Raw genomic sequence first — 72,089 nt, 5'->3', positions numbered from 1 at the left:
GAAAGAAAAATGAAATATAGAAAGAAAGAAGAAATATAGAAAGTAAAATGAGATATAGAAAGACATATGAAATATAGAAAGTAAAATGAAATTTAGAAAGAAAGATGAAATATAAAAAGTTAAATGAAATAAAGAAAGAAAGATGAAATATAAAAAGAAAAATAAAATGTAGAAAGAAAGATGAAATATAGAAAGTAAAATGAAATATAGAAAGAAAGATGAAGTATAGAAAATTTAATTAAATATTGAAAGCAAGATGGAATATTGAAAGAATTTTGAAATATAGAAAGAAAGGCACAATATAGAAAGAAAGATAAAATGTAGAGTGTCAATCAAATATATAAAGAAAGGAAAAATATTGAAAGTAAAATTAAATATAGTAGAAAAGATGAAAGACAGAAAGTAAAATGAAATATAGAAAGAAAGTTGAAATATTGAAAGTAAACCGAAATATAGAAAGAAAGATGAAATATAGAAAGTTAAATGAAATATAGAAAGAAAGATGAAATAAAGAAAGTAAAATGAAATATAGAAAGTTAAATGAAATATAGAAATAAAGAACAAATATTGAAAGTAAAATGAAATATAGAAGTAAAATTAAATATTGAAAGAAAACTGAAATATAGAAAGTAAAATGAAATATAGAAAGAATGATGAAATATAGAATGAAAGATGAAATATAGAAAGTAAAATAAAATATTGAAAGAACGATAAAATAATCATTTTACTTTTTATTTTACACCTTTCTTTACATATTTAATTTTACTTTCTATTTTTCATCTTTCTATATTTCATTTTACTTTGTATATTTCATCGTTCTTTCTATCAATGGGAACTATTTTTCCCTTATGAATATTGTGACCCTAAGAATCTGACAAAGGTCTGAAACAATTTCATTTTTGGTGTCGATATCACCAACCCATGTTTTCTAATAACTGTTTTGAAAATATTTAAATGCTTAAAATGAGCATCAATAGATTCTGAATAAACAAGGATATCATCAATATACACAATGGTAAATTCAGAATAAGCAGCAAAGATATCATTCATGATCTTCTGAAATTCAGATGGAGCATTTTTCAAACCAAAAGGCATAACATTCCATTCAAAGTGACCAAAAGGGATAGTGAATGTGGTCTTATATTTATCCTTTTCATTCATTTGAATTTGCCAATATCCAGATTTCAAATCAAATTTAGAAAAGATTTTAGCAGAAAACAATCTGTCTAATAAATCTTTTTTGTTTGGGATAGGGTAGCGAATCCCTCTCAAACAGTCATTGAGTGGTTTATAATTAACCACTAATCTAGGAACACCTCGTTCCTTTTTTGCATTTTTATTGACATAAAAAGCAGTACAACTCCATGGGGAGTACAATTTTCTAATTAATTTCTTATCCAAGAGATTTTGGATTTCCTTTTTTGCAGAGATCTAGTAAGGCATGTTTCATTTGACTAGGCCTGGCTTTTGTTGGAATAGTTCTTTCATTGAACCCATCAATATATGGTAAAGACACTATATATTTATGTCTATCCCAAAAAGCTGTAGGAATTTCACTACAAATTTCTTGGGAAAATACTTTCTGTAGAGAACTAATTTTCCCTTTTATCTTTGTAGTTTCCAGCTACTATTCAAGAGTTAAAAATTGAATTTCTTTATGAAGGAAACTAATATGATGTTCTTTAACATTTCTCAATTCTGAAATCTCATTAATGAAACTAATTTGAGGTGGAGATTTGAAAGAGAAATATATAGGTTTATTATTAACCTGTCCAAGAATTTCATGGTTGTTAATGCCTTTAATTGGCATAATTTTCTCCAGAAAAGGAGTACCTAATATGACTTGTTGAGTCATATTTTTGACTAACAAAAAGTCTGTAATAATGCATTGATCATTAGTGTAGATGGAAGCATTGTTAATTTATATTTAATTTTCATTTTTTCTCCATTGGCGTTGGCCAAAGTTTGAGTAGTTTCCTCAAAGTACTGGTTGGAATTAACCCTTCCTGGATGCAGTTTAAATATGCTCCACTATCAATCAGAGCTATCAGTTTAGGAATGACAAAGTTCTGATCAATAGCCAAATTAATAACAGTATGCCATCTTTGATGGATGACTTTGGTGATTTGATTAAGAAAAGACTCCTCAGATTTCTTTTCTTAGTGCAAACCATTTTGTTCACATTTTTGTTCAAGCTTTTTATACAAAGATTTTAATTCTTTTAATTCAAGCTTGATTTCTTTAATTTTTCCTTGTAATGAGGAGATGGATATGGGTTGTTTTAAAGAATTGGTTTCTTTATAACAACCAATAATTTTCTTCAAAGAATAAGGTTTAACTCCTTGAATGGGAGGTGTCTTTGAAGTATTTTGAATTTGTTCAAGATATTCTTTAATTAAATATCTTTTGGTAAGAGGATCTTCCTCTTGATCAATGTTCTTAAGCATAATTTGTTGTTCATTAGTAAGAACATTAATCTGATGCATTTGTGCCACATATTGTAGATGAGAACAGCTACAATCTAGGTCTTCTTCTGAGTGGCTGGATGAGGCATAATCAATATCATCCCCATAATCAAAATTTAAGAGAATTTTGGCCAACTAAATTCTTAATCCTTTATCAATCTGAAGTTGGTTAAGTTTCTCTTTAGTTTTGCATCTATTTGAATAGTGGCCTAATTTACCGCATTTGTAACAGACAATTTTCTTTTTGTCTGGAGGATTTCTTCTAGGAGGTGGTTTCTGATGCTGAGGAGGTCTCCTAGATTCATGACGAGTCTTTTGATGAGACTGTCTTTTTGGATATCTCTTGTGTGAATAGGGTTCCTGTCTCTTAGAATGAGAGACTTTACCTTTTCCCTTCCTTTGATTGGAAGGTGGTGGTCCTGTGTCACAAGCAAATTGTTCACAGAATTCACCAAGCTCACGCTTACCAGTAAGATTTTGTTTCTTAATATGAGCTTGAAGCTTTAAATCATTACATAAGGTCAGTCCTTCTTGGATGATAGCACCGGTAAGGAGACCATATGTATATTGATGGTAGTTTATAATTCCTACCTCATTACCTAATCTTTTTCTTACCTTACTGGCAAAAAGAGTAGGTAATCCATCAATAAATTTAGCTTTCCAATATTCATTATTGGCATCTGGTCTTTGCATAACCTTAGTGAGGAAAACATCTTTATTAATTATTTCATCTTTCTTTCTATATTTCTTCTTTCTTTCTAGATTTCATTATACTTTCTATATTTCATCTTTCTTTCTATATTTCATCTTTTTTTCTATATTTCATCTTTCTTTCTATATTTCATTTTACTTTCTATATTTCATCTTTCTTTCTGTATTTCATTTTACTTTCTATATTTCATCTTTCTTTCTATATTTCATTTCCCTTTCTGTTTCTATATTTCACCTTTCTTTCTGTATTTCATTTTAGTTTCTATATTTCATCTTTATTTCTATATTTTATTTCCCTTTTTGTATTTCATCTTTCTTTTTGTATTTCATTTTTCTTTCTATATTTCATTTTAATTTCTATATTTCATCTTTCTTCCTATATTTTATTCTACGTTTTTATTTAATCTATCTTTCGATATTTCCTTTTTCTTATAATATTTCATTTTACTTTTTTGTTATAACTTTCTTTCTATAGTACATTTTACTTTCTATATTTCATATTTTTTTCTATATTTTATTTTACTTTCTATATATCATCTTACTTTCAATATTTCATTTTACTTTCTATATTTCATCTTTTTTTCTATATTTCATTTTACTTTCTATATATCATCTAACTTTCTATATTTCACTTTACTTTTTATATTTCATTTTTCTTTCTATATTTCATTTTACTTTCTATATTTTATCTTACTTTCTATCTTTCATCTTTCCTTCTATATTTCATTTTACTTTCTCTATTTTATCTCTCTTTCTATATTTCAAGTTACTTTCTATATATCAATTTTTTGACTATATTTCATTTTACTTTCTACATTTTATCTTTGTTTCTACATTTCATCTTTCTTTATGTATTTCATTTTACTTTCTAGAATCCATCTTTCTTTCTATAATTCATTTTACTTTCTATATTTCTTCTTTCTTTCAATAATTCATTTTACTTTTATATTTCATCTTTCTTTCCGTATAAAGTGATATATAGAAAGTAATATGAAATATAGAAACAAAGATAAATTACAGAAAGTAAAATGAAATATAGAAAGAAAAATGAAAGATAGAAAGAAAGATAAAATATAGAAAGTAAAATGAAATATAGAAAGAAAGATGAAATAAAGAAAGTAAAATGAAATATTGAAAGTTAGATGATATAGAAAGTAAAATGAAATATAGAAAGTAAAATCAAATATAGAAAGTAAAATCAAATATAGAAAGAGAGATGAACTATAGAAAGTAAAATATATTATAGAAAGAAAGTTAAAACAAAAAAGCAAAATGAAATATTGTAAGAAGAAGGAAACATAAAAAGAACTATAGAAAGAAATATGAAATATAGAAAGTAAAATAAAATATAGAAAGAAAGTTAGAATATAGAAAGTAAAATGAAATATAGAAAGAAAGATGAAAAATAGAAAGTAAAATGAAATATGGAAAAAATGATGAAATATAGAAATTAAAACGAAATACATAAAGAAAGATAAAACATAAAAGTAAAATATAATATAGAAATAAAGATGAATTATAGAAAGTAAAATGAAATAAAGAAAGAAAGATGAAATATAGAAAGTAAAATTAAACATAGAACAAAAGATAAAATGTAGAAAGTAAAATGAAATATTGTAAGAAAAATGATATATAGAAAGTACAAGAAATATAGAAAGAAAGAAAAAATATAGAAAGTAAAATGAAATATAGAAGAAAAGATGAGAGATAGAAAGAAAGATAAAATAATAAAAGTAAAATGAAATATAGAAAGAAAGATGACATATAGGAAGTAAAATGAAATATAGAAAGAAAACTGAAATATAGAAAGTAAAATGTAATACAGAAATAAAGACAAAAAAAATAAGAAAAATGAAACATTGTAAGAAAAAGGAAATATAGAAAAAAATATAAAATATAGAAAGATATATTAAATAAAGAACGTAGAATGAAATATAGAACGAAAAATTAAATATAGAAACTAAAATAAAATATAGAAAGAAATATGAAATATAGAAAGCCAATGAAATTTAGAAAGAAGGATGAAATATAGAAAGTAAAATGAAATATGGAGAGAAAGTTAAAATATAAAAATTAAAATGAAATACATAAAGAAAGATGAAATATAGAATGTAAAATGAAATATAGAAAGAAAGATGAAATATAGAAAGTAAATTGAAATATAGAAAGAAAGAAGAAATAAAGGAAGTAAAATGAAATACAGAAAGAAAGATGAAATATAGAAAAAAAAATGAAATATATAAAGAAAGATCAAGTATAAAAAAAAATGAAATATAAAAAGAAATATGAAATATAGAAAGTAACATGAAATATAGAAAGAAAGTTGAAATATAGAAAGTTAAATGAAATAAAGAAAGAAAGATGAAATATAGAAAGTAAATGTAATATTGAAAGTAAAATGAAATATGGAAAGAAAGATGAAATATAGAAAGTAAAATGAAATATTGAAAAAAGATAAAATATAAAAATTAAAATGAAATATAGAAAGAAAGATGAAATATATAAAGTAAAATGAAATATAGAAAAAAAATGAAATATAGAAAGAAAATTAAATATAAAAAGAAAGAAAGATGAAGTATAGAAAGTAACATGAAATATAAAAAGAATAAAATAAAATATAAAAAATAAAGAAAGAAAGAATAAAATGAAATATAAAAAGAATGATAAAATATCGAAAGTAAAATGAAATATAGAAAGTAAAATGAAATATTGAAAGTAAAATGAAATATAGATATAAAGATAAAATTTAGAAAGTAAAATCAAATATAGAAAGAAAGTTGAAATATAGAAAGTAAAATGAAATATAGAAAGCAAAATGAAATATAGAGAGTAAAATGAAATATAGAAAGAAAAATGAAATATAGAAAGAAAAAAAAAGTATAGAAAGTAAAATGTTATATAAAAAAGATGAAATATAGAAAATAAAATGAAATATAGAAAGAAAGATGAAAAATTGAGAGTAAAATGAAATATAGAAAGAAAGATAAAATATAGAAAGTAAAAAGAAATATAGACAGAAAGATGAAATATAGAAAGTAAAATGAAATATGGAAAGAAAGATTGAGTATAGAAAATAAAATGAAATGTCGCAAGAAAGATGAAATATAGAAAGAAAGACGAAATATAGCAAGAAAGTTGAAATATAGAAAGAAAGATGAAATGTAGATTGAAAGATGAAATATAGAAAGTAAAATGAATTAAAGAAAGGTAGATGATATATAGAAAGTAAAATGAAATATAGATAGAAAGATTAAATATGGAAACTAAAATGAAATATTGAAAGTAAGATGACATATAGAAAGTAAAATGAAATGTAGAAAGAAAGATGAAACATAGAATGTAAAATGTAAAATAGAAAGAAAGTTACAAAAAAAAGTAAAATAAAATATTATAAGAATAATGAATATAGAAAGAAATGAGAAATATAGAAAGATAGATTGAATAAAGAACGTAGAATGAAATAGAGAAAGAAAGATGAAATATAGAAAGAAAGATGAAAAATAGACAGTAAAATGAAATATGAACAAAAAGATAAAAAAAGAAATTAAAATGAAATACAGAAATAAAGATAAAAAAGTAAAATAAAATATAGAAAGAAAGAAGAAATATATAAAGTAAAATAAAATCTAGAAAGTAAAATGAAATATAGAAAGAAAGATAAAATGTAGAATGTGAAATGAAATATAGATGGAAAGATGAAAGATTGAAAGAAAGATAAAATATAGAAAGTAAAATGAAATATAGAAAAAAAGATGAAATATAGAAAGTAAAATGAAATATAGAAAGTTAGATGATATATAGAAAGTAAAATGAAATATAAAAAGAAAGATGAAATATAGAAATTACAATAAAATATTGAAAGTAGGATGATATATCGAAAGTAAAATGTAATATAGAAAGAGAGTTAAAAAAAAAAAAAGTAAAATGAAATATTGTAAGAACAAAGAAATATAGAAAGAAAGTAAAATGAAATATAGAAAGTTAGAAGATATATAGAAAGTAAAATGAAATATAGAAAGAAATATAAAATTTAGAAAGAAAGATGAAATAAAGAATGTAAAGTGAAATATTTGAAAGAAAGATGAATTATAGAATGTAAAATGAAATACTAAAAGAAAGGTGAAATATAGAAAGTAAAATTTAATATATAAAGTAAGATGAAATATTAAATTAAATATGAAATGTTGAAAAAAAGATGAAATATAGAAATTAAATTGAAATATAGATTGAAAGACGGAATATAGAAAGTAAAATGAAATATAGAATAAAAGATGAAATATCGAAAGTAACAATAAAGAAAGAAAGATGAAATAATGAAACTAAAATGAGATAGAGAAAGAAAGATGAAATATAGAAAGAAAGATAAAATATCAAAATTAAAAAGATATATAGAAAGAAAGATGAAATGTAGAAAGTAAAATGAAATATAAAAAGTAAGATGATATATAGAAATTAAAATGAAAAATAGAAAGAAAGTTGATGTATAGAAGGAAAGATGAAATATAGAAAAAGATAAAATATAGAGAGTAAAATGATATATAAAAAGAAATATGAAATATAGAAAGTAAAATAAATATAGAAAGTAAAATAAATATAGATAGTAAAATGAATTATAGAAAGAAAGATGAAATATAGAAAGTAAAAAAGTAATATAGAAAAAAATTAAACAAAAAAGTAATATGAAATATAGGAAGAAAGATGTAAAATGAAATATAGAAAGAAAGATGAAATATAGAAAGTCAAATTAAATATATAAAGAAAGATGAAGTATAGAAATTAAAAAAATATATATAGAAAGAAGATGAAATATAAAAAGTAAAATGAAAGATAGAAAAAAAGATGAAATATAGAAAGTAAAATGAAATATAGAAAGAAAGATGAAATATTGAAAGTAACATCATTCTTTCTATATTTCATGTTTCTTTCAATATTATATTTTACTTTCTATATTTCGTCTTTCTTTCTATATTTTATTTTTAAATGGAATATAGAAAAAAAACATGATATGTAGAAAGTAAAATGAAATTTAGAAAGAAAGATCAAATATAGAAAGTAAAATGAAATAAAGAAAGAAATATGAAATCTGGAAAGTAAAATGAATATAGAAAGAAAGATGAAATATACAAAGAAAGATGAAATATAAAAAAAAATATGTAATATAGAAAGTAAAATGAAATATAGAAAGAAAGATGAAATATAGAAAGTAAAATTAAATATAGAAAGAAATATGAAATATAGAAAGTAAAATAAAATAAAGAAAGAAAGATGAAATATAAGTCAACTGAAATATTGAAAGAAAGTTGAAGTATAGAAAGTAAAATGAAAAAAAGAAAGAAAGATGAAATATAAAAAGTAAAATTTACTATTGAAAGTAAAACTAAATATAGAAAAAAGATGAAATATAGAAAGTAAAATGAAATATAGAAAAAAGATAAAATATAAAAATTAAAATAAAATATAGAAAGAAAGATGGAATATAGAAAGTAAAATGAAATATAGAAAGAAAGATGAAATATAGAAAGAAATAAGAAATAAAGAAAGCAAAATGAAATGTAGAAAGAAAGATGAACGATAGAAAGTAAAATTAAATATAAAAAGAAAATAAAATATAGAGAGTAAATTGAAATATAGAAACAAAGATGAAATATATAAACAAAGATGACATATAGAAATTAATATGAAATATACAAAGACAGAAGAAATATAGAAAGTAAAATTAATATCTAAATTTAGACGAAATATAGAAAGTACAATCAAATATTGAAAGAAAGGTGAAATATTGAAAGTAAAATGAAATATAGAAAGAAATATGAAATATATAGAGATAGTCGAAATATAGAAAGAAAGGAAAATTAGTAAAAGAAAGGCGATATATAGAAAACTGGCAAAATAGAGAGTAAGAGAAATTTAAAAAAGAAAGGAAAAATATATAAAGTAAAATGAAATATAGAAAGAAAGAAGATATATGAAATTAAAATGAAATATAGGAAAAAAAAGATGAAATGTAGAAAGTAAAATGAAATGTATAAAGAAAGATAAAATATTGAAAATAAAGTGAAATATAGAAAGAGAGATGAAATAAAGAAAGTAAAATGAAATAAAAAAAGAAAGATGAAATATGGAAAGTAAAAGGAAATATAGAAAGAAAGATGAAATATGGAAAGAAAGATGAAATATAGAAAGTAAAATGAAATGTAGAAAGAAAGTAGAAATATAGAAAGTAAAATTAAAGATAGAAAGAAAGAAGAAAGAAGAAATATATAAAGAAATATGAAATATAGAAAGTAAAATGGAATGAAGAAAGAAAGATGAAATATAGAAAGTAAAATGAAATATAGAAAGACAGATGAAATGTAGAAAGTAAAATGAAATATAGAAAGAAAGAAGAAATAAATAAGGAAAAATAAAATATAAAAAGTAAAATGGAATGAAGAAAGAAAGATAAAATATAGAAAGACAGATGAAATGTAGAAAGTAAAATGAAATATAGAAAGAAAGAAGAAATATAGAAAGAAAGATGAAATATAGAAAGAAAGATGGAATGAAGAAAGACAGATGAAATATAGAAAGTAAAATGGAATGAAGAAAGAAAGATGAAATATAGAAAGTAAAATGAAATATAGAAAGACAGATGAAATGTAGAAAGTAAAATGAAATAAAGATCGAAACATGAAAAATAGGAAGTAAAATGAAGTATAGAAAAAAAAATGAAGTATTGAAAAAAATGAAATATAGAAAGAAAGATGAAATATAGAAAGTAAAATTAAATATAGAAAGAAAGATAAAATATAGAAAGTAAAATGAAATAAATAAATAAATAAGAAATATAGAAAGTAAAATGAATTATTGAATAAAATATCAAATATAGAAAGTTAAATGAATTATTGAAAGAAAGATGAAATAGAGAAAGTAAAATGAAATACAGAAAGAAAGATTAAATATAAGAAGTAAAATAAAATATAGAAAGAAAAAATAAAAATAGAAATAAAAATGAAATTATGAAATAAAGATGAAATATTGAAAGTAAAATGAAATATTGAAAGAAAGATGAAATATAGAAAGTAAAATGAAATATTGAAAGAAAGATTAAATATAGGAAGTAAAATAAAATATAGAAAGAAAAAATAAAAATAGAAATAAAAATGAAATTATGAAATAAAGATGAAATATTGAAAGTAAAATGAAATATTGAAAGAAAGATGAAATATAGAAAGTAAAATGAAATATTGAAAGAAAGATGAAATATAGAAAGTAAAATGAAATATGGAAAAAAAAAGAAATGTAGAAAGTCAAATGAAATATAGAAAGAAAAATGAAATATACAAAGTAAAATGAAATATAAAAACAAACATGAAATATTGAAAGTAGAAAAAATATAGAAAGAAAGATGAAATATAGAAAGTAAAATGAAATTTACAAAGAAAGATGAAATATAAAAAATAAAACGAAATATAGAAAGAAAGATAAAATATCCGAAATAAAAAGAAATAAAGAAAGAAAATTGAAAAATAGAAAGAAAGATGAAATATAGAATTAAAAATAAAATTTTGAAATAAATATGAAATATAGAAAGTAAAATGAAATATAGAAAGAAAGATAAAATATAGAAAGTAAAATGATATATACAAAGTAAACTGAATTATAGAAAGTAAAATGAAATGTAGAAAGAAAAATGAAATATAGAAAGGAATATAAAATATAGAAAGAAACATGAAATATTTTAGGAAGAAAAAAATTCAGAAAGAAAGATAAAATATAGAAAAATTTTTGAAAAATAGAAAGAAACATGAAATATAGAATTAAAAATGAAATTTTGAAATAAATATGAAATATAGAAAGTAATATGAAATATAGAAAGAAAGATAAAATATAGAAAGTAAAATGATATATAGAAAGTAAACTGAATTATAGAAAGTAAAATGAAATGTAGAAAGAAAGATGAAATATAGAAAGGAAAATAAAATATAGAAAGAAACATGAAATATTGTAGGTAGAAAAAAATTCAGAAAGAAAGATAAAATATAGAAAAAAATGAAATTTAGATAAAAAGATCAAATATAGATGGTAAAATGAAATATAGAAATTAAAATGAAATTTTAAAAAAAATATAGGAAAGATTGAAAGTTAAATGAAATCTAGAAAGAAAGATGAAGTACATAAAGTCAAATTAAATATGGAAAGAAAGATGAAATATATAAAGTAAAATGAAATAAACAAAGAAAAAAGAAAAATAGAAAGTAATATAAAATGTTGAAAGAAAGATGAAATATTGAAAGTAAAATGAAACTTAGAAAGAAAGATGAAATTCAGAAAGAAGATTTAAATAGAGAAAGAAATATGAAATATAGAAATTAAAATAAAATAAAGAAAGAAAGATGAAATATAGAAAGTAAAATGAAATATAGAAAGAAAGATGTAGTATAGAAAATAAAAGGAAATAAAGAAAGTAAGATGAAACATAGAAAGTAAAATGTAATATTGAAAGTAAAATGAAATATAGAAAGAATGATGGAATATAGAAATTAAAATGAAATCTAGAATGAAAGACAAAACATAGAAAGTAAAATGAAATATTGAAATAAAGATGAAATATAGGAAGTAAAATAAAATATAGAAAGAAAAATGAAATATAGAAAGAAAGATGAAATATAGAAAGAAAAATGAAAATTTGAAATAAAGATGAAATGTAGAAAGTAAAAAGAAATATTGAAAGAAAGATGATATATAGAAAGTAAAATGAATTATTGAAAGAAAGATGAAATATAGAAAGTAAATTGAAATATGGGAATAAAAAAGAAATATAGAACGTCAAATGAAATATAGAAAGAAAGATGAAATATAAAAAGTAAAATGAAATATAAAAACAAACATGAAATATTGTAAGTAGAAAGAAATATAGAAAGAAAGATGAAATACAGAAAGTAAAATGAAATATAGAAAGTAAAATGAAATATAGAAAGAAATATGAAATATAGAAAGCAAAATGAAATATAGAAAGAAAGATGAAATATAGAAAGAAAAATGAAATTTTGAAATAAATATGAAATATAGAAAGCAATATGAAATATAGAAAGTAAATTGAAATATAGAAAGAAAGATTAAATATAGAAAGAAAGACGAAATATAGAAAGTAAACTAAAATATAAAAAGTAAAATGAAATGTATAAAGAAAGATGAAATATAGAAAGTAAAATGAAATATTGAAACAAAGATGAAATATAGAAAGTAAAATGAAATATAGAAAAAAAGATGAAATATAGAAACAAAGATGACGTTTAGAATTAATATGAAATATACAAAGAAAGAAGAAATATAGAAAGTGAAATATCTAAATTTAGACGAAATATAGAAAGTACAATGAAATATTGAAAGAAAGGTGAAATATAGAAAGTAAAATGAAATATATAAAGAAAGATGAAATATATAAAGATAGTCAAAATATAGAAAGAAAGGAAAAATAGTAAAAGAAAGCCGATATATAGAAAAAAGGCAAAATAGAGAGTAAAAAAAATTTTAAAAAGAAAGGAAAAATATAGAAAGTAAAATGAAATATAGAAAGAAAGAAGATATATGAAATTAAAATGAAATATAGGAAAAAAAGATGACATGTAGAAAGTAAAATGCAATGTAGAAAGAAAGATGAAATATAGAAAGTAAAGTGAAATATAGGAAGAGAGATGAAATAAAGAATGTAAAATGAAATAAAGAAAGAAAGATGAAATATGCAAAGTAAAATGAAATATAAAAAGAAAGATGAAATATAGAAAGCAAGATGAAATATAGAAAGTAAAATGAAATATTGAAAGAAAGTAGAAATATAGAAAGTAAAATTAAATATCGAAAGAAAGATGAAGATGCAAATGACCTATGGATCCAAACCTCATTAAATTCTCAAGTAAACGTGCAGTGGGATATTTACCTAAGTCAAACAAGATATTATTTTGCCCATTTACAAAAAGAGATGACCTAAGAATCTTTCGTGATTGTAAAGTGATTTATTGGTCAGCCGTACATAACGGGTTATATTTTCATAAGAAATGACTTATGAATTGGGAGTCCACACTCAGTTAAATATCACTCTCCTCCCCCTTTTTCCTGACAATTGGAAAACCTAATATATAACAACTAGAAAGTGTTTATAATCCCTAAATATTATAGACACTTTTTGGAATTATCTCTCTCTACATTTGTGCATTTCCGTTTTAGAAGTATACTTTTTTTTAAATCAAAACTTGAGTTTTCACTTTTCCATTTATCTTGTAAATAAAAATTTATTAAGGCAAATAGATCACAACAATTGAAAAATTTAGAGTTTATGTATACAAAAATTAAAAATAACAATAAATGTAAGTAAAGAAAATTTATTCACGCACCACAAATGAACACAAAAGTTCATATATCCAAGTTTAGGAAATTCCACTAGTTCAACCCTAATTGCTTGGAATTTTATAAGAAAAAGATTTCTAATTGATCCCACACATGCTTTAAATACGGAATATGCATTCTTGAAAAATGTTAAAGATGCAAATGACCTATGGATCCAAACCTCATTAAATTCTCAAGTGAACGTGCGTTGGGATATTTACCTGAGTCAAACATGCCATTATTTTTTCCATTTACTAAAATGGTAACCAAACAATCATTGATGATTGTAAAGTGATTTATTGGTCAATTGTGCGTAAAGGGCTATATTTTTCTAAGAAATGATTTATAGATTGGGAGTCCACACTCAGTTAAAAATCCGTCGCCTCCCCTTTTTTCACTACTATCGCAAAACCTAATATATAAAAACTTGAAAGAGTTTACACTCTCTAAAAATTACAGACACTTTGCAATTATCTCTCTCCACATTTGTGAATTTCCATTTTAGATGTATACTTTTTTCTTAAATCAAAACTTGAGTCTTCACTTTTCCCTTTATCTCGTAAACAGAAAGATAAGAAGGCAAAAATATCACAAAAATCGAAAATTTTAGAGTCTATGTATGCAAAAAATTTAAAACAACAACGAATGTAAGTATAGAAAATTTATTCACACACCACAAATGAACACAAAAGTTTTGATATCCAAGTTTGGCAATTTCCACTAGGTTGACCCTAATAGCTTGGAATTTTATAAGAAAGAGATTTCTAATTGATCCCACACATGTTTTAAATATGGATTATGCATGCTTGAAACATGTTAAAGATGCAAATGACCAATGGATCCAAACCTCATTAAATTCTAAAGTGAATGTGCGGTGGGATATTTACCATACTAAAAAAACCATTATTTTTATGATTGTAAAGTGATTTATCAGTCAATCATGAATAACGGGCTATATGTTTGTAAGAAATGTTTTATGGATTGGGAGTCCACACTCAATGAAAAATCCACCGCCTGCCCCTTCTTCCTGACGATTGCAAAACCAAATATATAAAAACTAGAAAGAGTTTACAATCCCTTAAAATTACAGAAACTTTTTGGAATTATCTCTCTCTACTTTTGTGCATTTCCTTTTTAGAAGTATCCTTTTTACTTAAATCAAAACTTGAGTTTTCCCTTTTCCCTTTATCTCACAAACAAAAAGATAAGAAGGCAAATAGATGACAACAAAACGAAAATTTTAGAGTTTATGTATGAAAAATATTTAAAACAACGACAAATGAAAGTAAAGAAAATTTATTCACTCTCCTCAAACGGAAACAAAAGTTTTGATATCGAAGTTTGGGAAATTCCAGTAGTTCAACCCAAATAGCATGGAATTAAATAAGAAAGAGATTTCTACACTATCCCACACATGTTTTAAATATGGATTATGCATACTTGAAACATGTTAAAGATGCAAATGACCTATGGATCCAAACCTCCTTAAATTCTCAAGTAAACGTGCGATGGGATATTTACCCGAGTCAAACAAGCCATTATTTTTCCAATTTAAAAAAAATCTGACCTAACTATCATTGATGATTGCATAGTGATTTATTGGTCAATCATGTGTAACAGATTATATTTTTGTATGAAATGACTTATAGATTAGGAGTCCACACTAAGTTAAAAATGCCTTGCTTCCCCCTTTTCCCGATGATTACCTAAAATATAAAAACTACTGACACTTTTCGGAATTATCTCTCTCTACATTTGTTCATTTCCATTTTAGATGTATAGTTTTTTCTTAAATCAAACTTGAGTTTTCACTTTGCCCTTTATCTCGTAAATAAAAAAATAAGAACGCAAACGGATCACAACAAAACAAAAATTTTAGAGATTATGTATGCAAAAAATTTAAAAAAATAACAAATTTATGTAAATAAAATTTAATCACGCACCACAAATGAACACAAAAGTCTTTATATCCAAGTTTGGGAAATTCCACTAGTTCAACCCTAATAGCTTGGAATTTGAAAAGAAAAAGATTTCTAGTTGATCCCACACATGTTTTAAATATGGATTATGCATGCTTGAAACATGTTAAAGATGCAAATGATATACAGATCCAAACCTCATTAAAATATCAAGTGAACGTGAGGTGGGATATTTACCCGAGTCAAACAAGTCATTATTTTGATGTTTGTAAAGTGATTTATCGGTCAATCATGCGTAACGGGCTATATTTTTGTAAGAAATGACTAATGGATTGGGAATCCACACTCAGTTAAAAATCCCCCTCCTCCCCCTTTTCCTTGACGATTGCAAAACCTAATATATTAAAACTAGAAAGAGTTTGCAATCTCTAAAAATTACAAACTCTTTTCTGAATTATCTCTCTACATTTGGGCATTTCCATTTTAGATGCACACTGTTGGCTTAAATCAAAACATGAGTTTTCATTTTTCCCTTTATCACGTAAACAAAAAGATAAGAAGGAAAATAGATGACAATAAAATGAAAATTTTGGAGTTTATGTACGCAAAAAATTTAAAAAAATATGTATTCACGCTCCACAAATGAACACAAAAGTTTTGATATCCAAGTTTTGGAAATTCCACTAGTTCAACCCTAGTTGCTTGGAATTTTATGAGAAAGTGATTTCTAATTGATCCCACACATGTTTTAAATATGGATTATGCATGCTTGAAACATGTAAAGGTGCAAATGACCTGTGGATGCAAACCTCATTACATACTCAAGTGAATGTGCGGTGGGATATTTACCAGAGTCAAACTCGCCAATATTTTGCCCATTTACAAAAAAGATCACCTAACAATCATTGATGATTGTAAATTGATTTATCGGTCAATCTCGCGTAATGAGCTATATTTTTGTAAGAAATGACTTATGGATTGGGAGTCCACACTCCATTAAAGATGTCGTGCCTCCCCTTTTTCCCAACGATTGTAAAACCTAATATATAAAAACTAGAAAGAGTTTACAATTCCAAAAAATTATAGACACATTTTTGAATTATCTCTCTCTACATTTGTTCATTTCCATTTTAGATATATATTTTTTTATAAAATCAAAACTTGAGTATTCATTTTTCCCTTTATCTTGTAAACATAAAAATAAGAAGGCAAATAGATCACAAAAAACGAAAATTTTAGAGTCCACGTATGCAAAAAATTTAAAACAACAACAAATGTAAATATAGAAAATTTATTCACGCACCACAAATGAACACAAAAGTTTTGATATCCAAGTTTGGCGAATTCCACTAGGTTAACCCTAATAGCTTGGAATTTTATAAGAAAGAGATTTCCAATTGATCCCAAACATTTTTTAAATATGGATTATGCATGCTTGAAACTTGTTAAAGATTTAAATGACGTATGGACAAAAACCTCGTTAAATTCTCAAGTGAACGTGCGGTGGGATATTGACCCTAGTAAAAAAACCATTATTTTGATGATTGCAAAGTGATTTATCGGTTGATCGTGCGTAAAGGGCTATATTTTTTTAAGAATTGACTTATGGATTGGGAGTCCACACTTAGTTAAAATTCCCCCGCCATCCCTTTTTCTCGACGATTGCAAAATCTAATATATAAAAACAAGGAAAAGTTTACAATCCTAAAAAATTATAGACACTTTTTGGAATTATCTCACTCTACATTTGTGCATTTCATTTTTAGATGTATCCTTTTTACTTTAATCACAGCTTGAGTTTTCACTTTTTCCTTTATCTCGTAAACAAAAAGATAAGAAGGGAAAAAGATCACAACACAACAAAAAAATTTAGAGTTTATGTATGCAAAAAAAATAAAACAACAACAAATGTAAATAAAAAAAATTTATTCACACACCACAAATGTACACAAAAGTTTTGATATCCAAGTTTGAGAATTGATCCCACACATGTTTTAAATATGGATTACGCATGCTTAAAACATGTTAAAGATGCAAATTACCTTTGGATCCAAACCTCATTAAATTCTCAAGTGAATGTGCGGTGGAATATTTACCTTAGTAAAAAAAAATCATTATTTTTATGGTTGTAAAGTGATTTATTGGTCAATCGTGCGTAACGGGCTATGTTTTTTTAAGAAATGACTTATGGATTGGGAGTCCACACTCTGTTAAAAATCCCGCACCTCCTCTTTTTCCCCCGACAATTGCAAAACCTAATTTATAAAAACTAGAAAAAAATTACAATCCTAAAAATTACAGACACATTTTGGAATTATCTCTCTACATATGTGCATTTCCATTTTAGATATATACTTTTTTCTTAAATCAAAACTTGCGTTTTCATTTTTCCATTTATCTCGTAAACAAAAAGATAAGAAGGCAAATAGATCACAACAAAACAAAAATTTTAGAGTTTATGCACCACTAATGTATATAAATTTTTTTTTATTCATGCACCACTAATGAACACCTTAATAGCTTGGAATTTTAGAAGAATGAGATTTCTAATTGATCTCACACATGTTTTAAATATGGATTATGCATGGTCGAAACATGTTAAAGATGCAAATTACCTATGGATCCAAACCTCATTAAATTCTCATGGAAATGTGCGGTGGGATATTTACCCGAGTCAAACAAACCATTTTTTCCAATTTACAAAAAAGCTGACATAACAATCATTGATGATTGCATTGTGATTTATTGGTCAATCATGCGTAATGGGCTATATTTTTGTCAGAAATGACTAATGGATTGGGAGTCCACACTTAGTTAAAAATGCCCTGCATCCCCATTTTCCCGATGATTGCAAAACCTAATATATTAAAACTAGAAAGAGTTTACAATCCTTAAAAATTATAGACACTTTTTGGAAATATCTCTCTCTACATTTTTGCATTTCTATTTTAGATGTATACTTTTTCTTAAACCAAAACTTGAGTTTTCACTTGACCTTTATCTCGTAAACAGTAAGATAAGAAGGCAAATGGATCACAACAAAACGAAAATTTAAGAGTATATGTATGCAAAAAATTTAAAACAACAAAAAATGTAAGTAATGAAAATTTTTTCACACATCACAAATGAACACAAAAGTTTTTTATCCAAGTTTGGTAAATTTCACTAGGACAACCCTAACAGCTTGGAATTTTATAAGAAAGATATTTCGAATTGATCCCACACATGTTTTAAATATGGATTAAACATGCTTGAAACATGTTAAAGATGCAAATGACCTATAGATCCAAACTTCATTAAATCCTCCAGTGAGAGTGCGGTGGGAAATTTAGCCGAGTCAAATAAGCCATTATTTTGATCTTTGTAAAGTGATTTATCGGTCAATCGTGCGTAATGGGCGATATATTTGTAAGAAATGAAATATGGATTGGGAGTTCACACACCGTTAAATATCCCCTGCCTCGCCCCTTTTCCCGACAATTGTAAAACTTAATATATAAAAACTAGAAAGAGTTTACAATCCCTTAAATATATAGACACTTTTCAAAATTATCTCTATCTACATTTGTTCATTTCCATTTTAGATATATACTTTTTTCTTAAACCAAAACTAGAGTTTTGACTTTTCCATTTATCTGGTAAACAAAAAGATAAGAAGGCAAATAGATCACAACAAAATGAAAATTTTAAAGTTTTTGTATGCAAAAAATTAAAATAACAACAAAGGTAAGTAATGAAAATTGATTCACGCACCATAAATGAACACAGAAGTTCTAGATATCGAAGTTTAGGAAATTCCACTAGTTCAACCCTAATAGCTTGGAATTTTATAAGAAAGAAATTTCTAATTGATCCCATACATGTTTTAAATATGAAATATCCATGCTTGAAATATGTTAAAGATGCAAATGGCCTATGGATCCAAACCTCATTAAATTCTCAAGTGAACGTGCGGTGGGATATTTACCCGAGTCAAAGATGCCATTATTTTGCCCATTTACAAAAAAGTTTACCTAACAATCATTGATGATTGTAAAGTGATTTATTGGTAAATCGAGTGTAACTGGCTATATTTTTGTAAGAAACTACTTATGGATTGGGAGTTCACTTTTCCCTTTATCTCTTAAACAAAAAGATAAGAAGACAAATATATCATAAAAAGCGAAAATATTAGAATCTATGTATGCAAGAAAATTAAAACAACAAAAAATGTAAGTAAAGAAAATTTATTCACCCACCACAAATGAACATAAATGTTTAGATATCCAAGTTTGGAAAATTCCACTAGTTCAACCCTTATAGCTTGAATTTTATAAGAAAAATATTTCTAAGTGATCCCACACATGTTTTAAATATGGATTATGCAAGCCTGAAACATGTTGAAGTTGCAAATGACCTACGGATACAGACTTCATTAAATTCTCAAGTCAATGTGCGGTGGGATTTTTACCCTAGTAAAAAAAGCATTATTTTGATGATGTAAAGTGATTTATCGGTCATTCGGGCTTAACAGGGTATATTTTTTTAACAAATGACTTTTAGATTGGGAGACCATACTCAGTTAAAAATCCCCTGCCTCCCCCTTTTTCCTAACGATTACAAAACCTAATATATAAAAACTAGAAAGAGTTTACAATCCCTAAAAAGTAGTGACACTTTTTATAATTATCTCTTTCTACATATGTGCATTTACATTATGTATACTTTTTTCTTAAATCAAATCTTGAGTTTTCACTTTTCCGTTTATCTCATAAACAAAAAGATAAGAAGGTAAATAGATCACAACAAAATAAAAATATTATAGTTTATGTATGCAAAAAACCAAAATAACAACAAATGTAAGTAAAGAAAAATTATTTACGCACCACAAATGAACACAAAATTTGAGATATCCAAGTTTTGGAAATTCCACTAGTTCAACCCTAATAGCTTGGTATTTTATGAGAAAGAGATTTCTAATTGATCCCACACATGTTTTAAATATGGAATATGCATGCTTGAAATATGTTAAAGATGCAAATGACCTATGGATCCAAACCTCATTAAATTCTCAACTGAATGGCTAGTGGGATATTTACCCGAGTCAAAAACATCATTATTTTGCCTATTTACAACAAATCTGACCTATCAATCATTGATCATCGTAAAGTGATTTATCAGTCAATCGTGCGTAACAGGCTATATTTTTGTAAGAAATGACTTATGGATTGGGAGTCCACACTCCATTAAAAATCCCCTACCTCCCCTTTTTTCCCAACCATTTCAAAACCTAATATATAAAAACTAGAAAGAATTTACAATCCCCAAAAATTACTGACAGTTTTTGGAATTTTCTCACTCTACATTTGTGCATTTCCAATTTAGATGTAAACTTTTTTTATAAATAAAAACTTGAGTTTTCACTTTTCCATTTATCCCAAAAACAAAAAGAAAAGAAGGCAAATAGATCACAACAATAAGAAAATTTTATAGTTTATGTATGCAAAAAATTCAAAATAAAAAAATGTAAGTAAAGAAAATTTTTCATGCACCACAAATGAACACAAAAGTTTTCATATCCTGGTTTGGGAAATTCCACTTGTTCAACCCTAATAGCTTGGAATTTTATAAGAAAGAGATTTCCAATTGACCCCACACATGTTTTAAATATGGATTATGCATGCTCGAATCATTTTGGAGATGCAAATGACCTACGGATCCAAGCCTTATTAAATTCTCAAGTGAACATGCGGTGGGATATTTACTCTAGTAAAAAAACCATTATTTTGTTGATTGTAAAGTGATTTATCGGTCAATCGTGCGTAACGGGCTATATTTTTGTAAGAAATGATTTATGAATTGGGAGTCCGCACTCAGTTAAAAATCCCACACCTCCCCCTTTTTCCTAACGATTCCAAAACCTAATATATAAAAACTTGAAAGAGTTTACAATCCCTAAAAATTACAGACACTTTTTGGAATTATCTCTCTCCATATTTGTGCATTTATTTTTATATGTATCCTTTTTTCTTAAATCAAAACTTAAGTTTTCACTTTTCGCTTTATCTCGTAAACAAAAAGATAAGAAGGCAAATAGATCACAACAAAACGAAAATTTTAGAGTTTATCTATGCAAAAAAAGTAAAACAACAACAAATGTAAGTAAAGAAAATTTATTCACACACCAAAAATGAACACAAAAGTTTTGGTATCCATGTTTGGGAAATTCCACTAGTTCAACCCTAATAGCTTGGAATTTTATAAGAAAGAGATTTCTAATTGATCCCACACATGTTTTAAATATGAATTATGCATGATTGAAACATGTTAAAGATGCAAATGACCTATGGATCCAAACCTCATTATATTTTTCAAGTAAACATGCGGTGGGATATTTACACAAGTCAAATGAGCCATTATTTTGCCCATTAAAAAATGCTGACCTAACAATCATTGATGATCGTACAGTGATTTATCGGTCAAACGTGCATAACAGGCTATATTTTTGTAAGAAATGACATATGGATTGGGAGTCCACACTCAATTAAAAATCCCCCGCCTCCCCCTTTTTTCTTGATGATTTCAAAACCTAATATATAAAAACTAGAGAGAGTTTACAATCCCTAAAAACTATAGACACTTTTTGAAATTATCTCTCTCAACATTTGTGCATTTCAATTTTAGATGTATACTTTTTTCTTAAATATAAACTTGAATTTTCACTTTTCCCTTTATCTCAAAAATAGAAAGATAAGAAGGCAAACAGATCACAAAAAAAATAAAAAAATTAGAGTTTATTTATGAAAAAAATTTAAAACAACAACAAATGCAAGTAAAGAAAATTTATTCACGCACCACAAATGAACACAAAAGTTTTGATATCTAGGTTTGGGAAATTCCACTAGTTCAACCCTAATAGCTTGGCATTTTATAAGATTGAGATTTATAATTGATCTCACACATGTTTTAAATATTAATTATGAATGCTTGAAACATGTTAAAGATGCAAATGACCTTTGGATCCAAACCTCTTTAAATTCTCAAGTGAACGTGCGGTGGGATAACCTGAGTCCAACAAGCCATTATTTTGATTATTGTCAAGTGATTTATCAGTCAATCGTGCGTAAAGGTCTATATTTTTGTTAGAAATGGCTTATAGATTGGGAGTTCACACTCCGTTAAAAATCTCCCACCTCACCCTTTTTCCCGATGATAGCAAAATCTAATATATAAAATCTAGAAAGAGTTTACAATCCCTAAAAATTATAGACAGTTTTTGGAATTATCTCTTTCTAACTGGAATTTTAAATATGGATTATGCATGCTTGAAACATTTTAATGTTGCAAATGACCAATGGATCCAAACTTCATTAAATTCTCAAGTGAACGTGCAGAGGGATATTTACCCGAGTCAAACAAGCCAATATTTTGCCCATTTACAAAAAAGCGGATAACCATTGATGATTGTAAAGTGATTTATCATTCAATCGTGAGTAACGGGCTATATTTTTGTAAAAAATGACTTATGGATTGGGAGTCCACAATCAGTTAATATCCCTTGCCTCCCCCTTTTTCCCGTTGATTGCAAAATCTAATATATAAAAACTAGAAAGTGTTTACAATCCCTAAAAATTATAGACACTTTTTGGACTTATCTCTCTCTACATTTGTGCATTTGCAATTTAGATGTGTAATTTTTCTTATATCCGAAATCGAGTTTTCCCTTTTCCTTTTATCTCCTGAACAGAAAGATAATAAGGCAAATAGATCACAAAAAACGAAAATTTTAGAACCTAGAAAATTTATTGACGCACCACAAATGAACACAAAAGTTTTAATATCCAAGTTTTGGAAAATCCACTAGTTCAACCCTTATAGCTTGGAAGTTTATAAAAAAGAGATTTCTAATTGATCCCACACATGTTTTAAATAAGGATGATGCATGCTTAAAACATGTTTAAGATCCAAATGACCGACAGATCCAAACCTTATTAAATTCTCAAGTGAACGTGCGGTGGGATATTTACCCTAGTTAAAATAAACCATTATTTTGATGATTTTAAATTGATTTATCGGTCCATTGTGAGTAAGGGATATATTTTTGTAAGAAATAACTTATGGATTGGGAGACCACACTCAGTTAAAAATATCTCGCCTCCCCCTTTTTTCCTAACGATTGCAAAACCTAATATATAAAAACTAGAAAGAGTTTACAATCCCTAAAAATTAAAGACACTTTTTGAAATTATCTCTCTCAACATTTGTGCATTTCTATTTTATATGTAAACTTTTTTCTTAAATCAAAACTTGAATTTTCACTTTTCCTTTTATCTCATGAACAAAAAGATAAGAAGACAAGTAGATCACAACAAAATGAAAATTTTAGAGTTTATGTATGCAAAAAATTAAAATAACAACAAATGTTAGTAAAGAAAATTTATTCACGCACCACTAATGAACACAAAAGTTGAGAAATCCAAGTTTGGAAAATTCCACTAGTTCAACCCTAATAGCTTGGTATTTTATAAGAAAGAGATTTCTAATTGATCCCACACATGTCTTCAATATGGAATATGCATGGTTGAAACATGTTAAAGATGCAAATGACCTATGGATCCAAACCTCATTAAATTCTCAAGTGAATGGGTCGTGGGATATTTTCCTGAGTCAAACGCACCATTATTATGCCAGTTTAAAAAAAATCTGACCTCACAATCGTTGATGATCTTTAAGTTATTTATCGGTCAATGTTCATAACGGGCTATATTTTTGTAAGAAATGACTAATTGATTGGGAGTCCACACTCCGTTAAAAATCCCCTGCCTCCCCCTTTTTCCCGACGATTACAAAACCTAATATATAAAGACTAGAAAGAGTTTACAATCCCTAATAATTACTGTCACTTTTAGGAATTATCTCCTTCTGCATTTGTGCATTTACATTTTACATATAAACTTTTTTCATAAATCAAAACTTTAGTTTTTAATTTTCCCTTTATCTCGTAAGCAAAATGATAAGAAGGCAAATAGATCACTACAAAATAAAAAAAATTAGAGTTTATATATGCAAAAAATTTAAATCAACAAAAAATGTAAGTAAAAAAAATTTATTCACCACAAATGAACATAAAAGTTTTGGCATCCATGTTTGGGAAATTCCACTAGTTCAACCCTAATTGCTTGGAATTTTATAAGAAAGAGATTTCTAATTGATCCCACACATGTTTTAAATATGGATTATGCATGCTTGAAACTTGTTAAAGATGCAAATGACCTATGGATCCAAACCTCATTCAATTATCAAGTAAACGTGAGGTGAGATATTTGCACGAGTCAAACGAGGCAATATTTTGCCCATTTACAAAAATGTTGACCAAACAATCATTGATGATTTTAAAGTTATTTATCGGTTTATCGTGCATTACAGGTTATATTTTTGTAAGAAATGACTTATGGTTTGGGAGTCCACACTTAGTTAAAAATTCTCCACCTCTCCTTTTTTCCAGACGATTGCAAAACCTAATATATAAAAACTTGAAATAGTTTACAATCCCTAAAAATACAGACACTTTTTGGAATTATCTCTCTCTACATTTGTGCAATTCAAATTTAGATGTATACTTTTTTCTTAAATATTAACTTGAGTTTTCACTTTTCCCTTTTTCTCAAAAATAGAAAGAAAAGAAGGTAAATAGATCACAACAAATTTTTTTTTTAGATTTTATATGAAAAAAATTTAAAAGAACAACAAAGGTAAGTAATGAAAATTGATTCACGCACCACAAATGAACACAAAAGTTTTGATATCCAGGTTTGGAAAATTCCACTAGTTCAACCCTAATAGCTTGGCATTTTATATGATAGAGATTTCTGATTGATCCCACACATGTTTTAAATATGGATGATGCATGCTTGAAACATGTTAAAGATGCAAATGACCTATGGATCCAAACCTCAATAAATTCTCAAGTGAACGTGCGGTGGGATATTTACCAGAGTCAAACTAGCCATTATTTTGATGATTGTAAAGTGATTTATTGGTCAATTGTGCATAACGGGCTATATTTTTGTAAGAAATGACTTACGGATTCAGAGTCCACACTTAGTTAAAAATCCCTCACCTCACACTTGTCCCCGATGAAAGCTAAACCGAATATCTAAAAACTAGAAAGAATTTACAATCCCTTAAAATTACAAACACTTTTTGGAATTATCTCTCTCTACGTTTGTCCATTTCCATTTTAGATGTATACTTTTTCTTAAATGAAAACTTGAGTTTTCACTTTTCCCTTTAGCTCGTAAACAAGAATATAAGAAGACAAATAGATCACAACAAAACTAAAATTTAAGAGTTTATGTTTGTAAAAAATTTAAAACTACAACAAATGTAAGAATAGAAAATTTATTCACACACCACGAATGAACAAAGAAGTTTCGGTATTCATGTTTTGGAAATTCCACTTGTTCAACCCTAATTGCTAGGAATTTTATAAGGAAGAGATTTCTAATTGATCCCACACATGTTTTAACAAGTTGAAGATACAAAGGACCTACGGATCCAAACCTCATAAAATTCTCAAGTGAATGTGCGGTGGGATATTTACCCTAGTCAAAAAAACCATTATTTTGATGATTGTAAAGTGATTTATCGGTCAAGCGTGTGTAATAGGCTATATTTTTTGTAAAAAAATGACTTTTTGATTGGGAGCCCACACTCAGCTAAAACTCCCTCGCTTCCCTATTTTTCCCGAAGATTTCAAAACCTATTTCATAAAAACTCTAAAGATTTTACAATCCCTAAAAATTACAAACACTTTTTGGAATTATCTCACTCTAATTTTGTTAATTTCCATTTTAGATGTATACTTTTTTCTTAAATCAAAACTTGAGTTTTCACTTTTCCCTTTATATTGTAAAAAGAAAGATAAGAAGGCAAATAGATCACAAAAAAAGAAAATTTTATAGTCTATGTGTGTAAAAAATTTAAAACAACAAAAAATGTTAGTGTAGAAAATTTATGAACACAAAAGTTTTGATATCCATGTTTGGCAACTTCCACTAGGTTAACCCTAATCTCTTGGAATATTAAAAGAAAGAGATTTCTAATTGATCCCACACATGTTTTAAATATGGATTATGCATGCTTGAAACATGTTAAAGATGCAAATGACCTAATGATCCAAACCTCATTAAATTCTCAAGTGAACGTGTAGTGGGTATTTGCCCTAGTAAAAAAAAAATCATTATTTTGATGATTGTAATATGATTTATTTGTCAATCATAGGTAATGGGCAATATTTTGGCATGAAATGAATTATGGATTGGGAGTCCACACTTAGTTAAAAATTCCCCACCTCCCCCTTTTCCAGGCGATTGCAAAACCTAATATATAAAAAATAGAAAGAGTTTACAATCCTTAAAAATTACAGACACTTTTTGAAATTATCTCTCTCTACATTTGTGCATTTCAATTTTTTATGTATACTATTTTCTTAAATAAAAACTTATGTTTTCACTTATCCTTTTATCTCGTAAACAAAAAGATAAGAAGGCAAATAAATCACAACAAAATAAAAATTTTAGAATTTATTTATGCAAAAAATTTTAAAAAAAAACAAATGTAAGTAAAGAAAATTTATTCATGCACCACAAATGAACACCAAAGTTTTGATATCAGAGTTTGGGAAATTCCACTAGTTCAACCCTAAAAGCTTGAAATTTTATAAGAAAGAGATTTCTAATTGATCCCACACATGTTTTAAATATGGATTATGCATGCTTGAAACATGTTAATGATGCAAATGACCTATGGATCCAAACCTAATGAAATTCTCATGTGAACCTGTGATGGGATATTTATCCGAGTCAAACAAGCCATTATTTTGCCCATTTACTAAAAATTTTTCTTTACTTACATTTTTTATTGCTTTAAATTCTTTCCCTTCATAAACTCTAAATTTTTCATTTTGTTGTGATCTATTTGCCTTTTATCTCTTTTTTTGTGAACAAGTTGAAGGGAAAGTGAAAACACAAGTTTTGATTTATGAAAAAAGTATACATCTAAAATGGAAATGCACAATGCACAAATGTAGAGAGAGATAATTCCAAATAGTGTTTGTAATTTTTAGGGATTGTAAACTCTTTTTACTTTTTTTATATCAGGTTCAGTAATCGTCGGGAAAAGGGGGAGGCGGAGGATTTTTAACTAAGTGTTGACTCCCAATCCATAAGTCATTCCTTAAAAAAATAAGGCCCGTTACGTATGACAAATCACTTTTCAATCATCTATGATCGTTAGGCCAGCTTTATGTAAATTGGCAAAATAATGGCTTGTTTGACTCGGGCAAATTTCCCACCGCACGTTTACTTGGGAATTTATTGTTATTTTCTTTATAAGGTTTGGATCCGTAGGTCATTTTCATCTTTAACATGTTTCAAGCATGCATTTCCATTTTTTAAAACCTGTGTAGAAAAATCTTTCTTATAAAATTCAGAGCTATTAGGGTTGAACTAGTGGAATTTCCAAAACTTGAATAACAAAACTTTTGTGTTCATTTGTGGTGTGTGAATAAATTTTCTTTACTTACATTTGTGATTGCTTAAAATTCTTTCCATACACAAACTCTAAAATTTTCTTTTTGTTGTGAGCTATTTGCCTTTTATCTCTTTTTTTATTTACGAGATGAAGGGAAAGTGAAAACTCAAGTTTTGATTTAAGAAAGAAGTATACATCTAGATGTAATGTGCACAATGCACAAATGTAGAGAGAGATAATTCCTAAAAGTATCTGTAATTTTTAGGGATTGTAAACTCTTTTTAGTTTTTATATATCAGGTTTGCAATCATCGGGAAAAGGGGGAGGCAGGGGATTTTTAATTGAGTGTTTACTCCCAATCCATAAGTCATCCCTTACAAAAATATAGCCCGTTATGCATGATAAATCACTTTACAATCATCAATGATTGTTAGGTCAGCTTTATATAAATGGGCAAAAGAATGGCTTGGTTGACTCGGGTAAATATCCCACTGCACGTTCTCTTGGAAATTTAATGTTATTCTCTTTAAAAGGTTTGGATCCATAGGTCATTTGAATCTATAACTTGTTTCAAGCATGCATATCCATTTTTTAAAACATGCATAGAAAAATCACTTTCTAATAAAATTCCGAGCTATTAGGGTTGAACTAGTGGAATTTCCCAAACTTGGATAATAAAACTTTTGTTTTCATTTGTGGTGTGTGGATAAATTTTCATAACTTAAATTTTTTATTGCTTTAAATTCTTTCCATGCTGAAACTCTCAAATTTTGATTTTGTTGTGATCTATTTGCTTTTTATCTCATTTTTTTTTTACGAGATGATGGGAAAGTGAAAACTCAAGTTTTGATTTAAGAAAAAAGTATACATCTAAAATGGAAATGCACAATGCACAAATGTAGAGATAGATAATTCAAAAAAGTGTAAGTAATTTTTAGGGATTGTAAACTCTTTTTAGTTTTTATATATCAGGTTCTGCAGTAGTCGGGAAAAGGGGGAGGCATGGGATTTTTAAATGAGTGTTGACTCCCAATACATAAGTTATTCTTTACAAAAATATAGCCCGTTATGCATGATAAATCACTTTACAATGAACTGTGATCGTTAGGTCAACTTTTGTTAAATGGGCAAAATAATGGGTTGTTTGACTCGGGTAAATATCCCACCGCACTCTCACTTGGAAATTTAATGTTATTCTCTTTAAAATGTTTTGATACATACGTCATTTGCATCTTTAACATGTTTCAAACATGCATATCCATTTTTTAAAACATGTGTAGAAAAATCTCTTTCTTATAAAATTCCGAGCTATTAGAGTTGATCTAGTGGAATTTCCAAAACTTGGATAACAAAACTTTTGTGTTCATTTGTGGAGTGAGAATAAATTTTCTTTACTTACATTATTTATTGCTTTAAATTATTTCCTTACATCAACTCTAAAATTTTCATTTTGTTGTGATCTATTTGCCTTTTATCTCTTTCTTTATTTAAGAGATGAAGGGAAAGTGAAAACTTTAAGTTTAGATTTAATAAAAAAGTACACATCTAAAATGGAAATGCACAATGCAAAAATGAAGAAAGAGATAATTTCAAAAAGTCTCTATAATTTTTAGGGATTGTAAACTCTTTTTAGTTTTTATATATCAGATTGTGCAATAGTCGTGAAAAGGGGGATGCGGGGATTTTTAACTGAGTGTTGACTCCAAATCCATAAGCCATTCCTTAAAAGAATATAGCCCGTTACTCATGATAAATCACTTTAAAATCATCTCTGATCGTTAGGTCATCTTTTTGTAAATGGGCAAAATAATGGCTTGTTCGACTCGGGTAAATATCCCACCACACGTTCACTTGGGAATTTATTGTTGTTCTCTTTAAAAGGATTTGATCCATAGGTCATTTGCATCTTTAACAAGTTACAAACATGCATATCCATTTTTTAAAACATGTGTAGAAAAATCTCTTTCTTATAAAATTCTGAGCTATTAGGGTTGAACTAGTGGAATTTCCCAAACTTGGATAACAAAAATTTTGTGTTCATTTGTGGTGTGTGAATAAATTTTCTTTACTTACATTTGTTATTGCTTTAAATTCTTTCCATACTTAAAATCTAAAATTTTTATTTTGTTGTGATCTATTTGCCTTTTATCTCTTTTTTTGTTTACGAGTTGAGCGGAAAGTGAAAACTCAAGTTTTGATTTAAGAAAAAAGTATACATCTAAAATGGAAATGCACAACGCACAAATGTAGAGAGAGATAATTCCAAAAAGTGTCTGTAATTTTTAGGGATTCTAAACTCTTATTAGTTTTTATATATCAGGTTCTGCAATCGTCGGGAAAAGGGGGAGGTAGGGGATTTTTAATTGAGTGTTGATTCCCAATCCATAAGTAATTCCTTACAAAATTATAGTCTGTTACGCATGATAAATCACTTTACAATCATCTATGACCGTTAGGTCAACTTTTTGTAAATGGGCAAAATAATGTCTTGTTTGACTCATGTAAATATCCCACCGTACGTTCACTTGGGAATTTATTGTTATTCTCTTTAAAAGGTTTGGATCCATAGGTCATTTGCAGATAACATGTTTCATGAATGCATATCCATTTTTTAAAACTTGTGTAGAAAAATCTTTCTTATAAAATTCAAAGCTTTTACGGTTGAACTAGTGCAATTTTCCAAACTTGGATAACAAAACTATTGGGTTCATTTGTGGTGTGTGAATACAGGTTCTTTACTTACATTTTTCATTCCATAAACTCTAATTTTTTTTTTATTGTGATCTATTTGCCTTTTTATCTCTTTTTTTGTTTACGAGATGAAGGGAAAGTGAAAACTGAAGTTTTGATTTAAGAAAAAAGTATACATCTAAAACGGAAATGCACAATGCACAAATGTAGGGAGAGATAACTCCAAAAAGTGTCTGTAATTTTTTGTGATTGTAAACTATTTTTAGTTTTTATATATCAGGTTCCACAATCGTCAAGAAAAGAGGGAGGTGTGGGATTTTTAAATGAGTGTTGACTCCCAATCCATAAGTCATTCCTTAACAAAATATAGCCTGTTACGCATGATAAATCACTTACAATCAGCTACGCTCGTTAAGTCAGCTTTTTGTAAATGGGCAAAATAATGGCTTGTTTGACTTGGGTAAATATCCCACCGCACGTTCACTTGGGAATTTAATGTTATTCTATTTAAAATATTTGGATCCATAGGTCATTTGCATCTTTAACATGTTTCAAGCATGCATATCCATTTTTTAAAACATGTGTAGATAAATCTCTTTCTTATAAAATTTTGAGCTATTTGGGTTGATCTAGTGAAATTTCCCAGACTTTGATAACAAAACTTTTGTGTTCATTTGTGGAGTGTGAATAAATTTTCTTCACTTACATTGTTTAATGCTTTAAATTCTTTCCATACATCAACTCTAAAATTTTCATTTTGTTTTGATCTATTTTCCTTTTATCTCTTTTTTTATTTATGAGATGAAGGGAAAATGAAAACACAAGTTTTGATTTAAGAAAAAAATATACATCTAAAATTAAAATGCACAATGCACAAATGTAGAGAGAGGTATTTCCAAAAAGTGCCTGTAATTTTTAGGCATTGTAAACTATTTTTAGTTTTAATATATCAGGTATTACAATCGTTGGGAAAAGGGGGAGGCGGGGGATTTTTAACTAAGTCTTTTCTCCCAATCCATCTGTCATTCCTTACAAAAATATAGCCCGTTACGGATGATAAATCACTTTAAAATCATTTATGATCGTTAGGTTAGCTTTATGTAATTGGGCAAAATAATTGCTTGTTTCGCTCAGGTAAAAATCCCACTGCACGTTCAGTTGGAAATTTAATGTTATTCTATTTAAAAGGTTTTGATCCATAGGTCATTTGAATCTTTAACATGTTTCAAGCATGCATATCCATTTTTTAAAACATGCGTAGAAAAATCTCTTTCTAATAAAATTCCGCGCCATTGGGGTTGAACTAGTGGAATTTCCCAAACTAGGATAACAAAAATTTTGTGTTGATTTGTGGTGTGTGAAATTTTTTTCTTTACTTACATTTGTTATTGCTTTAAATTCTTTCCATACTTATACTCTAAAATTTTGATTTTGTTGTGATCTATTTGCTTTTTATCTCATTTTTTGTTTACGAGATGAAGGGAAAGTGAAAACTCAAGTTTTGATTTAAGAAAAAAGTATACATCTAAAATGGAAATGCACAATGCACAAATGTAGAGAGAGATAATTCCAAAAATTGTCTGTAATTTTTAGGGATTGTAAACTCTTTTTAGTTTTTATTTATCAGGTTTCACAACCGTCGGGAAAAGGGGGAGGCGTGGGATTTTTAAATGAGTGTTGACTCCCAATCCATAATTCATTCCTTACAAAAATATAGCCCATTACGCATGATAAATCACTTTACAATCAGCTATGATCGTTAGGTCAGCATTTTGGAAATGGGCAAAATAATACCTTGTTTGACTCTGGTAAATAACCCACTGCATGTTCACTTGGGAATTTAATGTTATTCTCTTCAAAAGGTTTGGATCCATAGGTCATTTGCATCTTTAACATGTTTCAAGCATGCGTAGCCATTTTTTAAAACATGTGTAGAAATCTCTCTTTCTTATAAAATTCTGAGCTATTAGGGTTGATCAAGTGGAAGTTTCCAAACTTGGATAACAAAACTTTTGTGTTCATTTGTGGAGTGTGAATAAATTTTCTTTACTTACATTAGTTATTGCTTTAAATTCTTTCCATACATCAACTCTAAAATTTTCATTTTGTTGTGATCTATTTACCTTTTATCTCTTTTTTTGTTTACGAGTTGAAGGGAAAGTGAAAACACAAGTTTTGATTAATGAAAAAAGTATGCATCTAATATATAAAAACTAAAAACAGACACTCTTTGGAATTATCTCTCTCTACATTTGTGCAATGTGCATTTCCATTTTAGATGTATTCCTTTTTATTAAATCAAAACTTTGAGTTTTCGCTCTCCCTTCATCCCGTAAACAAAAAAAGGCCAACAGATCTCTACAAAATGAAAATTTAAGACTTTATGTTTTGAATAAAATTAAAACAACAACAAATGTACGTAAAGAAAATTTATTCACACACCACAAATGAACACAAATGTTTTGTTATCCAAGTTTGGGAAATTCCACTAGGTTAACCCATTACTTTTGGAATTTCAAAAGAAAGAGATTTGTTCTACACATGTTTTAAAAATGGATATGCATGCTTGAAACATGTTTATGATGCAAAAGACCTATGGATCCAAACTTTTTAAAGAGAATAAGAAACGCTCATTAAATTCTCAAGTGAACGTGCGGCGGGATATTTACCCTAGTCACACATGCAATTAATTTGGAAATTTACAAAAAGCTGACCTAACAATCATTGATGATTGTAAAGTGATTTATCATGCGTAACGGGCTTTATTTTTTTTAGAAATGACTTATGGATTGGGAGTCAACACTCTGTTAAAAAACCCCAGCCTCCCCCTTTTCTTGACGATTGCAAAACCGAATATATAAAAACATAAAAGAGTTTACAATCCCTAAAACTTATAGACACTCTTTGGAATTATCTCTCTCTATATTTGTGCATTGTGCATTTCCTTTTTAGATGTATAACTTTTTTTCAATCAAAACTTCGATTTTTCGCTCTCCCTGCATCCCACAAAAAAGAAGGCAAACAGATCACAACAAAAAGAAAACTTTAGAGTTTATACATGGAAAAAATTTAAAACCACACCAAATGTAAGTAAAGAAAATTTTCTCACACACAACAAATGAAAACAAAACTTTTGTTATCCAAGTTTGGGAAATTCCACTAGTTCACCCATTACGCTTGGAATTTTTCAAGAAAAAGATTTCTTCCACAGATGTTTTAAAAATGGATATGCATGCTTGAAACATGTTAAAGATGCAAATGACCTATGGATCCAAAACTTTTAAAGAAAATAACAAACACATTAAATTCTCAAGTGAACGTGCGGTGGGATATTTACCTGAGTCAAACAATCCATTATTTTGCCTTTTACAAAAAACTGACCTAACAATCATAGATGATTGTAAAGTGATTTATCATGCATAACAAGCTATATTTGTTTAAGAAATAACTTATGGATTTGGAGTCAACATTCAATTAAAAATCCTCCACCTCCCTCTTTTCACGATGATTGCAATACCTAATATATATAAAAAAAAAAGTGTTTACAATCCCTCACAATTACAGACACTCTTTGGAATTATCTCTCTTGACATATGTGCATTGTGTATTTCCATTTTAGATGTATACTTTTTGCTTAAATAAAAAATTTGAGTTTTTGCTCTCCCTTCATCCCGTAAACAACAAAAGGCAAACAGATCAGAACAAAATGAAACTTTTAGAGTTCATGTATGGAAAAAATTTAAAACAACAACAAATGTAAGTAAAGAAAATTTATTCACACACCACAAATGAACACAAAATTTTTGTTATCCAAGTTTTGGAAATTCCACTAGTTCAACCCTAATAGCATGAAATTTTATAAGAAAGGGATTTCTTCTACCCAAGTTTTAAAAATGGATATGCACGCTTGATATGTTTTAAAGATGGAAATGACCTTTGATCCAAACCTTTTAAAGAGATTAAGATACGCACCTTAAATTCTCAAGAAAATGTGCGGTGGGATTTTTACCCGAGTCAAAAAAGCCATTATTTTGCCCATTTAAAAAAAGCTGACCTAACAATCATAGATGATTGTAAAGTGATTTATCATTCGTAACGGGTTATATTTTTTTAAGAAATGACTTACGGATTGGGAGTCAACAGTCAGTTAAAAATCCTCCGCCTCCCCCTTTTCCGGGCGATTGCAAAACCTACAATATAAAAACTAAAAAGAGTTTACAATCCCTAAAAATTATAGACGCTCTTTGGAATTATCTCTATCTACATTAGTGCATTGTACGTTTCAATTTTAGATGTATACTTTTTTCTTGAATAAAAACTTTGAGTTTTTACTCTCTCTTCATCCCGTAAACCAAAAAGGCAAATATATCACAACTAAATGAAAATTTTAGAGTTTGTGAAAGGAAAAAATTTAAAACAACAAAAAATGTAAGTAAAGAAAATTTATTCACACCCCAGAATTGAACAAAAAATTTTTGGTATCAAAGTTTGGGAAATTCCAGTAGTTCAACCCTAATAGCATGAAATTTTATAAGAAAGAGATTTCTTGTACATTGGTTTTAAAAATGGATATGCATGCTTGAAACATTTGAAAGATGCAAATGGCCAATGGATCCAAACCTTTTAAAGAGATTAACATATGCTCATTAAATTCTCAAGTGAACATGTGGTGGGATATTTACCCGGGTCAAACAAGCCATTATTTTGCCCATTTACAAAAAGTTGACCTAACAATCATGCGTAATGTGATTTATCATGCGTAATGGGTTATATTTTTTTAAGAAATGACTTACGGATTGGGATTCAACACTCAGTTAAAAAACCACCACCTCCCTCTTTTGCCCACGATTGCAAAACCTAATATAAAAAAATAAAAAGAATTTAAAATCCCTAAAAATTATAAGACACTCTTTGGAAATATCTCTCATAAAATTTGTGCATTATGTATTTCCTTTTTAGATATATACTTTTTTCTTAAATCAAAACTTTGAGTTTTCGCACTTCCTTCATCCCATAAACAAAAAAGGCAAATAGATCACAATAAAATGAAAATTTTAGAGTTTATTTATGGAAATTTTTTTAAAAAACCTACAAATGTAAGTAAAGAAAATTTATTCAAACACCACAAATGAACACAAAAGTTTTGTTATCCAAGTTTGGGAAATACCACTAGTTCAAACCATTACGCTTGGAATTTTATAAGAATGAGATTTCTTCTACACATGTCTTAAAAATGGATATGGATGCTTGAAACATGTTAAAGATGAAAATGACCTATGGGTCCAAACCTTTTAAAAAGAATAACAAAAGCTCATTAAATTCTCAAGTAAACGTGCGGTGGGATGTTTAGCGGAGTCAAAGAAGCCATTATTTTACCCATTTTAGAAAAGCTGAAATAACAATCATTGATGATTGTAAATCGATTTATCATGCGTAACGGGCTATATTTTAGTAAGAAATGACTTATGGATTGGGAGTCAACACTCAGTTAAAAATCCCCCGCCTCTCCTTTTTCCTGAAGATTGCAAAACCTAAAATATAAAAACTAAAAAGAGTTTACAATCCCTAGAAATTACAGACACTCTTTAGAATTGTCTCTCTCTATATTTATGCATTTTGCATTTCCATTTTAGATGTATACTTTTATCTTAAATCAAAACTTTGAGTTTTTGCCTTCCCTTCATATAGTAAAAAAAAAAAAAGGCAAATAGATCACAACAAAATGAATATTTTAGAGTTTATGTATGAAAAAAAATTAAAACAACAAAAAATGTAAGTAAAGAAAATTTATTCACGCACCACAAATGAACACAAAAGTTTTGTTATCCAAGTTTGGGAAATTCCACTAGTTCAACCCATTATTCTTGGAATTTTATAAGAAAGAAATTTCTTCTACACATGTTTTAAAAACGGATATGCAATGCTTGAAACATTTTAAAGATGCAAATGACCAATGGATCCAAACCTTTTAAAAAGAGTAACAAACACTCATTAAATTTTCAAGTGAATGGGCGGTGGGATGTTTACCTGAGTCAAACAAACCAGTATTTTGCCAATTTACAAAAAGCAGACCTAAGAATAATTGATGATTGTGAAGTGATTTATCATGCGTAATGGGCTATATTTTTGTAAGAAAAGGCTTATGGATTGGGAGTAAATACTTAGTTAAAAATCTCTCGCCACCCCTTTTTCCCGACGAATGCAAAACCTAATCTATAAAAACTAAATAGATTTTACATTCCCTAAAAATTATAGACACTCTTTGGAATTATCTCTCTCTACATTTGTGCGATGTCCATTTCCATTTTAGATGTATACTTTTTTCTTAAATCAAAACTTTGAGTTTTCGCTCTCCCTTTATCCCGTAAACAAAAAAGGCAAATAGATCACAACAAAATGAAACTTTTAGAGTTTATTTTTGGAAAAAAATTAAAACAGCAACAAATGTAAGTAAAGAAAATTTATTCAAACACCAAAAATTAACACAAAAGTTTTGTTATCCAAGTTTCGGAAATTCCACTAGTTCAAACCATTACCCTTGGAATTTTATGAGCAAGAGATTTCTTCTACACATGTTTTAAAAATGGCTATACATGCTTGAAACATGTTAAAGATGAAAATCACCTATGGATCCAAACCTTTTAAAGAGAATAACAAACACTCATTAAATTCTCAAGTGAACGTGCGATGGGATATTTACACGAGTCAAACAAGCCATTATTTTACCCTTTTTCAAAAAGGTGACCTAACAATCATTGATGATTGTAAATCGATTTAGCATGCGTAACGGGCTATATTTTAGTAAGAAATGTCTTATGGATTGGGAGTAACCACTCAGTTAAAAATCCCCTGCCTCTCCTTTTTCCTGATGATTGCAAAACCTAAAATATAAAAACTAAAAGGAGTTTACAATCCCTAGAAATTACAGACACTCTTTGGAATTGTCTCTCTCTACATTTATGCATTTTGCATTTCCATTTTAGATGTATTCTTTTATCTTAAATCAAAACTTTGAGTTTTTTCCTTCCCTTCATACAGTAAAAAAAAAGGCAAATAGATCACAACAAAATGAAAATTTTAGAGTTTATGTATGAAAAAAAATTAAAACAACAAAAAATGCAAGTGAAGAAAATTTATTTACACACCACAAATGAACACAAAAGTTTCGTTATCCAAGTTTGGGAAATTCCACTAGTTCAACCCATTATTATTGGAATTTTATAAGAAAGAGATTTCTTCTACACATGTTTTAAATATGGATATGCAATGCTTGAAACATTTTAAAGATGCAGATGACCTATGGATCCAAACCTTTTAAAAAGAGTAACAAACACTCATTAAATTTTCAAGTGAATGGGCGGTGGGATGTTTACCTGAGTCAAACAAACCAGTATTTTGCCAATTTACAAAAAGCAGACCTAAGAATAATTGATGATTGTAAAGTGATTTATCATGCGTAATGGGCTATATTTTTGTAAGAAAAGGCTTATGGATTGGGAGTCAATACTTAGTTAAAAATCTCCTGCCTCCCCTTTTTCCCGACGAATGCAAAACCTAATCTATAAAAACTAAAAAGATTTTACATTCCCTAAAAATTATAGACACTCTTCGGAATTATCTCTCTCTACATTTGTGCGTTGTCCATTTCCATTTTAGATGTATACTTTTTTCTTAAATCAAAACTTTGAGTTTTCTCTCTCCCTTTATCCCGTAAACAAAAAAGGCAAATAGATCACAACAAAATGAAAATTTTAGAGTTTATTTTTGGAAAATAATTAAAACAACAACAAATGTAAGTAAAGAACATTTATTTAAACACCAAAAATTAACACAAAAGTTTTGTTATCCAAGTTTCGGAAATTCCACTATTTCAAACCATTACCCTTTGAATTTTATGAGAAAGAGATTTCTTCTTCACATGTTTTAAAAATGGATATACATGCTTGAAACATGTTAAAGATGAAAATCACCTATGGATCCAAACCTTTGACAGAGAATAACAAACGCTCATTAAATTCTCAAGTGAATGTGCGATGGGATATTTACACGAGTCAAACAAGCCATTATTTTACCCATTTTCAAAAAGGTGACCTAACAATCATTGATGATTGTAAATCGATTTATCATGCGTAACGGGCTATATTTTAGTAAGAAATGACTTATGGATTGGGAGTCAACATTCAGTTAAAAATCCCTCGCCTCTCCTTTTTCCCGATGATTGCAAAACCTAAAATATAAAAACTAAAAAGAGTTTACAATCCCTAGAAATTACAGACACTCTTTGGAATTGTTTCTCTCTACATTTATGCATTTTGCATTTCCATTTTAGATGTATACTTTTTTCTTAAATCAAAACTTTGAGTTTTTGCCTTCCCTTCATACAGTAAAAAAAAGGCAAATAGATCACAACAAAATGAAAATTTTAGAGTTTATGTATGAAAAAAAATTAAAACAACAAAAAATATAAGTAAAGAAAATTTATTCACACACCACGAATGAACCCAAAAGTTTTGTTATCTAAGTTTGGGAAATTCCACTAGTTCAACCCATTATTCTTGGAATTTTATAAGAAAGAGATTTCTTCTACACATGTTTTAAAAATGGATATGCAATGCTTGAAACATTTTAAAGATGCAAATGACCTATGGATCCAAACATTTTGAAAGGAGTAACAAACACTCATTAAATTCTCAAGTGAATGGGCGGTGGGATGTTGCCCTGAGTCAAACAAACCAGTATTTTTCCAATTTACAAAAAGCAGACCTAAGAATAATTGATGATTTTAATGTGATTTATCATGCGTAATGGGCTATATTTTTGTAAGAAAAATCTTATGGATTGGGAGTCAATACTTAGTTAAAATTCTCCCGCCTCCCCTTTCTCCCGAAGATTGCAAAACCTAATCTATAAAAACTAAAAAGATTTTACATTCCCTAAAAATTATAGACACTCTTTGGAATTATCTCTCTCTACATTTGTACGTTGTCCATTTCCATTTTAGATGTATACTTTTTTCTTAAAGCAAAACTTTGAGTTTTCGCTCTCCCTTTATCCCGTAAACAAAAAAGGCAAATAGATCACAACAAAATGAAAATTTTAGAGTTTATTTTTGGAAAAATATTAAAACAACAACAAATGTAAGTAAAGAAAATTTATTCAAACACCAAAAATTATCACAAAAGTTTTGTTATCCAAGTTTCGGAAATTCCACTAGTTCAAACCCTTACCCTTGGAATTTTAAGAGTAAGAGATTTCTTCTACATATGTTTTAAAAATGGATATACATGCTTGAAACATGTTAAAGATGAAAATCACCTATGGATCCAAACCTTTTAAAGAGAATAACAAACGCTCATTAAATTCTCAATTGAACGTGCGATGGGATATTTACACGAGTCAAACAAGCCATTATTTTGCCCATTTACAAAAACCCGACCTAACAATCATAGATGATTTTAAATCAATTTATCATGTGTAACAGGCTATATTTTTGTATGAAATGACTTATCGATTGGGATTTAACACTCTTTTAAAAATCCCCGCCTCTCCTTTTTCCCGATGATTGCAAAACCTAAAATATAAAAACTAAAAAGAGTTTTGCAATTCCTAGAAATTACTGACACTCTTTGGAATTGTCTCTCTCTACATTTATGCATTTTACATTACCATTTTAGATGTATACTTTTTTCTTAAATCAAAACTTTGAGTTTTTTCCTTCCCTTCAGACAGTAAAAAAAAAGGCAAATAGATCACAATAAATAGAAAATTTTAGAGTTTATGTATGAAAAAAAATTAAAACAACAACAAATGTAAGTAAAGAAAATTTATTCACACACCACAAATGAACAAAAAACTTTTGTTTTCCAAGTTTGGGAAATTCCACTAGTTCAACCCAGTATTCTTGGAATTTTATAAGAAAGAAATTTCTGCTACACATGTTTTAAAAATGGATATGCAATGCTTGAAACATTTTAAAGATGCAAATGACGTATGGATCCAAACCTTTTAAAGGGAGTAACAAACGCTCATTCAATTCTCAAGTGAATGGGAGGTGGGATGTTTACATGAGTCAAACAAACCAGTATTTTGCCAATTTACAATAAGCAGACCTAAGAATACTCGATGATTGTAAAGTTATTTATCATGCGTAATGGGCTATATTTTTGTAAGAAAAGGCTTATGGATTGGGAGTCAATACTTAGTTAAAAATCTCCCGCCTCCCCTTTTTCCCGACGATTGCAAAACCTAATCTATAAAGACTAAAAAGAGTTTACATTCCCTAAAAATTATAGACACTCTTTGGAATTATCTCTCTCTACATTTGTGCGTTGTCCATTTCCATTTTAGATGTATAATTTTCTCTTAAATCAAAAATTTAAGTTTTCGCTCTCCCTTTATGCCGTAAACAAAAAAGGCAAATAGATCACAACAAAATGAAAATTTTAGAGTTTATTTTTGGAAAAAATTTAAAACAACAAAAAATGTAAGGAAAGAAAATTTATTTAAACACAAAAAATTAACACAAAAGTTTTGTTATCCAAGTTTGGGAAATTCCACTAGTTCAAACCATTACCCTAGGAATTTTATGAGAAAGAGATTTCTTCTACACATGTTTTAAAAATGGATATACATGCTTGAAACATATTAAAGATGAAAATCACCTATGGATCCAAACCTTTTAAAGAGAATAACAAACGCTCATTAAATTCTCAAGTGAGCGTGCAATGGGATATTTACACGAGTCAAACAAGCATTATTTTACCCATTTACAAAAAGCCGACCTAAAAATCATAGATGAGTGTAAATCGATTTATAATGTGTAACAGGCTATATTTTTGTATGAAATGACTTATGGATTGGGAGTTAACACTCATTTAAAAATCCCCCGCCTCTCCTTTTTCCCGATGATTTTAAAACCTAAAATATAAAAACTAAAAAGAGTTTACAATCCCTAGAAATTACAGACACTCTTTGGAATTGTCTCTCTCTACATTTATGCATTTTACATTTCCATTTTAGATTTATATTTTTTTCTTAAATCAAAACTTTGAGTTTTTGCCTTCCCTTCATACAGTAATAAAAAGACAAATAGATCGCAATAAAATGAAAATTTTAGAGTTTATCTATGAAAAAAAAATTAAAACAACAACAAATGTAAGTAAATAAAATTTATTCACACACCACAAATGAACACAAAAGTTTTGTTGTCCAAGTTTTGGAAATTCCAGTAGTTCAACCCATTATTCTTGGAATTTTATAAGAAAGAGATTTCTTCTACACATGTTTTAAAAATGGATATGCAATGCTTGTGACATTTTAAAGTTGCAAATGACCTATGGATCCAAACATTTTAAAGAGAGTAACAAACGCTCATTAAATTTTCAAGTGAATGGGCGGTGGGATGTTTGCCTGAGTCAAACAAACCAGTATTTTGCCATTTTACAAAAAGCAGACCTAGGAATAATTGATGATTGTAAAGTGATTTATCATGCGTAATGGGCTATATTTTTGTAAGAAAAGGCTTATGGATTGGGAGTCAATACTTAGTTAAAAATCTCCCACCTCCCCTTTTTCCTGACGATTGTAAAACCTAATATATAAAGACTCTTTGGTATTATTTCTGTCTACCTTTGTGCATTATGCATTTCCATTTTAGATGTACACTTTTTTCTTAAATCAAAACTTTGAGATTTCGCTCTCCCTTCATCCTGTAAACAAAAAAGGCAAATAGATCACAATAAAATTAAAATTTTAAAGTTTATGTATAGAAAAAATTTAAAACCACAACAAATGTAAGTAAAAAATATATATTCGCACACACAAATGAACACAAAAGTTTTTTTATCCAAGTTTGGGAAATCACACTAGTTCAACCCTTTACGCTTGGAATTTTATAAGAAAGAGATTTCTTCTACACATGTTTTAAAATGGATATGCATGCTTCAAACCTGTTACAGATGCAAATGAACTATGGATCCAAACCATTTAAAGACAATAACGTAAGCTCATTAAATTCTCAAGTGAACGTGTTGGTGAATATTTATACGAGTCAAACAAGCCATTATTTTGTCAATTGACAAAAAGCTGACCAAAAAATCGTAGATGATTGTAAAGTTATTTATCATGTGTAACGGGCTATATTTTTTTAAGAAATGTCTTATGGATCGGGAGACAACACTCAATTAAAAATCCCCCGCCTCCCCCTTTTCCCGACGATTGCAAAACCTAATATCTAAAAACTAAAAAGAGTTTACAGTCCCTAAATCTTATAGAAACTCTTTAGAATTATCTCTCTCTACATTTGTGCATTGTGCATTTCCATTTTAGATGTATACTATTTTCTTAAATCAAAACTTTGACCTTTCGGTCTCCTATCATCCCGTAAACAAAAGAGGCAAATAGATGACAACAAAGTGAAAATTTTAGAGTTTATGTATGGAAAAATTTTTAAAAAACAACAAATGTAAGTATATAAAATTTACTCACACACCACAAATGAACACAAAAGTTTTATTATCCAAGTTTGGGAAATTCCACTAGTTCAACCCATTCGCATGATATTTTATAAGAAGGAGATTTCTTCTACACATGGTTTAAAAATGGATATGCAAACTTGAAACATGTTAAAGATGCAAATGACCTATGGATCCAAACCTTTTAAAGAAACACTCATTAAATTCTCAAGTGAATATGTGGTGGGATATTTACCCGAGTCAAACATGCAATTATTATGCCCATTCACAAAAAGCTGACCTAACAATCACAAATGATTGTAAAGTGTTTTATCATGCAAAAGGGGCAATATTTTTGTAAGAAATGACTTATGGATTGGGAGTCAACACTCAGTTAAAAATCACCTGCCTCCCCCTGTTCCCAATGATTGCAAAACCTAATATATAAAAACTAAAAGGAGTTTACATTCCCTAAAAATTACAAACTCTCATCGGAATTATCTCTCTCAACAATTGTGCATTGTGCATTTCCATTTTAGATGTATAGTTTTTTTCTTAAATCAAAACTTTGAATTTTAGCTCTCCGTTCATCCTTTAAACCAAAAAGGCAAATAAATCAGAACAAAATGAAAATTTTAGAGTTTGTGAATGGAAAAATTTAAAACAACAACAAATGTAACTAAAGAAAATTTATGCAGACACCACACATGAACACAAAAGTTTTGTTATCCAAGTTTGGAAAATTCCACAAGTTCAACCAATTATGCTTGGAATTTTATAAGAAAGAGATTTCTCGTACACATGTTTTAAAAATGGATATGCATGCTTGAAACATGTTAAAGATGCAAATGACCTATGCATCCAAACCATTTAAAGAGAATAACAAACGCTCATTCAATTCTCTAGTGAACGTGCGGTGGGATATTTACCTGAGTCAAACAAGCCATTATTTTTCCCATTTACAAAAAGCTGACCTAACAGTCGTAGATGATTGTAAAGTGATTTATAATGTGTAACAGGCTATATTTTTGTAAGAAATGACTTATGTATTGGGATTCAACACTCAGTTAAGAATCCGTAGCCACCCCCTTTTCCCGACAATTGCAAAACCTAATATATAAAAACTAAAAAGAGTTTAAAATCCATAAACATTACAGACACTGTATGGAATTATCTCTGTCTACATTTGTCCATTGTTCATTTCCATTTTAGATGTATACTTTTTTTCTTAAATCAAACTTTGAGTTTTCACTCTCCCTTCACCCCTTAAACAAAAAAGGCAAAAAGATCACAAGAAAATGAAAATTTTAACGTTTATGTATGGAAAAAATTTAAAACAAAAAAAAATGTAAGTAAAGAAAATTTATTCACACACCACAAATGATTTGTATTCCATGTTTTGGAAAATCCACTAGTTCAACCCATTACGCATGGAATTTTAAAAAAAAAGAGATTTCTTATACACATGTATTAAAAATGGATATGCATGCTTGAAACATGTTAAAGATGCAAATGATCTATGGATCAAAACCTTTTACAGAGAATAACAAACGCTCATTAAATTCTCAAGTGAATGTGCAGTGGGATATTTACCCTTCTAAAAAGAGCCATTATGTTGCCCATTTACACAAAGTTGACCTAACAATCATCGATGATTGTAAAGTGAATTATCTTGTGAAACGGGCCATATTTTTGTAAGAAATGACTTACGTATTGGGAGTCAACACTTAGTTAAAAATCCTCGGCCTCACCCTTTTCCCGTCGATTGCAAAACCTAAAAAATAAAAACTAAAAAGAGTTTACAATCCCTAAAAATTATAGACACTCTTTGGAATTTTCTCTCGCAACATTTGTACATTTTGCATTTTCATTTTAGATGTATACTTTTTTGTTAAATCAAAACTTTGAGTTTTCGCTCTCCCTTCATCCCGTAAACAAAAAATCCAAATAGATCACAAATAAATGAAAATTTTAGAGTTTATGTATAGAAATTTTTTAAAAAAAAACAAATGTATGTAATGAAAATTTATTCACACTCCACAAATGAACACAAAAGTTTTGTTATCCAAGTTTGGGTAATTCCACTAGTTCAACCCTAATAAATTCGAATTTTATAAGAAAGAGATTTCTTCCACACATGTTTAAAAAATTGATATGCATGGTTGAAACGTTTTAAAGATGCAAATTGCCAATGGATCCAAACCTTTTAAAGAGATTAACATACGCTCATTAAATTCTCAAGTGAACATACGGTGGGATATTTAACCGAGTCAAACTAGCCATTATTTTGCTCATTTTCAAAAAGCTGACCAAACAATCATAGATGATTTTAAAGTGATTTATCATATGTAATGGGCAATATTTTTGTGAGAAATTACTTATGGATTGGGAGTCAACACTCACTTAAAAATTAGCCGAATCCCCCTTTTCTCGATGATTGTACAACCTAATTTATAAAAACTAAAAAGAGTTTACAATCCCTAAAAATTACAGACACTCTTTAGAATTATCTCTCTCTATATTTTTGCATTGTACATTTCCATTTTAGATGTATACTTTTTTTTAAATCAAAACTTTGAGTTTTCGCTCTCCCATCATCACGTACACAAAAATGGAAAATTAATCACAACAAAATGAAAATTATAGAGTTTATGTTTGGAAAAAAATTTTAAACAACAACAAATGTAAGTAAAGAAAATTTAATCACACACTATAACGGAACACAAGTTTTGTTATCCAAGTTTGGGAAATTCCACTAGTTCAACCCATTACCCTTGGAATATTATAAGAAAGAGATTCTACACATGTTTTAAAAATAGATATTCATGCTTGAAACATGTTAAAGATGCAAATGACCTATGGATCCAAACCTTTTAGAGAGGATAACAAACACTCATTAAACTGTCAAGTGAACGTGCAGTGGGATATTTACTTGAGTCAAACAAGCCATTATTTTGCCCATTTACAAAAAGCTAACCTAACAATCATAGATTATTGTAAAGTGATTTATCATATGTAATGGGCTATATTCTTGAAAGAAATGACTTTATGTATTGGGTGTTAAGACTCATTTAAAAATCCCCCGCCTCCCCCTTTTCTCGATGTTTGCAAAACCTAATAAATAAAAACTAAAAAGAGTTTATAATCCCTAAAAATTATAGACACACTTTGGAACTCTACAGTTCTACATTGAGAATTTCTCTTTTAAATGTATACATTGTCTCAAATCAAAACTTTGAGTTCCGCTCTCACTTCATCCCGTAAACAAAAAAGGCAAATCGATCTCATCAAAATGAAAATTTTAGAGTTTGCGTTTGGTAAAATTTATAAAAACAACAAATGTAAATAAAAAAAATTTATTCACAAACAAAAAATAAACACAAAAGTTTTGTTATCCAAGTTTGGGAAATTCCACTAGTTCAACCCATTAAGCTTGGAATTTTATAAGAAAGAGATTTCTACTACACATGTTTTAAAAATGGATATGCATGCTTGAAACATGTTAAAGATGCAAATGACCTATGGATCCAAACTTTTTAAAGAGAATAACAAACACTCATTAAATTCTCAAGTGAACGTGCTGTGGGTTATTTACCCGCGTCAAACAAGCCATTTTTTGCCCATTTACAAAAAGCTGACCTAACAATCATAGATGATTGTAAAGTGATTTATCAAGTGTAATAGGAAATATTATTTTAAGAAAATACTTATGGATTGGGAGTCAACACTCACTTAAAAATCTCCCCTCCCCCCCTCCCTCTTTTCACGACGATTGTAAACCCTAATATATAAAAACTAAAATGAGTTTACAGTCCTAAAAATTACAGTCACACTATGGAATTATCTCTCTCTACATTTTTTCATTGTTCAATTGCATTTTAGATTTATATTTTTTTCTTAAATCAAAACTTTGAGTTTTCGCTCTCACTTCATCCCGTATACAAAAAAGGCAAATAGATCACAAAAAAATGAAAATTTTAGAGTTAATTTACGAAAAAAGTTTAAAACAACAACAAATATAAGTAAAGAAAATGTATTCACACTCCACAAATGAACACAAAAGTTTGGTTATCCAAGTTTGGGAAATTTCTCTAGTTCAACCCTAATAGCTTGGAATATTATAAGAAAGAGATTTCTTCTACACATGTTTTAAAAATGGATATGCAAGCTTGAAACATTTTAAAGATGCAAATGACCTATGTATCTAAAGATTTTAAAGAGAATAACAAACGCTCATTAAATTTTCAAATAGATCACAAAAAAAAAGAAAATTTTAGAGTTAATTTATGGAAAAAGTTTAAAACAACAACAAATATAAGTAAAGAAAATGTATTCACACTCCACAAATGAACACAAAAGTTTGGTTATCCAAGTTTGGGAAATTTCTCTAGTTCAACCCTAATAGCTTGGAATTTTATAAGAAAGAGATTTCTTCTACACATGTTTTAAAAATGGATATGCAAGCTTGAAACATTTTAAAGATGCAAATGACCTATGTATCAAAAGATTTTAAAGAGAATAACAAACGTTCATTAAATTCTCAAGTGAACGTGCGGTGGGATATTTACCCGAGTCAAACAAGCCAATATTTTGCCCGTTTGCAAAAAGCTGACCTAACAATCATACATGATTGTAAAGTGATTTATCATGTGTAACGGGCTATATTTTTTAAGAAATGACTTATGGATTTGGATTCAACACTCAGTTAAAAATCCTCCGCCTCCCCCTTTTCGCGACGATTGGAAAACCTGAGATATAAAAACTAAAAAGAGCTTACAATCCCTAAAAATTAAAGACACTCTTTGGAATTATCTCTTTCTACATTTGTGCATTGTGCATCTCCATTTTAGATGTACACTTTTTTCTTAAATTGAAACTTTGAGTTTTCGTTCACCCTTCATCCTGTAAAAAAAAAAAAGGCAAATTGATCACAGCAAGATGAAAATTTTACAGTTTATGTCAGGAAAAAGTTTAAAACAATAACAAATATATTTAAACAAAATTCATTCACACACCACAAATGAACACAAAAGTTTTGTTATCCAAGTTTGGGAAATTCCACTAGATCAACCCTAATTGCTTGGAATTTTATATGAAAGAGATTTCTTCTACACTTGTTTTAAAAATGGATATGCAAGCTTGAAACTTGTTGAAGATGCAAATGACTTATGGATCCGAAGGTTTTAAAGCGAATAACAAATGCTCATTAAATTCTCAAGTGAACGTGCGGTGGGATATTTACCGAGTCAAACAAGCCATTATTTTGCCCATTATAAAAAGCTGACCTAACAATCATAGATGATTGTAAAGTGATTTGTCATGCATAACGAGCTATATTTTTGTAAGAAATGCCTTCTGGATAGGTAGTCAACACTCAGTTAAAAATTCATCGCCTCCCCCTTTTCCAGATGATTGCAAAACCTGAGAAATAAAAACTAAAAAGAGCTTACAATCCCTAAAAATTATAGACACTCTTTTGAATTATCTCTCCCTATATTTGTGCATTGTGCATTTCCATTTAACTACACTTTTTTCTTAAATGAAAACTTTGAGTTTTCGCTCTCCCTTCATCCCGTAATCTAAAAAAGGCAAATAGATCACAACAAAATAAAAATTTTAGAGTTTATGATAGAAAAAAAATTTAAAACAAAAACAAATGTAAGTAAATAAATTTATTCACACACCACAAATGAACACAAAAGCTTTATTATCCAAGTTTGGGAAATTCCACTAGTTCAACCCTAATAGCTTGGAATTTTATAAGAAAGAGATTTCTTCTACACATGTTTTAAAAATGGATATGCATGCTTTAAACATGTTAAAGATGCAAATGACCTATGGATCCAAAACTTTTAAAGAGAATAACAAACGCTCATTAAATTCTCAAGTGAATGTGCGGTGGGATATTTACCCGAGTCAAACAAGCCGTTATTTTGCCCATTTAAAAAAATATGACCTAACAATCATAGAAGTTTGTAAAGTGATTTATCATGCGTAACGAGCAATATTTTTGAAGAAATGACTTAGGGATAGGGAGTCAACAATCAGTTGAATATCCCTCGCCTCCCCCTTTTCCCGACTATAGCAAAACTAGAGATATAAAAACTAAAAAGTCCTTACAATCCTTAAAGATTACAGACACTCTTTAGAATTATCTCTCACTACATTTGTGCATTGTGCATTTCCATTTTAGATGTCCACTTTTTTCTTAAATGAAAAGTTTGAGTTTTTCACTCCCCCTTCATCCCGTAAACAAAAAAAGGCAAATACATCACAACAAAATGAAAATTTTAGAGTTTTTGTATGGAAAAATTTTTAAACAATAACAAATGTAAGTAAAGAAAATTTATTCACACACCACAAATGAACACAAAAGGTTTGTTATCCAAGTTTTGGAAATTCCACTAGTTCAACTCTTATAGCTTGGAATTTTATAATAAAGAGATTTCTTCTACACCTGTTTTAAAAATGGATATGCATTCCTGAAACATGTTAAAGATGCAAATGACCTATGTATCCAAACCTTTTAAATAGAAGAACAAACGCTCATCAAATTCTTTAGTGAATGTGCGGTGGGAAATTTTCCCGAGTCAAACATGCCATTATTTTGCCCATTTTGAGAAGGTGACCTAACAATCATAGATGATTGTAAAGTGATTTATCATGCATAACGGGCTATATTTTTTTAAGGAATCACTTATGGATTGGAAGTCAAAACTAAGTTAAAAATCCCTCGCCTGCCCCTTTTCTTGACGATTGCAAAACCTGAGATATAAAAACTAAGTAGAGCTTACGATCCCTAATAATTACGAACACTCTTTGGAATTTTCTCTCTCTACATTTGTGCATTGATAATTTACATTTTAGATGTACACTTTTTTCTTAAACCAAAACATTGAGTTTTCGCTCTCCTTCATCCCGTTAACCCAAAAAGGTAAATAGATCACCGCAATATGAATATTTTAGAGTTTATGTATGGGAAAAATTTTAAACATTAACAAAAGTAATTAAATAAAATTTATTCTTACACGACGAATGAACATGAAAGTTTTGTTATCCAAGTTTGGGAAATTCCACTAGTTCAACCCTAATCACTTGTAATTTTATAAGAAAGTGATTTCTTCTGCACAAGTTTTAAAAATAAATATGCATGCTTGAAATATGTTAAAGATGGAAATGACCTATGGATCCAAAGCTTTTAAAGAGAATAACAAACGCTCAAAAAATTCTCAAGTGAACGTGCGGAGGGATTTTTACCCGAGTCAAACAAGCCATTATTTTGCCCATTTACAAAAATCTGACCTAACAATCATAGATGATTATAAAGTTATTTATCATGTTTAATGGGCTATATTTTTGTAAGAATTGACTTATTGATTGGGAGACAACACTTAGTTAAAAATCCCCCGCCTCCCCCTTTTCCTGACGATTGCAAAATCTGAGATATAAAAACTAATAAGAGCTTACAATCCTTAAAAATTATAGACACTCTTTGGAATTATCTCTAAACATTTGTCCATTGTGCATTTCCTTTTTAGATGTACACTTTTTACTTAAATCAAAACTTTGAGTTTTCGCTCTGTCTTCATCTCGTAAACAAAAAAAGGCAAATTGATCACAAAAAATGGAAATTTTAGAGTTTATGTATGAAAAAAATTTAAAACAGTAACAAATGTAAGTAAAGAAAATTTATTCACACACCACAAATGAACACAAAAGTTTTATTGTCCAAGTTTGGGAAATTCCACTAGTTCAGCCCTAGTTGCTTGTAATTTTATTAGAAAGTGATTTCTTCTACACAAGTTTTAAAAATGGATATGCATGCTTGAAACATGTTAAAGATGCAAATGACTTACAGATCCAAAGCTTTTAAATAGAATAACAAACGCTCATTAAATTCACAAGTGAACGTGCAGTGGGATATTGACCTGATTCTAACAAGCCATTATTTTTCCCATTTACCAAAAGTTGAGCTAATAATCATAGATGATTGTAAATTGATTTATCATGTGTAACAGGCTATATTTTTGTAAGAAATTACTTATGGATAGGGAGTCAACACTCAATTAAAAATCCCCCCCCCCCCCCTTTTTCCCGACAATTGCAAAACCTAAGATATAAAAAATAAAAAGAGCTTACAATCCCAAAAAAATACAAACAAACTTTGGAATTATCACTCTCTACATTTGTGCTTTGTGCATTTCCATTTTAGAAGTACACTTTTTTCTTAAAAGAAAACTTTGAGTTTTTGCTCTCCCTTTATCCCGTAAAACAAATATAGCAAATAGATCACAACAAAATGAAAATTTCAGAGTTTTTGTATGGAAAAAATTTAAACCAATAACAAATTGAAGTAAAGAAATTTTTGTTATGCAAGTTTTGAAAATTCCACGAGTTCAACTCTAATTGCTTGGAATTTTATTAGAAAGTTATTTCTTCTATACATGTTTTAAAAATGGATATGCATGCTTGAAACATGTTAAAGATGCAAATTACCAATGGGTCCAAAGCTATTAAAGAGAATAAAAACGCACATTAAATTCTCAAGTGAACGTGCGGTGGGATATTTACCCGAGTCAAACAAGCTTTTATTTTGCACATTGAGAAAAAAATTACCTAACAATCATAGATGATTGTAAAGTGATTTATCAAGCGTAACGGTCTATATTTTTGTAAGAAATGACTTATGGATTGGGAGTCAACACTCAGTTAAAAATCTCCCGCCTCCCCCTTTTTCCCACAATTGGAAAACTTGAGATATAAAAATTAAAAAGATCTTACAATCCCTAAAACTTACAGACACTCTTTGGAATTATCTCTCTCTACATTTGTACATTTTTGATTTACACTTTTTTCTTAAATCAAAACTTTGACTTTTCGCTCTCCGATCATCCTGTAAACAAAAAATGGCAAATAGATCACATCATAAGGAAAATTTTAGAGTTTATGTAGGGAAAAAATTAAAACAATTAGCAATGTAAGTTAAAAAAATTTATTTACATACCATAAATGAACACAAAAGTTTTGTTATGCAAGTTTGGGAAATTCCACTATTTCAACCCTAATAGTTTGGAATTTTATGAGAAACAGATTTCTTCCACACATGTTTTAAAAATGGATATGCATGCTTGAAACATGTTAAAGGTGTAAATTGCCAAAGGAACCAAATATTTTAGAGAAAAAAAAACACTCATTAAATTCTCAAATGAACTTGCGGTGGAATATTTACCCGAGTCAAACAAGCCATTATTTTGTGCAATGACTAAAACCTGATCTAACAATCATAGATAAAGTGATTTATCATGCATAACGGGCAATATTTTTTTAAGAAATGACTTATGGATTGGGAGTCAACACTCAGTTAAAAATCCCTTGCCTCTCCCTTTTGCCCACAATTGCAAAACCTGAGATATAAAAACTAAAAGGAGCTGACAATTCCAAAAAATTAAGAACACACTTTGGAATTATCTCCCTCTACATTTGTGCAATGTGCATTGCCATTATAGATGTACACTTTTTTATAAAACCAAAACTTTGAGTTTTCGCTCTCCCTTAATCCCGTAAAAAAAAGGCTAATAGATCACAACAAAATGAAAATTTTTGAGTTTAAGTATGGAAAAAATTTAAAACAATAACAAATGTAAGTAAAGAAAATTTATTCACACATGAAAAATGAACACAAAATTTTGTCATCCTAGTTTGGGAAATTCCACAAGCTCAACCGTAATAGCTTGGAATTTTATAAGAAAGAGATTTCTCCTGCACATGTTTTAAAAATGGAAATGCATCCTTGAAACATGTTAAAGATGCAAATGGCCTATGGATCCAAATATTTTAAAGAGAATAACAAACACTCATTAAATTTTCAAGTGAACGTGCGGTGGGATATTTACCCGAGTCAAACAAGCCATTATTTTTCCCATTTACAAAAAGATGACCTAACAATAAGAGATGATTGTAAAGTACTTTATCATGCATAACATGCTATATTTTTGTAAGAAATGACTAAAATATTGGGAGTCAACACTCAGTTAATAATCCAATGCCTCCCCCTTTTCCTAATGATTGCAAAACCAAAGATATAAAAACTAAAAAGAGCTTACAATCCCTAAAACTTACAGACACTCTTTGTAATTATCTCTCTACATTTGTGCATTGTGCATTTCTCTTTTAGATGTACACTTTTTTCTTAAATAAAAACTTTGACTTTTCGCTCTCCCTTCTTCCTGCAAACAAAAAAAGTAAATAGATCACAACAAAATGAAAATTTTAGAGTTTATTTATGGAAAAAATTTAACACCATAATAAATGTAAGTAAAGAAAATTTTAGTTATCCAAGTTTGGGAAATTCCACTAGTTCAACCCTTATAGCATGGAATTTTATAAGAAAGAGATTTCTTAAACACATGTTTTAAAAATGAAATTGCCTGCTTGAGATATGTTAAAGATGCAAACGACCAATGGATCCAAAGATTTTATAGAGAATAACAAACGCTCATTAAATTATCAAATGAACGTGCAGTGGGATATTTACCCTAGTCATACAACCATTATTTTGCCCATTTAAAAAAACCTAACTGAACAATCATAGATGATTGTCAAGTGATTTATCATGCATAACATGCTCTTTTTTGTTAGAAATGACTTATGGATTGGGAATCAACACTCAGTTAAAAATCTCCCACCTCCCCCTTTTCCCCATGCTTGCAAAACCTAAGATATAAAAGCTAAAAAGAGCTTACAATCCCAAAAAAATTACAGACACTCTTTTGAATTATCTCTCTCTACATTTGTGCATCGTGCATTTCCATTTTAGATGTACACTTTTTTCTTAAATCAAAACTTTGAGTTTTCGCTCTCCCTTCATCTCGGAAACAAAAAAAGGCAAATTGGTCACAAAAAAATGGAAATGTTTTAGTTTATGTATGGAAATTTTTTTAAAAAATAACAAATCTAAGTAAAGAAAATTTATTCAAACACCACAAATGAAAAGAAAAGTTTCATTATCCAATTTTGGGAAATTCCACTAGTTCAACCCTAATAGCTTGGGATTTTACAAGAAAGAGACTTCATCTACACATGTTTTAAAAATGGATATGCAAGCTTGAAACATGTTCAAGGTGCAAATGACCTATGGATCCAAAGCTTTTAAAAAGAATAGCAAACGCTCATTAAATTCTCAAGTGAACGTGTTGTGGGATATTTACCTGAGTCAAACTAGCCATTATTTGGCCCATTTACAGAAAGCTTACCAAACAATCATAGACGGTTGTAAAGTGATTTATCAAGCGTAACGGGCTATATTTTTGTAAGCAATGACTGATGGATTGCGAGTAAATACTCAGTTGAAAATCCTCCTCCTCCCCCTTTTTCCCTAGATTGCAAAACCTAAGATACAAAAATAAAAAAGACATTACAATCCCTAAAAATTACAGACACTCTTTGGAATTATCTCTCTCTACATTTGTGCTTTGTTTATTTCCATTTTAGATGTACACTTTTTTCTTAAAGCAAAACTTTGAGTTTTCGCTCTCCCTTCATTCCGTAAACAAAAAAAGGCAAATAGATCACAACAAAATGAAAATTTTAGAGTTTATATATGGAAAAAATTTAAAACAATAACAAATTCAAGTAAATAAAACTTATTGACACACCACAAATGAACACAAAAGTTTTGTTATCAAATTTTGGGAAATTCAACTAGTTAAACCCTAATTGCTTGGAATTCTATAAGAAAGAGATTTCTTCTACACATGTTTTAAAAATTGATATGCGTGCTTGAAACATGTTAAAGGTGCCAATGACCTATGGATCCAAAGCTTTTAAAGAGAATAACAAATGCTCATTAAATTCTCAAGTGAACATGCAGTGGGATATTTACCCAAGTCAAACATACCATTATTTTGCCCATTTACAAAAAGCTGACCTAACAATCTTAGATGATTGTAAAGTTATTTAACATTCGTAAAAGGCTATTTTTTGTTAGAAATGACTTATGGATTGGGAGTCAACATTAGTTAAAAATCCCTCGCCTCCCCCTTTTCCCCACGATAGCAACACCTGAGATATAAAAACTAAAAAGAGCTTACAATCCAAAAAAATTACAGACACTCTTTGGAATTATCTCTCTCTACATTTGCGCATTGTGTATTTCCATTTTATATGTACACTTTTTTCTTAAAACAAAACTTTGTGTTGTAAGCTCTCTCTTCATCCCGTAAACAAAATAGGGCAAATAGATGACAACAAAATGAAAATTTTTGAGTTTTTATATGGAAAAAATTTAAATCAATAAAAAATGTATGTAAAGAAATTTTTTGTCATCCAAGTTTGGGAAATTCCAAGAGTTCAACACTAATGGCTTGGAATTTTATAAGAAAGAGATTTCTTCTACACATGTTATAAAAATGGATATGCAAGCTTGAAACATGTTAAAGATGCAAATGACCTATGGATCCAAAGCTTTTAATGAGAATAACAAACACTCATTAAATTTTCAAGTTGATATTTACCTGAGTCAAACAAGCCATTATTTTGCCTATTGACAAAAACCTGACTGAACAATCATAAATGATTGTAAAGTGATTTATCATGTGTAACGGGCAGTATTTATGTAAGAAATGACTTATGGATTGGGAGTCAACACTCAGTTAAAAATCCCCCGTCTTTGGAATTATCTCTCTCTACATTTGTGCATTGTGCATTTCCATTTTAGATGTACACTTTTTTCTCAAATCAAAACTTTGACTTTTCCCTCTCCATTCATCCCATAAAAAAAAATGGCAAATAGATCACAACAAATTTAAAATTTATTCACACAGCACAAATGAACACAAAAGTTTTGTTATCCAATTTTGGGAAATTCCACAAGTTCAACCCTAATAGCTTGGAACTTTATAAGAAAAAGATTTTTGCTACACATGTTTTAAAAATGGATATGCATGCTTGAAACATATTAAAGATGAAAATGATCTGTGGATTCAAAGCTTTTAAAGAGAATAACAAACGCTTTTTAAATTCTCACGTGAACCAGCAATGGGATATCTACCAGTGTCAAACAAGCGATGATTTTTCCCATTTACAAAAAGCTAACCGAACAATCATAGATGATTGTAAAGTAATTTATGATGCGTAACGGGCTATATATATGTAAGAAATGACTTATGGATTGGGAGTCAACACTCGGTTAAAAATCCCCTGCCGCCACCTTTTCCCCACAATTGTAAAACCTATGATAAAAAAACTAAAAAGACCTTACAATCCCTAAAACTTATAGACACTCTTTAGAATTATCTCTCTCTACATTTGTGCATTGTGCATTTCCATTTTTGATGTGCACTTTTTTCTTAAATCAAAATGTTGAGTTCTCATTCTCTCTCCATTCCGTAAACAAAAAAGGTAAATAGATCACAATAGAATGGAAATTTAGAGTTTATGTATGGAAAAAATTTAAAACTATAACAAATGTATGTAAATAAAATTTATTCACACACTACAAATGAACATAAAACTTTTGTTATTCAAGTTTGGGAAATTCCACTAGCTCAACCCTAAAAGCTTGGAATTTTATAAGAAAGAAATTTCTTCTACACATGTTTTAAAAAAGGATATGCATGCTTGAAACATGTTAAAGATGCAAATGACATGTGGATCCAAAGCTTTTAAAGAGAATAACAAATGCTTATTAAATTCTCAAGTGAACGTGCGTTGGATATTGACCCGAGTCTAACAAGCCATTATTTTGCCAATTTACAAAAATTTGACCTAACAATCATAGATGATTGTAAAATGATTTATCATGAGTAATGGGCTATATTTTTGTAAGAAATTATTTGTAGATTGGGAGTCAACACTCAGTTAAAAAATCCCGCCTCCCCTTTTTCCTGATGATTTCAAAACCTGAGAAATAAAATTTAAAAACTGCTTACAATCACTAAAAATTACAGACACTCTTTAGAATTATCTCTCTCTACATTTGTGCATTGTGAATTTCCATTTTAGATGTTCATATTTTTCTTAAATCAAAACACTTAGTTTTCGCTCTCCCTTCAGCCTGTAAAACAAAAAAAGGCAAATAGATCACAACAAAATGAAAATTTTAGAGTTTATGTAAGGAAAAATTTTAAAACAATAAAAAATGACGGTAGAGAAAATTTAATCACTCACCACAAATGTAAACAAAAATTTTGTTATCCAAGTTTGGGAAATTCCACTAGTTCAACCCTAATAGCTTTGAATTTTATAAGAAAAAGATTTCTTCCCCACAAGTTTTAAAAATGGATATGCATGCTTGAAACATGTTAAAGATGTAAATGACCTATGGATCCAAAACGTTTTAAGAGAATAACAAACGCTCATTAAATTCTCAAGTGAACCTGCGATGGGATATTTACCCGAGTCAAACAAGTCAATATTTTGCCCATTTAAAAAAAGCTGACCTAACAATTATAGATGATCTTAAAGATGCAAAACAAGCTATATTTTTTTAAGAAATGACTAATGGATTGGGAGTCAAAACTCAGTTAAAATTCCCTAGCCTAACCCTTGTCCCCACGATTGCAAAACATGTGATATAAAAACCAAAAAGAGCTTACAATCCCTAAAAATTATAGACACTCTTAGGAATTATCTCTCTCTACATTTGTGCATTAGGCATTTAAATTTTAGATGTACATTTTTTTCTTAAATCAAAACTTTGAGTTTTCCCTCTGCATTCATCCCGTAAACAAAAAAAAAGCAAATAGATCACAACAAAATGAAAATTTCAGAGTTTATGAATGGAAAAAATTTAAAACAATAACAAATGTAAGTAAAGAAAATTTATTTGCAGACCACAAATGAACGTTAAAGTTTTCTTATCCAAGTTTGGGAAATTCCATTAGTTCAACCATAACAGCTTGGAATTTTATAAGAAAGAGATTTCTTCTACACATGTTTTAAAAATGGATATGCAAGCTTGAAACATGTTCAAGAAGCTAATGACCTATGGATCCAAAATTTTTAAAGAGAATAAGAAATGTTCAATAAATTCTCAAGTGAACATGCAGAGGGATATTTACCTAAGTCAAACAAGCCATTATTTTGCCCATTTACAAAAAGCAGACCTAACAATCATAAATGATTGTAAAGTGATTTATAATGCGTAACGAGATTTATTTTTGAAAGAAAAGACTTATGGATTGGGAGTCAACACTCAGTTAAAAATCCCCCGCCTCCCCCTTTTCTCGACGATTTCAAAACCTGAGATATAAAAACTAAAAAGAGCTTATAATCCCAAAAAATTACAAACACGCTTTGGAATGATCTCAGTCTACATTTGTTCATTGTGCATTTCCATTTTAGATGTACCCTTTTCTCTTATATCAAAACTTTGAGATTTTGCTCTCCCTTCATCCTATAAAAAAAAAAGGCAAACAAATCACAACAAAATGAAAATTTTAGAGTTTATTTATGAAAAAAATTAAAAACAATAACAAATGTAAGTAATGACTTATGGATTGGGAGTCAAAATTGTGTTAAAAATCCCTAGCTTTCCCCATTACCCCACGATTGCAAAACATGAGAGATAAAAACTAAAAAGAGCTAACAATCCCTAAAAAATACAGACACTCTTTGGAATTACCTTTCTCTACATTTCTGCATTGCGCTTTTTCATATTAGATGTATACTTTTTTCTTAAATCAAAACTTTGAGTTTTTGCTCTCCCTTCATCCCGTAAACAAAAATGGGCAAATAGATCACTACAAAATGAAAATTTTAGAGTTTATGTATGGAAAAATTTTAAAACAATAAAAAATGTAAGTAAAGAAATTTTATTCACACACCAAAAATGAACACAAAAGTTTTGTTATCCATGTTTGGGAAATTCCACTAGTTCAACCCTGATAGCTTGAAATTTTATAGGAAAGAGATTTCTTCTACACATGTTTTAAAAATGGATATGCATGCTTAAAACATGTTAAAGATGCAAATGACCTATGGATCCAAAGCTTTTAAAGGGAATAACAAAGGCTCATTAAATTCTCAATTGAACGTGCGGTGGGATATTTACCCAAGTCAAACAAGTGATTATTTTGCCCATTTACAAAAAGTTGACCTAACAGTCATAAATGATTGTAAAGTGATTTATCATGCGTAACGGGCTATATTTTTGTAAGAATGACTTATGGAATGGGAGTTAACACTCAATTAAAAATCAAAAATCCCCCTCCTCCCTCTTTTCGCCTCAATTGAAAACCAGAGATATAAAAACTTGGAAGAGCTTACAATCCCTAAAAATTACAGACACTCTTTGGAATTATCTCTCTCTACATTTGTGCATTGTGCGTTTCCATTTTAGATGTATACTTTTTTTTTAAATCAAAACTTTAAGTTTTCACGCTACCTTCTTCCTGTAAACAAAAAATGCCAAAAAGATCACAACAAAATGAAAAATTTACAATTAATGAATGGAAAAAATTTAAAACCATAGCAAATGTAAGTAAAGAAAATTTAGTCACATACCACAAATGAACACAAAAGTTTTGTTATCCAAGTTTAGGAAATTCCACTAGTTCAACCCTAACAGCTTGGAATTTTATAAGAAAGAGATTTCTTCTTCACATGTTTTAAAAATGGATATGCATGCTTGAAACATGTTAAAGACACAAATGACCTAAGGATCCAAAGCTTTTAAAGAGAATAACAAACGCTCATTAAATTCTCAAGTGAACGTGCTATGGGATATTTACCCGAACAAACAAGCCATTATTTTTCCCATTTACAAAAAGCTGACCTAACAATCATAGATGATTGTAAACTGATTTATCATGCATAACGGGCTATATTTTTGAAAGAAATGACTAATGGATTGGAAGTCAAAACTCAGTTAAAAATCCCTAGCCTTTCCCTTTTCCCCATGATGGCAAAAGAAGAGAGATAAAAACTAAAAAAAGCTGACAATCCCTAAAAATTATAGACACACTTTGGAATTATCTCTCTCGACATTTGGGCATTGTACATTTCCATTTTAGATGTACACTATTTTCTTAAATAAAAACTTTGAGTTTTCGCTCTCCCTTCATCCCAAAAACAAAAAAAGGTAAATTGATCACAACAAAATGAAACTTTTAGAGTTTATGTATGGAGAAAATTTAAAACAATAAAAAATGTAAGTAAAGAAAATTTATTCACACACCACAAATGAACACAAACTTTTTTTTTTCCAAGTTTGGAAAATTCCACTAGTTCAACCCTAATAGGTTGGAATGTTATAAGAAAGAGATTTCTTCTACACATGTTTTAAAAATGGATATGCATGCTTGAAACATGTTAATGATGCAAATGACCTATTGATCCAAGGCTTTTAAAAGGAATAGCAAACGCTCATTAAATTCTCAAGTGAACGTGCTGTGGGAAATTTACCTGAGTCAAACAAGCAATTATTTTGCCCATATACAAAAACTTGACCTAACTATCATAGATGATTGTAAAATGATTTATCATGCGTAATGGCCTATATTTTTGTAAGAAATGACTTATGGATTGGGAGTCAACACTCGGTTAAAAATCCTTCGCCCACCCTTTTCCCCACAATTGCAAAACCTGAGATATTAAAAAAAAAGAGCTTACAATCCATACAAATTACACACAGTCTTTGGTATTACCTCCCTCTACATTTGTCCATTGTGCATTTCCATATTAGAAGTATACTTTTTTCGTAAATCAAAACTTTGAGTTTTCGTTCTCCCTTCATCCTGTAAACAAAAAAGGGCAAATAGATCACAACAAAGTGAAAATTTTAGATTTTATGTATGGAAAAAATTTTAAAAAATAAAAAATGTAAGCAAAGAAAGTTTATTCACACACCACAAATGAACACAAAAGTTTTGTTGTTCAATTTTTGGAAATTCCACTAGTTCAACCCTAAAAGCTTAAAATTTTGTAAGAAAGAGATTTCTTCTACACAAGCTTTGAAAATGGATATGTATGCTTAAAACATGTAAAAGGTGCAAATGACCTATGGATCCAAAGCTTTTAAAGGGCATAACAAACGCTCATTAAATTCTCAAGTGAACGTGCGGTGGAAAATTTACCCGAGTCAATCAAACCATTATTTTGCCCATTTACAAAAAGTGACCTAATAGGCATAGATGATTGTAAAGTGATTTAGCATACGTAACGGGCTATTTTTTTTAAGAAATTACTTATAGATTGGGAGTTTAGTCAAAACTTTGAGTTTTAGCTCTCCTTTCATCCCGTAAACAAAAAAGGGCAAATAGATCACAACAAAGTGAAAATTTTAGATTTTATGTATGGAAAAAATTTAAAACAATAAAAAATGTAAGCAAAGAAAGTTTATTCACACACCACAAATGAACACAAAAGTTTTGTTGTTCAAGTTTTGGAAATTCCACTAGTTCAACCCTAAAAGCTTAAAATTTTGTAAGAAAGAGATTTCTTTTACTCATGTTTTAAAAATGGATATTTATGATTGAAACATCTTAAAGATGCAAATGACCAATGGATCCAAAGCTTTTAAAGAGAATAACAACTGCTCATTAAATTCCAAAATGAACGTGCAGTGGGATATTTACCTGAGTCACACAAGCCATTATTTTGCCCATATACAAAAAGCTGACCTAACAATCATAGATGATTGTAAAGTGATTTATCATGCGTAACCGGCTACATTTTTGTAGGAAATGACTTATGGATTGGGAGTCATCACTCAGTTAAAAATCCCCTGCCTCCTCCTTTTTCCCACGATTGCAAAACCTGAGATATAAAGACTAAAAAGGACTTACAATCCCTAAAAATTAGAGACACTCTATGGAAATAACTCTCTCTACATTGTTCATTGGGCATTTCCATTTTAGATTTACACTTATTTCTTAAATCAAAACTTTGAGTTTTCGCTCTCCCTTAATCCAGTAAACGAAAAAAAGGCAAATAGATCACAACAAAATGAAAATTTTAGTATGGAGCAAATTTAAAACAATAACAAATGTAAGTAAATAAGATTTATTCACATACCACAAATGAACACAAAAGTTTTGTTCACCAAGTTTTGGAAATTCCACTAGTTAAACCCTAATGGCTTGGAATTTTATAAGAAAGAGATTTCTTCTACGCATGTTTTAAAAATGGATATGCATGCTTGAAAAATGTTAAAGACGCAAATGACCTATGGATCCAATGCTTTTAAATGGAATAACAAATGCTCATTAAATTTTCAAGTATTTTTCCTACGTAACAGGCTATATTTTTGTAAGAAATGACTTATGGACTGGGAATCAATACTCAGTTAAAGATCCCCCTCCCCCTTTTCCTCACGATTGCAAAACCTAGGATATAAAAACTAAAAAGAGCTTACAATCCCTAAAAATTACAAACACTCTTAGGAATTATCTCTCTCTACATTTGTGCATGGTGCGTTTCCATTTTAGTTGTACACTTTTTTTTTAAATAAAAAATTTGAGTTTTCGCTCTCCCTTCTTTCCGTATACAAAAAAAGGCAAATAGATCACAACAAAATGAAACATTTACACATAATGAATGGAATAATTTTAAAACAATAACAAATGTAAGTAAATAAAATTTATTCACGCACCACAAATGAACACAAAAGTTTTGTTATCCATGTTTTTTAAATTCTACTTGTTCAACCCCAATCGCATGGAATTTTATAAGAAAGATTTTTCTTCTACGCATGTTTTAAAAATGGATATGCATGCTTGAAACATGTTAAAGATGAAAATGACCTATGGATCCAAATCCTTTAAAGAGAATAACAAACGCTAATTACATTCTCAAGTGAACGTGCGGTGGGATATTTACCTGAGTCTAACAAGCCATTATTTTGCCCATTTACAAAACGCTGACCTAACAATCATAAATGATTGTAAAGCGATTTATCATGCGTAATGGGCTATATTTTTGTAAGAAATGTCGTATTGATTTGGAGTCAAAACTCAGTTAAAAATCCCTTGCCTCCCCCTTGTCCCCACAATCGCAAAACATGAGATATAAAAACTAAAAAGAGTCTACAATCCCTAAAAATTATAGACACTCTTTCGAACTCTCTCTCTACATTTGTGCATTGTGCATTTCTATTTTAGATGTACACTTTTTTCTTAAATAAAAACTTGGAGTTTTCGCTCTCCCTTCATCCAGTAAGAAAAAAAAAATGGAAATTGATCACAACAAAATGAAAATTTTAGAGTTTATGTATGGAAAAAATTTAAAACAATAAAAAATTTAAGTAAATAAAATTTATTCACACACCACAAAGGAACACAAAAGTTTTTTTTCCAAGTTTGGGAAATTCCCCTAGTTGAACCCTAATAGGTTGGAATTTTATAAGAAAGAGTTTTCTTCTAAACTTGTATTAAAAATGGATATGCATGCTAGAAACATGTTAAAGATGCAAATGGCCTATGGATCGAAAGCTTTTAAAGAGAATAACAAACGCTCATTAATTTCTCGAGTCAACATGCGGTGGGATATTTACCCTAGTCAAACAAACCATTATTTTGTGCATTTACAAAAAGCTGACCTTACAATCATAGGTGATTGTAAAGTGATTTATCATGCATAACGGGCTATATTTTTTTAAGAAATCACTTATGGATTGGGAGACAACACTCAGTAAAAAATCCCACGCTTTCCCCATTACCCCACGATTGCAAAACCTGAGATATAAAAAACTAAAAAGAGCTTACAATCTCTAAATATTACGGACACTCTTTGGAATTATCTCTCTTTACATTTGTGCATTCCGCATTTCAATTTTAGATGTACACCTTTTTCTTAAATCAAAACTTTGAGTTTTCTCTCTCCCTTCATCCCGTAAACAAAAAAAAAGCAAATAGATCACAACACAATGAAAATTTTAGAGTTTATGTATGGAAAAATTTTAAACCAATTACAAATGTTAGTAAAAAAATTTTATTTGCACACCACAAATGAGCACAAAAGTTTTGTTTTCCAAGTTTCAGAAATTCCACTACTTCAACCCTAATAGCTTGGAATTTTATATGAAAGTGATTTCTTCTGCACATGTTTTAAAAATGGATATGCATGCTTGATGTTAAAGATGCAAATGACCTATAGATCCAAAGCTTTTAAAGAGAATAACAACTGCTCATTAAATTCTCAAGTGAACGTGTGGTGGGATATTTACTCGAGTCAAACAAGCCATTATTTTGCCCATTTACAAAAAGCTGACCTAACAATCATAGATGATGTTAAAGTGATTTATCATGCGCAACGGGCTATATTTTTGTAGGAAATGACTTATGGATTGGGAGTCAACACTTAGTTCAAAATTCCCCACCTCCCCCTTTTTCCTACAATTGAAAACCTGAAATATAAAGACTAAAAAGAGCTTAAAATCCCTAAAAATTTCAGAAACACTTTGGAAATATCTCTCTCTATATTTGTGCATTGGGCATTTCCATTTTAGATGTACGTTTTTTTCTTAAATCAAAACTTTGAGTTTTCGCTCTCCCATAATCCTGTCATCAAATAAAGGCAAACAGATAACAACAAAATGAAAATAATAGAGTTTATGTATGGAAAAAAATTTAAAACAATAAAAAAATTAAATAAATAAAATTTATTCACACACCACAAATGAACACAAAAGTTTTGTTATCCAATTTTGGAAATTCCACTAGTTCAACCCTAATAGCTTGGAATGTTTTAAGAAAGAGATTTCTTCTATACATGTTTTATAAATGGATATGCATGCTTAAAAAATTTTAAAGATGCAAATGAGCTATGGATCCAAAGCTTTTAAAGAGAATAACAAACGCTCATTAAATTCTCAAGTGAACGTGCAGTGGGATATTTACCCGAGTCAAACAAGCCATTATTTTGCCCATTTAAAAAAAGGTGACCTAACAATCATAGATGATTCTAAAGTGATTTATCATGCATAACGGGCTATTTTTTTAAAGAATTGTCTTATGGATTAGGAGTCAACACAGTTAAAAATCCCCCTCCTCCCCCTTTTCCCGATGATTGCAAAACCTGAAATATAAAAACTAAAAAGATCTTACAATCCCTAAAAATTATAGTCACTCTTTGTAATTATCTCTCACTACATTTGTGGATTGTGCATTTCCATTTTAGATGTACAATTTTTTCTTAAATCAAACCATTGAGTTTTCGCTCTCCCTTCATCCTATAAACAAAAAAATGCAAATAGATCACAACAAAATGAAAATTTTATATTTTATGAATGACAAAATTTTTAAAAAATAAAAAAAGTAAGTAAAGAAAATTTATTTACACTCTAAAAATGAACAAAAAAGTTTTGTTATCCAAGTTTGGTAAATTCTACTAGTTCAACCTAATAGCTTGGAATTTTATAAGAAAGAGATTTCTTCTACACATGTTTTAAAAATTGATATGCATGCTTGAAACATGTTAAAGATGCAAATGACCTATGGATCCAAAACTTTTAAAGGGAATAACAAACGCTCATTAAATTCTCAAGTGAACGTGCGGTGAGATATTTACCCAAGTCAAACAAGCCATTATTTTGCACATTTACAAAAGGTTGAACTAACAGTCATAGATGACCCTAAAGTGATTTATCATGCGTAATGGGCTATATTTTTGTAAGAAATGACTTATGGATTGGGAGTCAACAATCAGTTAAAAATCCCCTTCCTCCCCCTTTTCCCCATGATTGCAAAAACTGTGATATAAAAACTAAAAAGAGCTTACAATCCCTAAAAATTACAAATACTCTTTGGAGTTATCTCTCTCTACATTTGTGGATTGTACATTTCCATTTTAGATGTAAGCTTTTTTCTTAAATCAAAACTTTGAGTTTTCGCTCTCCCTTCATCTAGTAAACAAAAAAAGGAAAATAAATCACAACAAAATGAAAAATTTACAGTTAATGAATGGAAAAAATTTAAAACAATAACAAATTTTAGTAAAGAAAATTTATTCACCCACCACAAATGGATGCAAAAGTTTTGTTATCCAAGTTTGGGAAATTCCACTTGTTCAACCCTAATAGCTTGGAATTTAATAAGAAAGTAATTTCTTCTTCACTTTTTTGAAAAATGGATATCCATGCTTGAAACATGTTAAAGATGCAAATGACCAATAGATCCAAAGCTTTTAAAGGGAATAACAAACGCTCATTAAATTCTCAAGTGAACGTTCTGTGGGATATTTACACGAGTCAAACAAGCCATTATTTTGCCCATATACAAAAAGTTGACCTAACAGTCATAGATGGTTGTAAAGTGATTTATCCTGCATAACGGGCTATATTTTTGTAAGAAATGACTCATGGATTGGGAGTCAACACTCAGTTAAAAATCCCCATCATCCTTTTCCCCTCGATTGCCAAACTTGGGATATAAAAACTAAAAAGGAGCTAACAATCCCTAAAAATTACCAACACTCTTTGGAATTATCTCTCTTTACATTTGTGCATTGTGCGTTTCCGTTTTAGATGTAAACTTTTTTCTTAAATCAAAACTTTGAGGTTTCGCTCTCCCTTCATCCCGTAAACATAAAAATGTAAATAGATCACAACAAAATAAAAAATTTACACTTAATGTTGGAAAATTTTTAAAACAATAACAAATGTAAGTAAAGAAAATTTATTCACACTACAAATGAACACAAAAGTTTTGTTACCCAAGTTTGGGAAATCCACTAGTTCAACCCTAATAGCTTGAAATTTTCTAAGAAAGAGATTTCTTCAACACATGTTTTAAAAATGGATATGCATGCTTGAAACATGTTAAAGATGAAAATGACCTATGGATCCAAAGCTTTTAAAGAGAATAACAAACACTCACTAAATTTTCAAGTAAACGTGCGGTGGGACATTTACCTGAGTCAAACAAGCCATTATTTATTCCATTTACAAAAAGCTGACATAACAATCATCGATGATTGTAAAGTGATTTATCTTGCGTAACGGGCTATTTTTTTGTAAGAAATGACAAATGGATTGGGAGTCAAAACTCAGTTAAAAATCCGTAGCCTCCCCCTTGTGCCACGATTGCAAAACATGAGATATAAAAGTAAAAAGAGCTTACAATCCTTAAAAATTACAGACACTCTTTGGAATTATCTCTCTCAACATTTGTGCATTGTGCATTTCATTTTTGATGTACACTTTTTTCTTAAATCAAAACTTTGAGTTTTCGCTCACCCTTCATCCTGTAAACAATAAAAGGCAAATTGATCTCGACAAAAGGAAAAGTTTAGAGTTTATGTGTGGAAAAAATTTAAAACAATAACAAATGTAAGTAAAGAAAATTTATTCTCACACCACACATGAACACAAAAGTTTTATTATCCAAGTTTGGTCAATCCCTCTTGTTCAATCCTTCTAACTTGGAATTTTAAAAGAAAGAGATTTCTTCTACACATGTTTTAAAAATGGATATGCATACTTGAAACATGTTAAAGTTGCAAATGACCTATGGATCGAAAGCTTTCAAAGAGAATAACAAACGCTCAGTAAATTCTCAAGTGAACTTGCATTGGGATATTTACCCGAGTCAAACAAAACATTATTTTGTCCATTTACAAAAAGTTGACCTAACAGTCATAGATGATTGTAAAGTGATTTATCTTGCGTAATGGGCTATATTTTTGTAAGAAATGACTTATGGATTGGGGGTCAACACTCAGTTCAAAATCCCCCGCCTCCCCCTTTTCTCGACGATTGCAAAACCAGAGTTATAAAAACTAAAAAGAGCTTACAATCCCTAAAAATTATACACTCTTTTGAATTATCTCTCTATACATATGTGCATTTGTATTTCCATTTTAGATGTAGACTATTTTCTTAAATCAAAACTTTGAGTGTTCGCTGTCCATTCATCCCGTAAACAAAAATAAGCAAATAGATCAGAACAAAAGTGAAAATTTTAGAGTTTATGTGTGGAAAAAATTTAAAACAAAAACAAATGTAAGTAAAGAAATTTATTCACACACAAAAAATGAACACAAAAGTTTTGTTATCCAAGTTTGAGAAATTCCACTAGTTCGACCCTAATTGCTTGGAATTTTATAAGAAAGATATTTCTTCTTCACATGTTTTAAAAATGGATATGCATGCATGAAACATGTTAAAGATGAAAATGACCTATGGATCCAAAGCTTTTAAAGAGAATAACAAACACTCATTAAATTCTCAAGTGAACATTTGGTGGGATATTTACCCGAGTCAAAGAAGCCATTATTTTGCCCATTTACAAAAAGCTGACCTAAAAATTATAGATGATTGTAAAGTGATTTATCATGAATGGGCTATATTTTTTTAAGAAATGACTTATAGATTGGGAGTCAACATTGTTAAAAATCCCCCTCCTTCCCCTTTTCCCCACGATTGCCAAACCTGAGATATAAAAACTAAAAAAAGCTTACAATCCCTAAAAATTATACACAGTGTTTGGAATTATCTCTCTCTATATTTGTGCATTGTGCGTTTCCATTTTAGATTTACACTTTTTTCCTAAATCAAAACTTTGAGTTTTCGCTCTCCTTTCATCCCGTAAACAAAAAAAAGGCAAAAGGATCCCAACAAAATAAAAAAATTTCAGTTAATGAATGGATAAAATTTAAAACAATAACAAATGTAAGTAAAGAAAATTTAGTCACACCCCACAAATGAACCCAAAAGTTTGGTTATCCAAGTTTGGGAAATTCCACTAGTTCAACCCTAATAGCTAGGAATTTTATAAGAAAGAGATTTCATCTATACATGTTTTAAAAAAGGATATGAAAGTGTGAAACATGACAAAGATGCAAATGACCAATGGATCCAAAGCTTTTAAAGAGAATAGAAACCACTCATTAAATTCTCAAGTGAACGTCCGGTAGGATATTTACCCAAGTCAAACAAGCCATTATTTTGCCCATTTACAAAAAGCTGACTTAACAATCATAGATGATTGTAAAGTGATTTATCATGTATAACGGGCTATATTTTTGTAGGAAAAGACTTATGGATTGGGAGTCAACACTCAGTTAAAAATCTCCCGCCTCTCCCTTTTCCCCACGATTGCAAAACCTAAGTTATAAAAACTAAAAAGAGCTTACAAACCCTAAAAATTATAGACACTCATTGAAATTATCTTGTTCTACATTTGTGCACTATGCATTTCCATTTTAAATTGACACTTTTTTCTTAAATCAAAGCTTTAAGTTTTCGCTCTCGCTTCATCCCGTAAACAAAAAAAGGCAAATAGATCACAACAAAATGAAAAATATAAAGTTTATGTGTGGAAAAAATTTAAAACAATTACAAATGTAAGAAAAGAAAATTTATTCACACACCACAAATGAAGAGAAAAGTTTTGTTATCCAAGTTTGGGAAATTCCACTAGTTCAACCCTAATACCTTGGAATTCCTAGCTATTAGGGTTGAACTAGTGGAATTTCCCAAACTAGGGCAACAAAACTTTTGTGTTCATTTCTGGTGTGTGAATAAGTTTTTTCTTTACTTACATTTGCTATTGTTTTAAATTTTTTTCAAACAAAAACTCTAAAATTTTCATATTGTTGTGATCTATTTTTGCCTTTTGTGTTTTTGGGATAAAGGGAGAGCGAAAACTCAAAGTTTTTATTAAGCAAAAAGTGTACATCTAAAATGGAAATGCACAATGCACAAATGTAGAGAGAGATAATTCCAAAGAGTGTCTGTAAATTTTAGGGATTGTAAGCTCTTTTTATTTTTTATATCTTAGGTTTTGCAATGGTGGGGAAAGGGGGAGGCGAGGGATTTTTAACTGAGTGTTGACTCCCCATCCATAAGTCATTTCTTACAAAAAATTTGCCAGTTACCCATGATAAATCACTTTAAAATCATCTATGATTGTTAGGCTAGCTTTTTTGAAAATGGGCAAAATAATGGCTTGTTTGACTCGGGTAAATATCCCACTACACGTTCACTTGAGAATTTAAGGAGCATTTGTTATTCTCTTTAAAAGCTTTGGATCCATAGGTCATTTGCATCTTTAATATGTTTCAAGCAAGCATATCTATTTTTAAAACATGTATAGAAGAAATTCCAAGCTATTATGGTTGAACTAGTAGAATTTCGCAAACTTGGATAGCAAAACTTTTGTGTTCGTTTGTGGTGTGTGAATAAATTTTCTTTACTTACATTTGTTAATGTTTTAAATTTTTTCATACATAAACTCCAACATTTTCATTTTTTTGTGATCTATTTTGCCTTTTTTTTTACGGGATGAAGGGAGGGCGAAAACTCAATTGTTTTGATTTAAGAAAAAAATTTACATCTAAAATGGAAATGCACAATGCACAAATGTAGAGAGAGATAATTCTAAAGAGTGTTTGTAATTTTCAGGGATTGTAAGCTCTTTTTAGCTTTCATATCTCAGGTTTTGCAATCGTGGGGAAATGGGGGAGGCGGGGGATTTTTAACTGAGTGTTGACTCCCAATCCAAAAGTCATTTCTTACTAAAATATAGCCCATTATGCACTTTACAGTCTTCTATGATTGTTAAGGTCAGCTTTTTGCAAATGGGAAAAATAATGGCTTTTTTGACTCAGTTAAATGTCCCACCTCACGTTCACTTGAGAATTTATTGAGCGTTTGTTATTCTCTTTAAAAGCTTTGGATCCATAGGTCATTTGCATCTTTAACATGTTGCAAGCATGCATATCCAATTTTAAAACATGTGTAGAATTAATCTCTTTGTTGTAAAATTGCAAGGCACTAGGCTTGAACTAGTGGAATTTGCCAAACTAAGATAAAAAATTTTTGTTGTTCATTTGTGGTGTGTGAATAAATTTTCTTAAATTACATTTGTTATTGTTAAAATTTTTTCCATACATAAACTCTAAAATTTTCATTTTGTTGTGATCTTTTTTGCCTTTTTTTTTTACGGGATGAAGGGAGAGAGAAAACTTAAAGGTTTTATTTAAGAAAAAAGTGTACATCTAAATTGGAAATGCACAATGCACAAATGTAGAGAAAGTTAATTCCCAAAAAATTCTATAATTTTTAGGGATTGTTATCTCTTTTTAGTTTTTATTTCTCAGGTTTTGTAATCATCAGGAAATGGGGGAGGCAGGGGATTTTTAACTGAGTGTTGACTCCCAATCCATGAGTCATTTCTTAAAAAAATAAAGCCCCTTACACATGATAAATCACTTCACAATCATCTATGATTGTTAGGTCAGCTTTTCGAAAATGGGCAAAATAATGGCTTGTTTGACTCGGGTAAATATCCCACCGCACGTTCACTTGGGAATTTAAAAAGCATTTGTTATTCTCTTTAAAAGCTTTGGATCCATAGGTCATTTGCATCTTTAACAAGTTTCAAGCATGCTTTCCTTTTTTAAAAAAATGCGTAGAAGAAATCTCTTTCTTGTAAACTTCCAAGCTATTAGGGTTGAACTAGTGGAATTTTAAAACTTGGATAAAAAACTTTTGTGTTCATTTGTGGTGTGTGAATAAATTTTCATTACTTACATTTGTTATTTTTATAAATTTTTACCATACATAAACTCTAAAATTTTCATTTAGTTGTGATTTATTTTTCCTTTTTGAGAGCGAAAACTCAATCTGTTATTCAAGAAAAACATGTTCATCTAAAATGGAAATGCACAATGTAAAAATGTAGAGAGAGATAATTCCAAAAAGTGTCTGTACATTTAAGGGAATTTAAGCTCTTTTTATTTTTTATGTCTCAGGTTTCACAATCGTCAGGAAAAGGGGGAGGCGGGGGATTTAAAATTGAGTGTTGATTTCCAATCCATAAGTCATTTCTTACATAAATACTGCCCTTTACGCATGATAAATCACTTTACAATCATCTATGATTGTTAGGTTAGCTTTTTGCAAATGGGTAAAATAATGGCTTGTTCGACTCGGGTAAATATCCCACCGCATTCAAATGAGACTTTGATGTGCGTTTGTTATTCTCTTTAAAAGTTTTGGATCCATAGGTCATTTGCTACTTTAACACCTTTGA

This window comes from Aristolochia californica, unplaced genomic scaffold (genome assembly GCF_029961685.1).
Source record: "Aristolochia californica isolate CCGP_79_NKW_82.1479 unplaced genomic scaffold, dmAriCali1.0.hap1 SCAF_5, whole genome shotgun sequence".
Taxonomy (NCBI): Eukaryota; Viridiplantae; Streptophyta; class Magnoliopsida; order Piperales; family Aristolochiaceae; genus Aristolochia; species Aristolochia californica.
The sequence above is the reverse complement of the archived record's forward strand: the minus strand, read 5'-3'. Positions refer to the sequence as shown.